We start from the raw sequence: 71,527 nt of genomic DNA, 5'->3' as shown, positions 1-71,527 counted from the left end.
GGAGCAGTATTATAGTAGTTATATTCTTGTACATAGGAGCAGTATTATAGTAGCTATATTCTTGTACATAGGGGGCAGTATTATAGTAGTTATATTCTTGTACATAGGAGCAGTATTATAGTAGTTAGATTCTTGTACATAGGAGCAGTATAATAGTTGTTATATTCTTGTACATATGAGCAGTATAATAGTAGTTATATTCTTGTACACAGGAGACAGTATTATAGTAGATATATTCTTTTACATAGGAGCAGTATTATAGTAGTTATATTCTTGTACATAGGGGCAGTATTATAGTAGTTATATTCTTGTACATAGGGGGCAGTATTATAGTAGTTATATTCTTGTACATATGAGCAGTATAATAGTAGTTATATTCTTGTACACAGGAGACAGTATTATAGTAGATATATTCTTTTACATAGGAGCAGTATTATAGTAGTTATATTCTTGTACATAGGGGCAGTATTATAGTAGTTATATTCTTGTACATAGGGGGCAGTATTATAGTAGTTATATTCTTGTACATAGGAGCAGTATTATAGTAGTTATATTCTTGTACATAGGGGCAGTATTATAGCAGTTATATTCTTGTACACAGGAGACAGTATTATAGTAGATATATTCTTTTACATAGGAGCAGTATTATAGTAGTTATATTCTTGTACATAGGGGCAGTATTATAGTAGTTATATTCCTGTACATAGGGAGCAGTATTATAGTAGTTATATTCTTGTACATAGGGGCAGTATTATAGCAGTTATATTCTTGTACACAGGAGACAGTATTATAGTAGATATATTCTTTTACATAGGAGCAGTATTATAGTAGTTATATTCTTGTACATAGGGGCAGTATTATAGTAGTTATATTCTTGTACATAGGGGCAGTATTATAGTAGTTATATTCTTGTACATAGGAGCAGTATTATAGTAGTTATATTCTTGTACATAGGAGCAGTATTATAGTAGTTATATTCTTGTACATAGGGAGCAGTATTATAGTAGATATATTCTTGTACATAGGAGCAGTATTATAGTAGTTATATTCTTGTACATAGGAGCAGTATTATAGTAGTTATATTCTTGTACATAGGAGCAGTATTATAGTAGTTATCTTCCTGTACATAGGAGCAGTATTATAGTAGTTATATTCTTGTACATAGGAGCAGTATTATAGTAGTTATCTTCCTGTACATAGGAGCAGTATTATAGTAGTTATATTCTTGTACATAGGAGCAGTAATATAGTAGTTATATTCTTGTACATAGAAACAGTTTTATAGTAGTTATATTCTTGTACATAGGAGCAGTATTATAGTAGTTATATTCTTGTACATAGGAGCAGTATTATAGTAGCTATATTCTTGTACATAAGGGGCAGTATTATAGTAGTTATATTCTTGTACATAGGGGCAGTATTATAGTAGTTAGATTCTTGTACATAGGGACAGTATTATAGCAGTTATATTCTTGTACATAGGGGCAGTATTATAGTAGTTATATTCTGGTACATAGGGGCGGTAATATTGGATTATTATTGAGCCTCTGTATTATCATTGCTTCCAGATAACCTTCCGTGTCATTTCGTGGCTGCGTTTGGTGCTGGTTTCTGCACGACAGTTGTGGCGTCTCCAGTGGATGTGGTGAAGACTCGGTACATGAACTCTACGGCTGGGCAGTACAAGAACGCACTGAATTGCGCCTTTACCATGTTGGTTAATGAGGGCAGCCTGGCGTTTTACAAGGGGTAAGCTGACCGTGTTGACACAGTCATGCCACACATGTAGTAAGTCTGCACTGTCATGAAAATGTAATACAATGTCGTTGAGATACGTTCATTGTTGGATGACACATACTTTGTACATGTAAAATCTCTGCTTGCTGTCAGTTGATTGAACCATTCTCATTTTCATCTGGTCCCAGACATCTCATTGTAACAAATCCTCAGCTGTGAGAAGTAATAAGTCAGGATGAATCCAGTGAACACCAGAATGCTCCCGTTCACTGACAGCATGCAGAGATCTTGCTTAATTCTAATGGTTTGGTTCCTTTCCTTAGGTTTGTCCCGGCTTTTCTCAGACTCGGCTCCTGGAATATCGTCATGTTCGTGAGTTACGAGCAGCTGAAGAGGGCGATGATGATGGTTCATGGCTCCTGGGAAGACCCCCACTAACGAGCAATGACATTTTTGGGGTCACAATATTTCCGGCTGACCGGGTTAAGCTGTTTGCCCCTGAGTGAGCGGTGAAAGGTCGTTACTTCTGGGTCCTGCCCCTATGGCGGCCACACATAGGGTGGGCACAGTCCGAGGCACCAGGTCCTGCAGGATTATGTATTGGATGGTGGATTATACAGCTCTGCGGGGGGACGGTCATTTACCGTCAGTATCTGGCTACTTAGAATCTGCTCTGTTAGCGCCTAATATTATCTTTCTAGGTGGCATGTGGCTATAAGACCGGTCAAGGTCTAAGAGGGCATAGAGCAGACGGCGGCGGTAATATTTACTGTATATATGGAGGTTTACGGAAGTTCACACCATGTCCCAATACATTGCTGCCCCTGGCGCCCATTACAGTGACACGGCACAGCCACAAGGGGGCCCTAGAGCACAGGAGCAGCAGCGGGCCCCTATCTGCCTGTATGAATGGCGCGGTGCCCCCTGTACTTCGCCTGTAGGGAGCAGGATGATCGCGTTACATGAGCCATCGATCAGCAGATCCCACCATTAAAAAAACAAATGTCTGGACTCAGACAACTCAGGTTGGGAAATACACTGGCAGCATCCAACACCGCGACCAATGGGCGCCGCTGCCAGAAATGATGACTCACGAGCCGGCGATTGACGCCTGATGTTCAGGATCCATTCCAAGTCCCCGTACAACACGAGTGTCTGTTTACTAATAAAAATGATCAAATGCTGAAAGACTCTGACGTTACTGCTGTACCTAAGCCCGCCATCGCTAACCCTTCACACCCGTGAAGATTTACACATTTCTTCCCGTTACACCCACAAACCTAAATGTATGTTATTGAGAATTTATGTGACACCAACACAAAGTAACAAGTATCTGTGATGTAAAGGAAATGATACAGGGTGTACTATTTATTTCACAAAAGTGCTGGCAGGACTTATAGGGTCGTTGTCCTACTGAAAAGTGAACCTATGCCCCAGTCTCAAGTCTTTTGCAGCCTCTAACAGGTTTTCCTCCAGGATTGCCCTGTATTTAGCTCCATCCATCTTCCCATCAACTCTGACCAGCTTCCCTGCCCCTGCTGAAGAAAAGCCTCCCCACAGCGTGATGCTGCTACCATCATGTGTGACGGTGGGGATGGTGTTTTCAGGGTGATACATACCCATAGCATTTTGCATTTAGCCCAAAAAGGTCTCATCTGTCCTAAGTCGCTTCTTCAACATGTTAGCTGTGTCCCCTACATGGCTTTTTGCAAACTGCAAACAGGATTTCTTATGACTTTCAAAAATGTCTTTCTACTTTCCACTCCTCCATAAATGCCAGATTTGTGGCGTGTACGACTAATAGTTGTCCTGTGGACATATTCTCCCTCCTGAGCTGTTGATCTCTGTAGTTCCTTCAGTGACCTTCGGCCTCTTGGCTGATTCTCTAATCAGTGCTCTCCTTTCTTGGGATGTCGGTTAGGTGGCCGGTCATGTCTTGGTAGGATTGCAGTTTTTGGATAATGGATTAGACAGCGCTCTGTGACATGTTCAGAGGTTGGGCTATTTTTTTTATAACCTAACCCTGCTTTACTCTTCTCCATTGCTTTATCCCTGACCTGTCTGGTGGGCTCCTTGGTTTTCATGATGCTGTTTTATCACTAATATTCTCACACAAACCTCTGAGGTCTTCACGGAACAGCTGTAGTTATACTGAGAAGGAATTGGAGCGCCCCCACGTTAAGGGCAATGGGGTACTCGGTACCGGGTCCTTCGGTTCGGGGGATGTCACGGTGGCCTGACCCGGTCCGTGGCCCTTTTGAGGGGCGTCCAATTAAAGGTGTAGTTTGTCTAGTGTTCGTGACGCCACCTGTGGTATTCGGTCAGGGTGACCGATGCTGCTAGGGGTCCGCTGGGGTGATGTTATGGCCGCTAGATGGTATACCTTCCCACAGGTGAAGTGTATCCCCAGGACTTCCCAGATGTATAGGTGGTGACGGTGGACGATGTAAGGCGCAGTGAATAACGAGGACACAAAGGTTGCAGTCTCTTTACCTTTACTGAAGACTTCAGAGTCCACAGTCCAGAGTACTGATCACAGGGCAGGCAGGGTCCGGCCGGTCCGAAGGCACATCCAGAGTTCTCTTAACCAGGTGGAAATCAGTGCCTTCCTACTAGTACCTGGGTGTTGTAGTACTTCCCTGCTGAGCACCACGGGATAGTCCTCACAACTTTTGTCTTGATGTTATTTCTTCCTCTCTGTCCCCCAGATGGTATGGATAGGACAACCCGTATGACTGATGGCCTGAGGCTTGTTTATAGGGACCCTAGAGAGGTCCCGACCCCCACAATTTGCCACTGTGTCTTCTTAGGTATTTAGGTCGGGCAGCCAACTTGGAGTTGACTGTCCTGCCGGTCTCTGAAGTAAAGCGTAGAGTCAATTACTCCCTCGGTGTTCCGGCCACCGGCTACGCGCCTCAGAAGGAGGCATGTTGTGAATTTGGATTCTGGGCTCCCCCGGTGGCTACTGGTGGAATTGAACTGGTGTTTTCATCTTCTCTGTTCACCTGTTCCCATCAAGATGTGGGAGTCGCTATATAACCCTGCTTCTCTGTTAGTTGCTTGCCGGTCAACAATGTTATCAGAAGCCTCTCTGTGCTTGTTCCTGCTCCTAGACAACTACTAGATAAGTTGGACTCTTGTCCATGTTTGTTTTTGCATTTTTGTTCCAGTTCACAGCTGTAGTTTTGTTACTGTGTCTGGAAAGCTCTTGTGAACAGGAATTGCCACTCTGGTGTTATGAGTTAATGCCAGAGTCTTAAAGTAATTTCTGGATGGTGTTTTGATAGGGTTTTCAGCTGACCATGAAAGTGTCCTTTCTGTCTTCTGCTATTTAGTAAGTGGACCTCAAATTTGCTAAACCTATTTTCATACTACGTTTGTTATTTCATCTTAATTCACCGCCAATACATGTGGGGGGCCTCTGTCTCCTTTCGGGGTATTTCTCTAGAGGTGAGCTAGGACTAATATTTTCCTCTGCTAGCATTATTTAGTCCTCCGGCTGGCGATGGGCATCTAGGGATAAAACGTAGGAATGCTACCCGGCCACTGCTAGTTGTGCGGTAGGTTTAGTTCATGGTCAGCTCAGTTCCCATCTTCCAAGAGCTAGTTCCTATATATGCTGATGCTATGTTCTCTTGCCATTGAGATCATGACAGTTTGACCGGCCCACTAAAGGGTTAAAATCCTTGGCTGAGAAAGGAGAGAAATAAGAAGTCTGCTGAGAGTTTTTTTTTTTTTTTTTCTCTTGAGTGTGCTCTTAATTGGACCTCTTGCCAGTCTGTCTATGCTGCAGCCTTTTTTTTTTTTTCCTTTCTCTCCTTCTAATCTTTGAATGGCTCTGTGTCCACCTGTTTGTAATGGATCTTCAGAGTGTAACTGCAGGTTTGAATAATCTCGCCACAAAGGTACAAAATTTGCAAGATTTTGTTTTTCATGCACCTGTATCTGAGCCGAGAATTCCTTTGCCGGAATTTTTCTCGGGGAATAGATCTGGGTTTCAGAATTTTCGAAATAATTGCAAATTATTTTTGTCCCTGAAATCTCGCTCTGCCGGAGACCCTGCACAGCAGGTCAGGATTGTGATTTCCTTGCTCCGGGGCGACCCTCAAGACTGGGCTTTTGCATTGACACCAGGGGATCCTGCGTTGCTCAATGTGGATGCGTTTTTTCTGGCCTTGGGGTTGCTTTATGACGAACCTCATTTAGAGCTTCAGGCAGAAAAAACTTTGATGTCCCTTTCTCAGGGGCAAGATGAAGCTGAAATTTACTGCCAAAGATTCCGTAAATGGTCTGTGCTTACTCAGTGGAATGAGTGCGCCCTGGCGGCGACTTTCAGAGAGGGTCTCTCTGATGCCATTAAGGATGTTATGGTGGGGTTCCCTGTGCCTGCGGGTCTGAATGAGTCCATGACAATGGCTATTCAGATCGATAGGCGTTTGCGGGAGCACAAACCAGTGCACCATCTGGCGGTGTCCACTGAGAAGACGCCAGAGAGTATGCAGTGTGATAGAATTCTGTCCAGAAGCGAGCGGCAGAATTTTAGACGGAAAAACGGGTTGTGTTTCTATTGTGGTGATTCTACTCATGTTATATCAGCATGCTCTAAGCGCACTAAAAAGCTAGATAAATCTGTTTCCGTTTGCACTTTACAGTCTAAGTTTATTCTATCTGTGACCCTGATTTGCTCTTTGTCATCTATTACCACGGACGCCTATGTCGACTCTGGCGCCGCTTTGAGTCTTATGAATTGGTCCTTTGCCAAACGCTGTGGGTATGATTTAGAGCCTTTGGAGACTCCTATTCCTCTGAAGGGGATTGACTCCACCCCATTGGCTAATAATAAACCACAATACTGGACACAAGTAACTATGCGTATTAATCCAGATCACCAGGAGATTGTTCGCTTTCTGGTGCTGTATAATCTACATGATGATTTGGTGCTAGGATTGCCTTGGCTGCAATCTCACAACCCAGTCCTCGACTGGAGAGCTATGTCTGTGTTGAGCTGGGGATGTAAGGGGGTTCATGGGGATGTACCTGTGGTTTCCATTTCATCATCTATTCCCTCTGAAATTCCTGAGTTCCTGTCTGACTATCGTGACGTCTTTGAAGAACCCAAGCTTGGTTCGCTACCTCCGCACCGAGAGTGCGATTGTGCCATAGATTTAATCCCGGGTAGTAAATACCCAAAGGGTCGTTTATTTAATCTGTCTGTGCCTGAACATGCTGCTATGCGAGAATATATAAAGGAGTCCTTGGAAAAGGGACATATTCGTCCATCGTCATCTCCCTTAGGAGCCGGTTTTTTCTTCGTGTCAAAAAAAGACGGCTCTTTGAGACCATGTATTGATTATCGGCTTTTGAATAAAATCACTGTTAAATATCAATACCCATTGCCGTTGCTGACTGATTTGTTTGCTCGCATAAAGGGGGCCAAGTGGTTCTCTAAGATTGACCTTCGTGGGGCGTATAATTTGGTGCGAATCAGGCAGGGGGATGAGTGGAAAACCGCATTTAATACGCCCGAGGGCCACTTTGAGTATTTGGTGATGCCTTTTGGTCTTTCAAATGCTCCGTCGGTTTTCCAGTCCTTTATGCATGATATTTTTCGCGATTATTTGGATAAATTTATGATTGTGTATCTGGATGATATTCTGATTTTTTCGGATGACTGGGACTCTCATGTCCAGCAAGTTAGGAGGGTTTTTCAGGTTTTGCGGTCTAATTCTTTGTGTGTGAAGGGTTCTAAGTGTGTTTTTGGGGTACAGAGGATTTCCTTTTTGGGATATATTTTTTCTCCCTCTTCCATTGAAATGGATCCTGTCAAGGTTCAAGCTATTTGTGATTGGACGCAGCCCTCTTCTCTTAAGAGTCTTCAGAAATTTTTGGGCTTTGCTAACTTTTATCGTCGATTTATTGCTGGTTTTTCGGATATTGCTAAGCCATTGACCGATTTGACTAAGCAGGGTGCTGATGTTGCTGATTGGTCCCCTGATGCTGTGGAGGCCTTTCAGGAGCTTAAGCGCTGTTTTTCTTCTGCCCCTGTGTTGCGTCAGCCTGATGTTGCTCTACCTTTTCAGGTTGAGGTCGACGCTTCTGAGATCGGAGCTGGGGCAGTGTTGTCGCAGAAAAGTCCCGACTGCTCCGTGATGAGGCCTTGTGCCTTCTTTTCCCGTAAATTTTCGCCCGCTGAGCGGAATTATGATGTTGGGAATCGGGAGCTTTTGGCCATGAAGTGGGCTTTTGAGGAGTGGCGCCATTGGCTTGAGGGGGCCAGACATCAGGTGGTGGTATTGACTGACCACAAAAATTTGATTTATCTTGAGACCGCCAGGCGCCTGAATCCTAGACAGGCGCGCTGGTCATTATTTTTCTCTCGGTTTAATTTTGTGGTGTCATACCTACCGGGTTCTAAGAATGTTAAGGCGGATGCCCTTTCTAGGAGTTTTGAACCTGACTCGCCTGGTAACTCTGAGCCCACAGGTATCCTTAAGGATGGAGTGATATTGTCAGCCGTTTCTCCAGACCTGCGGCGGGCCTTGCAGGAGTTTCAGGCGGATAGACCGGATCGTTGCCCACCTGATAAACTGTTTGTTCCTGATGATTGGACCAGTAGAGTCATCTCTGAGGTTCATTCTTCTGCGTTGGCAGGTCATCCTGGAATTTTTGGTACCAGGGATTTGGTGGCAAGGTCCTTCTGGTGGCCTTCCCTGTCACGAGATGTGCGAGGCTTTGTGCAGTCTTGTGACGTTTGTGCTCGGGCCAAGCCTTGTTGTTCTCGGGCTAGTGGATTATTGTTGCCCTTGCCTATTCCTAAGAGGCCTTGGACACACATCTCGATGGATTTTATTTCAGATCTGCCTGTTTCTCAGAAGATGTCTGTCATCTGGGTGGTGTGTGACCGTTTCTCTAAGATGGTCCATTTGGTTCCCCTGCCCAAGTTGCCTTCTTCTTCCGAGTTGGTTCCTCTGTTTTTTCAAAATGTTGTTCATTTGCATGGTATTCCTGAGAATATCGTTTCTGACAGAGGAACCCAATTTGTGTCTAGATTTTGGCGGGCATTCTGTGCTAGGATGGGCATAGATTTGTCTTTTTCGTCCGCTTTCCATCCTCAGACTAATGGCCAGACCGAGCGGACTAATCAGACCCTGGAGACATATCTGAGGTGTTTTGTGTCTGCTGACCAGGATGATTGGGTTGCTTTTTTGCCATTGGCGGAGTTCGCTCTCAATAATCGGGCCAGCTCTGCCACTTTGGTGTCCCCGTTTTTCTGTAATTCGGGGTTTCATCCTCGATTTTCCTCTGGTCAGGTGGAATCTTCGGATTGTCCTGGAGTGGATGCTGTGGTGGAGAGATTGCATCAGATCTGGGGGCAGGTGGTGGACAATTTGAGGTTGTCCCAGGAGAAGACTCAGCTTTTTGCCAACCGCCACCGTCGTGTTGGTCCTCGGCTTTGTGTTGGGGATTTGGTGTGGTTGTCTTCTCGTTTTGTCCCTATGAGGGTCTCTTCTCCTAAGTTTAAGCCTCGGTTCATCGGCCCGTATAAGATATTGGAGATTCTTAACCCTGTTTCCTTCCGTTTGGACCTCCCTGCATCCTTTTCTATTCATAATGTTTTTCATCGGTCATTATTGCGCAGGTATGAGGTACCGGTTGTGCCTTCCGTTGAGCCTCCTGCTCCGGTGTTGGTTGAGGGTGAGTTGGAGTACGTTGTGGAGAAAATCTTAGACTCCCGTGTTTCCAGACGAAGACTCCAGTATCTGGTCAAGTGGAAGGGATACGGTCAGGAGGATAATTCTTGGGTGAATGCATCTGATGTTCATGCCTCTGATCTGGTTCGTGCCTTTCATAGGGCCCATCCTGATCGCCCTGGTGGTTCTGGTGAGGGTTCGGTGCCCCCTCCTTGAGGGGGGGGTACTGTTGTGAATTTGGATTCTGGGCTCCCCCGGTGGCTACTGGTGGAATTGAACTGGTGTTTTCATCTTCTCTGTTCACCTGTTCCCATCAAGATGTGGGAGTCGCTATATAACCCTGCTTCTCTGTTAGTTGCTTGCCGGTCAACAATGTTATCAGAAGCCTCTCTGTGCTTGTTCCTGCTCCTAGACAACTACTAGATAAGTTGGACTCTTGTCCATGTTTGTTTTTGCATTTTTGTTCCAGTTCACAGCTGTAGTTTTGTTACTGTGTCTGGAAAGCTCTTGTGAACAGGAATTGCCACTCTGGTGTTATGAGTTAATGCCAGAGTCTTAAAGTAATTTCTGGATGGTGTTTTGATAGGGTTTTCAGCTGACCATGAAAGTGTCCTTTCTGTCTTCTGCTATTTAGTAAGTGGACCTCAAATTTGCTAAACCTATTTTCATACTACGTTTGTTATTTCATCTTAATTCACCGCCAATACATGTGGGGGGCCTCTGTCTCCTTTCGGGGTATTTCTCTAGAGGTGAGCTAGGACTAATATTTTCCTCTGCTAGCATTATTTAGTCCTCCGGCTGGCGATGGGCATCTAGGGATAAAATGTAGGAATGCTACCCGGCCACTGCTAGTTGTGCGGTAGGTTTAGTTCATGGTCAGCTCAGTTCCCATCTTCCAAGAGCTAGTTCCTATATATGCTGATGCTATGTTCTCTTGCCATTGAGATCATGACAGAGCCAGCCTTTACAGGGCAGAACTCCTCCCGGTATTATCTCCTTGTGCTGTGAACTCGTTTCTCACTCTCCACAATACAATTCCTTTCTTGTCCTTTCTTAGGATGCTGCCGCAATGGGTGCGGCTCCGTGTCTTTCTGTCTCGTGCTTGGCCTCTGTCAGGATCCCACTCCTGACAGGGGCCCTCTGTCTGCAGCTCAGACGTTCCTCCTTTCCCCCGTCTGCCTGACAGGTGTTGCCTCAGCCGAGCCCAGTCTGCTTCTCCCTAACTTCCTATCCAACCCACCAGTTTTACCCTTCTGTGAGGAGTGCCCTAATAGATAGGAGCAAGGCTCCCCCTGGTGGCCGGAGTGTGAAGTGTAGTGTGTGACTTGTGATACCTGGCAAGGTGAACTCCTTTAGTGCCATCAGATGTACCCCTGGTGGAAGAGCGACATTACTGCAACGACCAGGACTCTGGGGCGCTGCACTATCACCCCCAGGATGACTCAATGTACTGATTATGTGACTTCTGGGGGTGATTGACCACTCAGGATTTTATTTTGGAGTATCAGACTACAGGAGGCTGAATAGATATGCACGTCACAATGTTCAGGGGTCAAGGGGTATGAAGACTTTTTTCGTATCATGTACATATGTGAACTGTGTATCTAATCCTCTCCTGTGTGATACTGACTGCTGAGCCGTGTATCTAATCCTCTCCTGTGTGATACTGACTGCTGAGCAGTGTATCTAATCCCATCCTGTGCGGTACTGTCTGCTGAGCTGTGTATCTAATCCCATCCTGTGTGATACTGACTGCTGAGCTGTGAATCTAATCCTATCCTGTGTGATACTGAGCTATGTATCTAATCCTATCTTGTGTAATACTGTCTGCTGAGCTGTGTATCTAATCCTATCTTGTGTGATACTGTCTGCTGAGCTGTGTATCTAATCCTATCTTGTGTGATACTGTCTGCTGAGCTGTGTATCTAATCCTCTCCTGTGTGATACTGTGTGCTGAGCCGTGTATCTAATCCTATCCTGTGTGATACTGTCTGCTGAGCTGTGTATCTAATCCAATCCTGTGTGATACTGTCTGCTGAGCTGTGTATCTAATCCTCTCCTGTGTGATACTGTGTGCTGAGCCGTGTATCTAATCCTATCCTGTGTGATACTGTCTGCTGAGCAGTGTATCTAATCCAATCCTGTGTGATACTGTCTGCTGAGCCGTGTATCTAATCCCATCCTGTGTGATACTGTCTGCTGAGCTGTGTATCTAATCCTATCCTGTGTGATACTGACTGCTGAGCCTTGTATCTAATCCTATCTTGTGTGATACTGTCTGCTGAGCTGTGTATCTAATCCTATCCTGTGTGATACTGTCTGCTGAGCCGTGTATCTAATCCTATCTTGTGTGATACTGTCTGCTGAGCTGTGTATCTAATCCTATCCTGTGTGATACTGTCTGCTGAGCTGTGTATCTAATCCTCTCCTGTGTGATACTGTGTGCTGAGCCGTGTATCTAATCCTATCCTGTGTGATACTGTCTGCTGAGCTGTGTATCTAATCCAATCCTGTGTGATACTGTCTGCTGAGCTGTGTATCTAATCCTCTCCTGTGTGATACTGTCTGCTGAGCCGTGTATCTAATACTCTCCTGTGTGATACTGTCTGCTGAGCCGTGTATCTAATACTCTCCTGTGTGATACTGACTGCTGAGCTGTGTATCTAATCCTATCCTGTGTGATACTGACTGCTGAGCCGTGTATCTAATCCTCTCCTGTGTGATACTGACTGCTGAGCCGTGTATCTAATCCTCTCCTGTGTGATACTGACTGCTGAGCCGTGTATCTAATACTCTCCTGTGTGATACTGACTGCCGAGCCGTGTATCTAATCCTATCCTGTGTGATACTGTGTGCTGAGCCGTGTATCTAATCCTATCCTGTGTGATACTGTCTGCTGAGCAGTGTATCTAATCCAATCCTGTGTGATACTGTCTGCTGAGCCGTGTATCTAATCCCATCCTGTGTGATACTGTCTGCTGAGCTGTGTATCTAATCCTCTCCTGTGTGATACTGTGTGCTGAGCCGTGTATCTAATCCTATCCTGTGTGATACTGTCTGCTGAGCAGTGTATCTAATCCAATCCTGTGTGATACTGTCTGCTGAGCTGTGTATCTAATCCTCTCCTGTGTGATACTGTGTGCTGAGCCATGTATCTAATCCCATCCTGTGTGGTACTGTCTGCTGAGCTGTGTATCTAATCCCATCCTGTGTGATACTGTCTGCTGAGCTGTGTATCTAATCCTATCCTGTGTGATACTGTCTGCTGAGCCGTGTATCTAATCCTATCCTGTGTGATACTGTGTGCTGAGCCGTGTATCTAATCCTCTCCTGTGTGATACTGACTGCTGAGCTGTGTATCTAATCTTATCCTGTGTGATACTGTGTGCTGAGCCGTGTATCTAATCCTCTCCTGTGTGATACTGACTGCTGAGCTGTGTATCTAATCCTCTCCTGTGTGATACTGACTGCTGAGCTGTGTATCTAATCCTATCCTGTGTGATACTGACTGCTGAGCCGTGTATCTAATCCTCTCCTGTGTGATACTGACTGCTGAGCTGTGTATCTAATCCTCTCCTGTGTGATACTGTCTGCTGAGCTGTATCTAATCCTCTCCTGTGTGATACTGTCTGCTGAGCTGTGTATCTAATCCTCTCCTGTGTGATACTGACTGCTGAGCTGTGCATCTAATCCTCTCCTGTGTGATACTGACTGCTGAGCCGTGTATCTAATCCTCTCCTGTGTGATACTGACTGCTGAGCCGTGTATCTAATCCTATCCTGTGTGATACTGACTGCTGAGCTGTGTATCTAATCCTCTCCTGTGTGATACTGTCTGCTGAGCTGTGTATCTAATCCTCTCCTGTGTGATACTGACTGCTGAGCTGTGTATCTAATCCTATCCTGTGTGATACTGACTGCTGAGCCGTGTATCTAATCCTCTCCTGTGTGATACTGACTGCTGAGCTGTGTATCTAATCCTCTCCTGTGTGATACTGACTGCTGAGCTGTGTATCTAATCCTATCCTGTGTGATACTGACTGCTGAGCCGTGTATCTAATCCTCTCCTGTGTGATACTGACTGCTGAGCCGTGTATCTAATCCTCTCCTGTGTGATACTGTCTGCTGAGCTGTATCTAATCCTCTCCTGTGTGATACTGTCTGCTGAGCTGTGTATCTAATCCTCTCCTGTGTGATACTGACTGCTGAGCTGTGCATCTAATCCTCTCCTGTGTGATACTGACTGCTGAGCCGTGTATCTAATCCTCTCCTGTGTGATACTGACTGCTGAGCCGTGTATCTAATCCTATCCTGTGTGATACTGACTGCTGAGCTGTGTATCTAATCCTCTCCTGTGTGATACTGTCTGCTGAGCTGTGTATCTAATCCTCTCCTGTGTGATACTGACTGCTGAGCTGTGTATCTAATCCTCTCCTGTGTGATACTGTCTGCTGAGCCGTGTATCTAACCCTATCCTGTGTGATACTGACTGCTGAGCCGTGTATCTAATCCTCTCCTGTGTGATACTGACTGCTGAGCCGTGTATCTAATCCTATCCTGTGTGATACTGACTGCTGAGCTGTGTATCTAATCCTCTCCTGTGTGATACTGTCTGCTGAGCTGTGTATCTAATCCTCTCCTGTGTGATACTGACTGCTGAGCTGTGTATCTAATCCTCTCCTGTGTGATACTGACTGCTGAGCTGTGTATCTAATCCTCTCCTGTGTGATACTGACTGCTGAGCCGTGTATCTAATCCTATCCTGTGTGATACTGACTGCTGAGCTGTGTATCTAATCCTCTCCTGTGTGATACTGACTGCTGAGCCGTGTATCTAATCCTATCCTGTGTGATACTGACTGCTGAGCTGTGTATCTAATCCTCTCCTGTGTGATACTGACTGCTGAGCTGTGTATCTAATCCTATCCTGTGTGATACTGTCTGCTGAGCTGTGTATCTAATCCTATCCTGTGTGATACTGTCTGCTGAGCCATGTATCTAACCCTATCCTGTGTGATACTGTCTGCTGAGCTGTGTATCTAATCCTCTCCTGTGTGATACTGACTGCTGAGCCGTGTATCTAATCCTCTCCTGTGTGATACTGACTGCTGAGCTGTGTATCTAATCCTATCCTGTGTGATACTGTCTGCTGAGCCGTGTATCTAATCCTCTCCTGTGTGATACTGTCTGCTGAGCCGTGTATCTAATCCTCTCCTGTGTGATACTGACTGCTGAGCTGTATCTAATCCTATCCTGTGTGATACTGACTGCTGATCCGTGTATCTAATCCTCTCCTGTGTGATACCGACTGCTGAGCCGTGTATCTAATCCCATCCTGTGTGATACTGACTGCTGAGCTGTGTATCTAATCCTCTCCTGTGTGATACTGTGTGCTGAGCCGTGTATCTAACCCCATCCTGTGTGATAGTGTCGGACGCCCACCCATATCACTGGCGTCCTTCTCCCGCCTTTCTCTGTGACTCGCTGGTTTCGCCGGCTCGTTACATCCGGAGTCGCAGTTCCTGGAAATCCTCGAGGTCGGAGCGTCGTGTTCTGTACGATGTTTGCTGTTCGGACTTCATGTTTCACAGCAGAACATAAAATATGAAGACCTGAGAAAAACCCAAGAGTCTGATTCCTCCAGCTCTACCGTACAGGACTACTCCACCTATCATACACCCACAATGGGGGTCAGCCGCTGCTCCGCACCCCCCATCAGGCCCCTTACTGTTTCGGGGTCTCCTGGTTCTGACACTTTGTGCCATAGGACGTACTGTATAATGTAATGCTGCAGTATGGCGTAATACACTATAGCGTTATATAACGGCCCTCTTATAACGATGTCCTCTCCGTGTCCCCGGCCCGCGCCGGGAGGCTTATAATAGTATGATTTCCAGAAAACACGACTGGATGGATCCAGCCCGTGACATCGGACACTGTACACAGCCCTGATGCAAATGTCCGCCACCTGCGCTGTCACATGATTAATTATAGCTACTTGAACTTCAAGCAGGACTCAAAACAAACGCAATCGCAAGCCCTACATGTGCTGAGAACCGCACAACCCCATCCTGAGCCACCTCCGCCACCTGTGCCCCGAACTGATGGGTAATATTACTAATGGCAAATATGGCATCAAGATAATGCAGCCACAGTGTGCCGAAGTTATACCATGTAATAGTGCCATACAGTTCCAAAATAATACCGCCATACTGTGCCCCAAAATATACCATTATGCTGAGCAGCAACGTGCTGAGATAAGAGCTCCATACCGTACTAAAATAATACTACCATAATGCCGCCAAAATATACCATAATGGAGAGCATCAATGTGCTGAAATAATATCACCATACAGTACCAAAATAATACTACCGTACAGTGCCCAAAATATGCTCTGATGCAGAAAATCAATGTACTAAGTATGCAATACCAAAACCAAGATAATTCTGCCATAGAGTGGCCAAAATATACTATGGCGCAGAGCATCAATATGGTAAAATAATAGGATTATATGATACTAAAGTCACATAGCCATATAGTTCCCAAAATATACCTCAATACAGGGCAGTAATATGCTAAGATAATAGTATCTAATAGTATCATAGAGTATTATAATTATACTGCCATACAATGCTCAAAATTATACCATTATGCAGAGTATCAATTTTCTAAAATAACATCATCAAAAAATACAAAAATAATACTGCCATACACTGCACCGAATATACTATGATACAAAGCACTAATGTGCTAAGATAATTATCACAAATAGTACTAAAATAATGAAGCCCCAAATATATCATGGTACAGTGTAGTAATATGGTAAGATGATAGAGCCATCGAATATTTAATTAATACTGCTCTATATTGCTGAAAATTCATCATGATGCATAGCACCAATGTGTTAAGGTAATAGCTGCATACAGTTCTAACGTAATACAGCAATACGGTGTCTAAAATATGCCATTATGAAAAGAATCAATGTGCCAAGATAACAGGGCGATACACAATATTCTAAGAGGCAGAGAATCAGCGTGCTAAGTTAATTGTGCAATCCCACACCCCAACTTAATACTGCCATAGAGCGCCCAAAATATCATATCATGCAGAATAGTAACATGTTAATAGAACCACAGAGTACTAAAATAATACTGCCTGATCCTGCTAACATATACCAGAATAGAGAGCAGTAATATTCTAATATGATTGTGCCATACAGTACCAAAATAATACTGCTATACAGTGCACAAAATGTGCCATGATACAGAGAATCAATGTGCTAGGTTAAACAAAAAAACAAACAAAATGGTACTGCCATAAAGTGCCCTAAATATTCTATGATGCAGAGTAATAATATACTGATATAATAGGGCGATAAAGTATAATACTACCATATAGTGCCCAAAATATACGATGGAGAGCAGCAATGAATGTTTGCAAGGAGTTTGTGTGTTCTCCCTGTGTTTGGGTGGGTTTCCTCCAGGTTCGGCGGATTCCTTGCACACTCCAAAGACTGATAGGAAATTTAGATTGTGAGCTCCAATGGGGACAGCGATGATAGTGTCTGTAAAGCGCTGCAGAATATGATAGCGCTATATAAGCAAAGCATAATAAATAAATGTGCTAAGATAATAGTACCATACAGCACTCAAAATATAACATGATGTTGAGCCGCAAAGTGCTAAAATAATAGCGCCGTACATTACTAAAATAATACTGCTATATAGTGCCCAAAATATGTCATCATTCTGAGCAGTAATATGCTGACATAATAAGGCAATAAAATGCTAATAAAATACTACCGTCATATAGTGCCCACAATATACCATCAATGTGCTAAGATAATAGCGCCATACAGTACTAAAATAATACTGCTATAGAATGCCCAAAATATATCATGATGCTGAGCAGTAATATGCTGATCTAATAACGCCATAAAGTGCTAATATAATACTACCGTCATATTCTCGGAATATGTCGTCTGTTCTTTGAGGGGGAGAATAACATTCAATATTAAGCGTTACTATATGGCGGCGTATAGCTGCACAGGAAGCCAAGAGCAGAGATTCAGTACCGAGCCTAAATCTGCTCCTGTGTGACACTGCAATAACATGGGGCAGACATCGTTTACGACACCGCCATATCGATCAATCTGCGCCAATGGGGTTGGACAGGGTTAAAAAACCATGTTTGCTTTCTCTCACAAACAGCACCACACCTGTCCGAAGGTCGCACCCGGCATTGCAGCCCAACCTGCGGACAGGAGTAGCGGTGGTTCTGGAAGAAAGCGGCCATATTTAAAATGAAGCAGTTGCCCATAACAACCAATGAGAATCCTGCTTTCATTTACCCAAAGCAGATTGCAAATTGAAAGAACTTGTCTGATTGGTTGCTATGGGCCAATGTTAAAAACTGAAAGGGCTGATTTTGTTGCTATGGGCCCCATCCCCCTTTTGTCTGCCTTTGTTTCCATACTGGGGCCGGGCCCTGTGTGTCGTCACCTTTCTCGCATCCTCTCCTGTCATTATAGACTAGAAGGTGTCACTTATGTACAGTAAACTGCGTCCCACCCAGAAACGTTCATTGGGACCCCTGAGTCTGGGGGAAATGAGCTTTATGTCACCATAAAGAAGAGGTGGATATGGGGGATCCCTGAGGAGATGGTGGTGATGATGGTAATGGCAGGAGATGACCACCACCACCATCATCACCATCACCATTATCATCATCATCACCACCATCACCATCATCATCATTACCACCACCTTCATCATCACCATCACCATTATCATCACCACCATCACCATCACCATCATTGTCATCAACATCATCATCATCATCACCACCACCATCACCATCATCATCACCACCATCACCATCGTCATCATCACATGATCATCATCATCACCATCACCATTATCATCATCATCACCACCATCACCATCATCATCATCATCACATGATCATCATCACCACCACCTTCATCATCACCATTATCATCATCATCACCACCATCACCATCATTGTCATCAACATCATCATCATCATCATCACCATCACCATTATCATCATCATCACCACCACCACCATCATCATCATCACCATCATCATCACCACCATCACCATCATCATCATCACCACCATCACCATCATCATCACCATCACCATCATCATCATCACATGATCATCATCATCACCATCATCATCATCACCATCATCATCATCATCACATGATCATCACCACCACCATCATCACCATCACCATCATCATCATCACATGATCATCACCACCACCTTCATCACCATCACCACCATCACCATCATCATCACCATCACCATCATCATCATCACATGATCATCATCACCACCACCTTCATCATCACCATCACCATTATCATCATCATCATCACCACCATCACCATCATTGTCATCAACATCATCATCATCATCATCATCACCATCACCATTATCATCATCATCACCACCATCACCATCACCACCATCACCATCGTCATCATCATCATCACATGATCATCATCATTACCACCACCTTCATCATCACCATCACCATTATCATCATCATCACCACCATCATCATCATCACCATCATCACCATCACCACCACCTTCATCATCACCATCACCATTATCATCATCATCACCACCATCATCATCATCACCATCATCACCATCACATGATCATCATCACCACCACCTTCATCATCACCATTATCATCATCATCATCACCACCATCACCATCATTGTCATCAACATCATCATCATCATCATCACCATCACCATTATCATCATCATCACCACCACCACCATCATCATCACCATCATCATCACCACCATCACCATCATCATCATCATCACCATCATCATCATCACCACCATCACCATCATCATCACCATCACCATCATCATCATCACATGATCATCATCATCACCATCATCGTCATCACCATCATCATCACCACCATCACCATCATCGTCATCACCATCACCATCATCATCATCATCATCATCACATGATCATCACCACCACCTTCATCACCATCACCATTATCATCATCACCATCATCATCATCATCGATCCGATTGTAAACACCCAAGGTGTGAAGAAGAAAAAGGGGGCTTCGTACTCAGGTCTATGGGGCCCCTCTTCAATTCAATTTTTCCTCCTCGCTTTCCTAGAGCTCTTTTTATTTTCCGGTCGATGTCAGGTCTTGTTTTTTGCAGCATTTTTCGTTGCTTCCATTCTGGGGTCCGCACGACTTTCTGACGTCTTTTTATTTAATTTTTTTATGGAGTCAAAGTGATGGAAAATCAGTGATCTGCCGCTGATTTCTTTTGTTTGGCGATCATCATATGCCGTGAATAATCTGATATTTTATTCGCTCGGACAGTGACGCGGCAAAAACAATTATCGTCTTTATTTTTAGATTTTTTTGTAAATGTTTTTAGAAAAGTATCTTTGTTTTTTTTCCATTTTTTATTCCTCCACCTGAGGACGGTGAGCTGCACTTAGCATTGTGCTGTAATACTGTAGTGTTATGTAAATGTACAGATCGCCTATGAAGCTCAGCCACAAACATGGCGACACATGGGACTTCAGGAGGTCTTTGGCTGCCAGGCCAACGCCATCGACACCCCATTTTAACCTTTTAGGTGCAGTTGTCACAAGTGACAGCAGTGTCTAAGGGGTTGACCTGCACCAGTCACAGCATACATGCACTATGCACTCGGAGGGTGGGCCATGGATTCATTGGGCCCCAGGAGGGTGGGCCCTGGATTCATTGGGCCCCAGGAGGGTGGACCCTTGACTCATTGGGCCCCAGGAGGGTGGACCCTTGACTCATTGGGCCCCGGGAGAATGGGTCCTTGACTCATCAGGCCCCAGGAGGACTCCCGGACTCATTGGGCACCAAGAGGATGGGTCCTCGACTTATCAGGCCTGGAGACGGGGTGCCCTGAACTCATTGGGCCAGGGAAGAATGGGCCCTGGACTTATTGGGCCTCAGGAAGATGGGCCCTGGAATCATAGGGCCCCGGGAGGGTGGTACTTATTGGGCCCCAGGGAGGGTGGGCCCTGGAATCATAGGGCCCCTGGAGTGTGTGACTTATTGGACATCAGGGAGGGTGTGACTCGTTGGGCCCCAGGAGGGTGGGGATGGGCCCTGGATTTATTGGGTTCCGGGAGGGTGGACCATGGACTCAATAGGCCACGGGAGAATGGGCCCTGGACTTATTGGGCACTGGGAGTGTGGGCCCTGGACTATTTGGGCCGCAGTAGACTGGGCCCTGGATTCATTGGGCTCCGGGAGGGTGGACTCAGGACTTATTGGGCCGCGGTACTTGCTCAGTATCGATGGTAGCTTGCGTTGGACCCTCTGAATAGACAGGGAGTGAATTTCAGACTACCGTAGACTCCAACAGACAAAGCATTAAGCTCGAGTCGTTGATTATGGCGGTGCTGTACAGACCCAGAGGCGGTTTCAGTAATTACCTATAATCTGGCCCCGCGGTGTTCATGAACACGCCGGATTATTGGAATTTTATATATGACGTTCATAGATATACACATGGATCTTTCTGTGGTCGGTAGAGGGTTAATGCGCAGGCTGCAGTCATGGTGATGCAAGCTGTGTACTGTAAGGTTACACCATCCCTGTCTGCTATTGGCTGCTCAGGTGGGGGCGCTGTCCTGCTCCTCCAATGGGAGACGAGCCTGAGATACAGATACAGAGGACACTATGGATTGGAGTCTACTGTACCTGCCACATGTATATTTTTTTCTCTCTGAACCCTGCTTATACAGGTACTATACAGATAATCAGGTTTTAAATACATCAGATAGGGATTGCATACATTAGTTAGGACTGCTCTATGAGGGTATACCTTGGCGATTTGGTGGAGCAGCTTAGTATACATTTTTTTGCAAAAAAACGTATCAACTAAATACCCTGTTTTCTTTACATCTTTTGACTAGCACTTGCTTATTACTGTGATTTTTTTACAACAGAGTATTTTTGACCTCACTGTGCTTTTTTGTACCTGCCACAATGTAGCATGTAGGTTAACCCCGTCACTGCCAAAAAAGTCCAATAATGTAAAATACATACAAAAACTAGAGAAAATCACACAAACTCCTTGCAGATGTCGTCTTTGGTCAGATTTGAACCCAGGACCCCAGAATTGAAGCTCAACCACTGAGTGAATGACACCGGCTGCCCCAAATTTAAAGGGGAATAATAATAATAATAATAATAATACTCCTTATTTCCAGAATATAGGGACCATGGCTCAATAATGCCCAGATGCCGCAGGGGACCCCATCCAGGATCCCCAGGAGGCGGCGGGTCCTCAGGTCCTTGCCCGTTTGTGGCCACTTTCAGATACTTTGAATGGTCACATATAGAGACCGGACCCCCGAATCCCCCACAGAAGAAAATGGAGACAGATTAGACAAGTAAATCACAGGGAATAAAGAAAGGGACAAGTTACTCCAGGACACCAGGGACTGGGACATACAGACACCAGACACCAGGGACTGGGACATACAGACACCAGACACCAGGGACTGGGACATACAACCACCAGACACCAGGGACTGGGACATACAACCACCAGACACCAGGGACTGGGACATACAATCACCAGACACCAGGGACTGGGACATACAACCACCAGACACCAGGGACTGGGACATACAACCACCAGACACCAGGGACTGGGACATACAACCACCAGACACCAGGGACTGGGACATACAACCACCAGACACCAGGGACTGGGACATACCACCACCAGACACCAGGGACTGGGACATACAACCACCAGACACCAGGGACTGGGACATACCACCACCAGACACCAGGGACTTGGACATACAACCACCAGATACCAGGGACTGGGACATACAACCAGCAGACACCAGGGACTGGGACATACAACCACCAGACACCAGGGACTGGGACATACAACCACCAGACACCAGGGACTGGGACATACAACCACCAGACACCAGGGACTGGGACATACAACCACCAGACACCAGGGACTGGGACATACCACCACCAGACACCAGGGACTTGGACATACAACCACCAGATACCAGGGACTGGGACATACAACCAGCAGACACCAGGGACTGGGACATACAACCACCAGACACCAGGGACTGGGACATACCACCACCAGACACCAGGGACTGGGACATACAACCACCAGACACCAGGGACTGGGACATACCACCACCAGACACCAGGGACTTGGACATACAACCACCAGATACCAGGGACTGGGACATACAACCAGCAGACACCAGGGACTGGGACATACAACCACCAGACACCAGGGACTGGGACATACAACCACCAGACACCAGGGACTGGGACATACAACCACCAGATACTAGGGACTGGGACATACAACCACCAGACACCAGGGACTGGGACATACAACCACCAGACACCAGGGACTGGGACATACAACCACCAGATACTAGGGACTGGGACATACAACCACCAGATACTAGGGACTGGGACATACAACCACCAGACACCAGGGACTGGGACATACAACCACCAGACACCAGGGACTGGGACATACAATCACCAGACACCAGGGACTGGGACATACAACCACCAGGGACTGGGACATACAGCCACCAGACACCAGGGACTGGGGCATACAACCACCAGACACCAGGGACTGGGACATACAGCCACCAGACACCAGGGACTGGGACATACAACCACCAGACACCAGGGACTGGGACATACAACCACCAGACACCAGGGACTGGGACATACAACCATCAGACACCAGGGACTGGGACATACAACCATCAGACACCAGGGACTGGGACATACAACCACCAGACACCAGGGACTGGGACATGCAACCACCAGACACCAGGGACTGGGACATACAACCACCAGACACCAGGGACTGGGACATACAACCACCAGACACCAGGGACTGGGACATACAACCACCAGACACCAGGGACTGGGACATACAACCATCAGACACCAGGGACTGGGACATGCAACCACCAGACACCAGGGACTGGGACATACAACCACCAGACACCAGGGACTGGGACATACAACCACCAGACACCAGGGACTGGGACATACAACCACCAGACACCAGGGACTGGGACATACAACCACCAGACACCAGGGACTGGGACATACAACCACCAGACACCAGGGACTGGGACATACAACCATCAGACACCAGGGACTGGGACATACAACCATCAGACACCAGGGACTGGGACATACAACCACCAGATACCAGAGACTGGGACATACAACCACCAGACACCAGGGACTTGGACATACAACCACCAGACACCAGGGACTGGGACATACAACCACCAGACACCAGGGACTGGGACATACAACCACCAGACACCAGGGACTGGGGCATACAACCACCAGACACCAGGGACTTGGACATACAACCACCAAACACCAGGGACTGGGACATACAACCACCAGACACCAGGGACTTGGACACACAACCACCAGATACCAGGGACTGGGACATACAACCACCAGACACCAGGGACTGGGGCATACAACCATCAGACACCAGGGACTGGGACATACAACCACCAGACACCAGGGACTGGGACATGCAACCACCAGACACCAGGGACTGGGACATACAACCACCAGACACCAGGGACTGGGACATACAACCACCAGACACCAGGGACTGGGACATGCAACCACCAGACACCAGGGACTGGGACATACAACCACCAGACACCAGGGACTGGGACATACAACCACCAGACACCAGGGACTGGGACATACAACCACCAGACACCAGGGACTGGGACATACAACCATCAGACACCAGGGACTGGGTCATACAACCACCAGACACCAGGGACTGGGACATACAACCATCAGACACCAGGGACTGGGACATACAACCATCAGACACCAGGGACTGGGACATACAACCACCAGATACCAGAGACTGGGACATACAACCACCAGACACCAGGGACTTGGACATACAACCACCAGACACCAGGGACTGGGACATACAACCACCAGACACCAGGGACTGGGACATACAACCACCAGACACCAGGGACTGGGGCATACAACCACCAGACACCAGGGACTTGGACATACAACCACCAGACACCAGGGACTGGGACATACTACCACCAGACACCAGGGACTTGGACACACAACCACCAGATACCAGGGACTGGGACATACAACCACCAGACACCAGGGACTGGGACATACAACCATCAGACACCAGGGACTGGGACATACAACCATCAGACACCAGGGACTGGGACATACAACCACCAGATACCAGAGACTGGGACATACAACCACCAGACACCAGGGACTTGGACATACAACCACCAGACACCAGGGACTGGGACATACAACCACCAGACACCAGGGACTGGGACATACAACCACCAGACACCAGGGACTGGGGCATACAACCACCAGACACCAGGGACTTGGACATACAACCACCAGACACCAGGGACTGGGACATACAACCACCAGACACCAGGGACTTGGACACACAACCACCAGATACCAGGGACTGGGACATACAACCACCAGACACCAGGGACTGGGGCATACAACCATCAGACACCAGGGACTGGGACATACAACCACCAGACACCAGGGACTGGGACATGCAACCACCAGACACCAGGGACTGGGACATACAACCACCAGACACCAGGGACTGGGACATGCAACCACCAGACACCAGGGACTGGGACATCCAACCACCAGACACCAGGGACTGGGACATACAACCACCAGACACCAGGGACTGGGACATACAACCACCAGACACCAGGGACTGGGACATACAACCATCAGACACCAGGGACTGGGACATACAACCATCAGACACCAGGGACTTGGACATACAACCACCAGACACCAGAGACTGGGACATACAACCACCAGATACCAGAGACTGGGACATACAACCACCAGACACCAGGGACTTGGACATACAACCACCAGACACCAGGGACTGGGACATACAACCACCAGACACCAGGGACTGGGACATACAACCACCAGACACCAGGGACTGGGACATACAACCACCAGACACCAGGGACTTGGACACACAACCACCAGATACCAGGGACTGGGACATACAACCACCAGACACCAGGGACTGGGGCATACAACCATCAGACACCAGGGACTGGGACATACAACCACCAGACACCAGGGACTGGGACATGCAACCACCAGACACCAGGGACTGGGACATACAACCACCAGATACCAGAGACTGGGACATACAACCACCAGACACCAGGGACTGGGACATACAACCACCAGATACTAGGGACTTGGACATACAACCACCAGACACCAGGGACTGGGACATACAACCACCAGACACCAGGGACTGGGACATACAACCACCAGACACCAGGGACTGGGACATACAACCACCAGACACCAGGGACTGGGACATACAACCACCAGATACCAGAGACTGGGACATACAACCACCAGACACCAGGGACTTGGACATACAACCACCAGACACCAGGAACTTGGACATACAACCACCAGACACCAGGGACTGGGACATACAACCACCAGACACCAGGGACTGGGACATACAACCACCAGACACCAGGGACTGGGACATACAACCACCAGATACCAGAGACTGGGACATACAACCACCAGACACCAGGGACTGGAACATACAACCACCAGATACCAGAGACTGGGACATACAACCACCAGACACCAGGGACTGGGACATACAACCACCAGACACCAGGGACTGGGACATACAACCATCAGACACCAGGGACTGGGACATACAACCACCAGATACCAGAGACGAGGACAGGAAACCACCAGACACCAGGGACTGGAGAATATGCATAATTGGTAACTGTTTGGTGAAGATTATGAAGTTTTAACCAGAAATCTGCCTGAAATGTCTCACAATGTTGCGCCAATCCCAGACAGCTCTGCAGACTTTTTGTAAAGTGTGAGGAGCACAGGTGGGACGAGACTTGGCCGAGCATGCAAAAAAATCATGATAATTTACGCCACAAATGTAACATAAATTTCAGCAGTAATATTCGCCAGCACTCGTCTGATGAACATTTTTAGCAGCGACTCACGACAATTCAAGAATGCACCAAATTCATTGTAGAGACACACGTCTCTAAATACATTTGTTGCCTCTCACTCCAGCGCTTCCTTCATGAAGACTGGAATAAAATAAAGTGATTAGATAATAAATATTACACACACAGATCTACTCCAAGAATGTAAAAACTAACAGGAAACTCTGTGAGCCTGATACTTCAGGAGGCTCATTACTGCCGCCTCGTGGTCTCTCTCGGTACTGCAGCCGCCAGGTCTGACATTTCACCACTTTATTATACTGGATATTACTGTTTTCAGTGATGAGGAACTACAAGTACCAAGAACAGTCTGCACCTGCTACTTGTCAACCTAGGCACCCTAAGCTGAGCTTTGTAGTTCTTCCACCCGATCTGTTGCTGACATTGCAGAATATCAGATATGTAACCACTGGCACCTGCTGCACGGAGAGGGGGGCAGATGATGGGAGTCGTAGGTCTGGTACGGAGAATAGGACAGGATAATAAGAACTGAGAAGTGAGGAGTCAAACTTTTTTTAAAAAAAATTATAATAGGCAGACACAGTACATGAAGGCAGTGATGTGAAGGGTTAACTGGCAGGAGGGGGCTTCATATTACAGGTGAGAGGTTATAGGGGTGTAATGGGGAGGGGGGGGGGTGATAACAGAGAGAGAGAGAACAGGGTGATCTATGGAGCATTGCCACAAGGCTATGATAGGGGTTGGGGTCACAATGGAGGGGAGTGGGTGCTGGGTGCTAGCAGGAGGGAGGAGGGGGCAGGGAGTGTGAGACTGGCCCTCCCCTCCCCCAGCCCATATAATGCAGCAGAGCCCTGGCCTCGGACTCAGCCCTTGCTCATCCAGCTGAGGACAAGCAGCTCCCATCCTGCTCCCTCCATTGTCCCCTCCAGCCTCTGTCCCCTCCACTGCACTGGTTCCCTTTCTTCTCCTACTGGTAAGTGACTGTGAATGGCTGACACATTGTTGCCTTTTATCATATGTGATTTTATTTCCCACAATACTTTGTTTTTCTCTAGTTTATGAATGGTTAATACATTGTTGCTTCTTATCCTATATAGTTATATTTCCCACATTACTTTTTCTCTAGTTTATGAGTAGTTGATACATTGTTGCCTCTTATCATATGTGATTTTTATTTCCCGCATTACTTTTTGTTTAGTTTGAGTAGTTGATACATTGTTGCACCTTTATAAAATGTATAAATATTTATTTTACCTTCCTGGTCACTAGCTCAGTGTCTGACTCCCCCCTCTGCACATGTTGTGCCCCCACAACTCCTGTCCTCATTATTTGTGGGCACTTTCATGCCTTGGTATCTATGTGTAACTTATATTGCCAGGTGCCTTCAGCCATAGGGTTAATAGTGTATGTGTGTGTGTGTGTGTGTGTATGTATGTGTGTGTATGTATGTATGTATGTATATATATATATATGTATATGTTTTCAAATCTCCTCTCCCCACTCTGTAGCCACTTGGTGTCCATTGTTGCCCCCACAGGTGGGGTCTTCCTGCCTAACTTTCCTTGAATCCTCAATTATAAGTCTATGATCTGTGCCCCCCCCCTTCTGTAGCGGGCAGATGGCCCATATGGGGGCTACTGTCCATAAAATTTGGGGGGAAATGCTCTCCCAGCACAGGACACATGGCGCTGCAGTTTGTGGGGGGTTTCCTGTAGGTGGCTTACCTTACCCTGCAGGGAGCCAGTATTGGGGGAGGGGACACTGGGGGTTAGGGCACTATTAGCCTTTTGTTAATTGCACATCTAGTGATTGATAGAGATGGGGATGTTACACTAGTGGTGTGTCAGGGGTTAACTGAAAAGGCTATAGTACTGGAGTTCAGCCATCATGAGGGGCTGGAAATCTCTGCCTCCTATCCAGTCTAATGGCTGATAACAGGGAGCAATAGAGCATTCCTTGCACTGCAAGCTGTGTGGTGATCCGGTAACTTGCATTGTCAAATCTGCAGAATCAAAGGTTTTCTTATAAAGGAGGGAAAGTGCGGTGACGAGAACGTCTTATGTCCTGGCCTCTAGAGAGGGAACTTTCCATCGCTTCCAGATAAGTCGCCTGCATGAGTAATGGAAAAATCTATATCCATAAAGTTACACAAGTAAAAGGCGGCCACGTTGGGTGACTGATATTAACCATCATGATCTGTGGTGCCCCCAATAAAATGTGACATGAGCCCCTGATATTGTAGATGGCTTAACTTTTTTTTTTTTTTTTAAACAAACTTTTATTAAATGTATTTATTTACTCTTACTAACTTTCTATTTATTTATTTATTTTTCTTCCAGCATAAGGATTATGATCATACAGCATCGTTTTTACCAACATTTTTCTATGGAAAGTAAAGGGTACCGTGTCTCCACTCCCAGTGGTAAATCCGACGGGCGCGACGCCTTCAGGGAAGCCTGATCTCCGCACCGTCCTCCCTCCAGCTGGAACACTTGAAGGTAATGTCTTATCCGGCAGGATGGGGTCACACGCTGCGGTGACTCGTGGATGGATGGGGAGCTCTTATTTTTGTATGTCCCATTCAGATGAATAGGACCAAGAAATGTTTGACACCCAGGATCCATGTCATTAGTTCTGCAGCCATTGTGTTCTTGTTCACTAGTTTGTTAGAAGTGAACAGGTGCAGACGGAGACCCTATCCTGCGGTGACCGCCCCTGTCCAGCCGCTCCTGGTTTCTTAGAAAACACAATTGCAGTAATTGTGCCGACACCAGACCTGTCCTGTAACCTGATAACTGCAGGGCACTGATGACAGAGCCAGGACTGGGGAGAGGGGTCCTTGCAAGTAGTCAATCTAGGGGAGACAATTAAAATTTGGAAATAGAAATGTCAATTAAAAATATGTCAGCTGACTTCCATACTGAAGTATCCAAAGTAACTTTTTTTTTTTTTTTTTTTTTTTTTTTTTTTCCTCCCTCTTCATCTTTGCCCCTCTTTTAGCTTCCAGCAGAGTTTATTTGCCTTGTCTTATCACTACATCCGCTCCCAGGACAGTCCAGTCCTCCATCTTTTAAGTTCTTTGCATCATCTAAAACTTCAGAATGGTTGGATTCAAACCCACCGACGTCCCCCCGACTGCCGCAGTGAAGTTCATTGGCGCAGGTACAGCAGCATGTATTGCTGACCTGTTCACCTTCCCTCTGGACACTGCAAAAGTCCGTCTCCAGGTGAGAACTCACGTCTGGTCCTAACAACCCATAAAGTAGTGTTTGTTCCTGCTGAGACTGGGAAAGCCGAGTGACGGGCACCAGAATAGAAGCCCTCTGGTTGGTGGATACCCCTAATATTGCTACTGTACTATGGGCTTCAATTCTAGCTGGGTGACAACCCCCAACTGGAAGAATCATAGAGGACCTCCAGGGTCACGGTGTCCAACTCCCAAGCTATCATTCAGCAACATTGGTTGTCAGCCGGCTTTCCCAGTATCTGCTAATGTTCCATAAGTTGGCTGTGTCATGGAAGTGTGGCTAATGTACCTTCCCCCTATGTAGATCCAAGGAGAGACCAAGGGCCTGGTCAATATGAAGTCTACCCAGTACAAGGGTGTCTTCGGGACCATCTCCACCATGGTCAAGACAGAAGGACCACGGAGCCTCTACAACGGGCTGGTGGCCGGTCTCCAGCGACAGATGAGTTTCGCATCCGTCCGTATCGGACTTTATGACTCTGTCAAGCAATTCTACACCAAAGGATCTGAACGTAAGGAGCCCGCACTTGACATGTGACTGGTCGTCTGGTTCAATGTCTGCTGAATTATTGTGGTTGGACTTGGTGTCTTTATTGACCACTTCTTCATCCCACAGATGTTGGAATCGGGAGCAGACTCCTCGCTGGTTGCACAACCGGAGCCATGGCCGTGGCAATCGCTCAGCCCACCGATGTGGTGAAGGTGCGCTTCCAAGCTCAGGCCAACGTCTCCGGCTCCAGAAGATACAAGGGAACAATGGAAGCCTATAAGACCATCGCCAAAGAGGAAGGCGTGCGCGGCCTGTGGAAAGGTTTGTCTTAAATTCGTTTTATAAAAAAAATAAAACTTATAAAATAAGAAATTCCAGGAGGTTTAACACTTTGATATATTTTAGGCACCGGCCCCAACATCACTCGAAATGCCTTGGTAAACTGCACGGAGCTGGTGACCTATGACATCATCAAGGACACACTCCTGAAATCCAACCTCATGAGCGGTGAGTCTTCGTATATAGTGGTGATTTTATTAAAAAATTGCTCTTAAAGTCATTAACTAGTGATCAGAGGCTCCCGGATGCCATGACTTTATCGTCAGCTGGCTTTCTACCTCTTAAGTGCAGCTGCCACAATTGAGACCACAGCATACAAGGGTGTAAACTGTTGTGATCTACAAGTAAGACTTGGGCGACTGCTGTACAGCACAGACAGCACCCGCACTGGAGTAGCTTTTGCTTCCAATGGGCAACACTGACCCTATAATCTTCTGTAAAGTCTGACCAAATAAAAGATTACTACACTTACATGACTACAGCACCAGGACCTCAATCAGTACAGGAGTACAGTATCACAAATGCCATTAATACAGAAATATATTGACACCACAAGTGTCAGGGACATCTTCCACCATTGAATGTATGACTTGCTACTCTACTTTCATTCTGCAGACACCCTCCCGTGTCACTTTACCTCCGCGTTCGGTGCCGGCTTCTGCACCACGGTGATCGCTTCCCCCGTTGATGTAGTGAAGACAAGATACATGAACTCTGCCAAGGGACAGTACAAAGGTGCCCTGAACTGTGCCCTCACCATGCTGCGAAAGGAGGGGCCCATGGCCTTCTACAAGGGGTAAGTGGTGTGTGCTGTCGGCCATATTGGCAGTCTCCAACCTGTAGTGTCTGCCTTGGTAGATGCTGGGCTTATTCTCACTCTTCCCTCCTCTCAGGTTCATGCCGTCCTTCCTGAGACTCGGCTCCTGGAACATCGTGATGTTTGTGACCTACGAGCAGCTGAAGAGAGCCATGATGTCCGCCCGCGTCTCCTGGGAGGCTCCTTTCTAGGGCCCCTTCCCCTGTCTCTACCTCTCATTACTGTTTACATTAGTTTTTTACTTGGCGTAGAAAAGTCCAAACTCCATCAGAAGCTCTTATCCAAACATAGAAATGTAAAAAACATAAAAAAAAAAAAATCTTTCACTTTGCACAATGGAGTTCTGCACACAGGAGCAGGTGGGATTTGTCCCTTTTAAAGTAGCGGCCATATTGCTGCTCCTGGATTTTCTGTAACTTTATGTTCTTCTTTGACTCTTAACTCCCAGCTTTGTTTTTAATCTGAAGCTTCCGTTATTCGGTAGCTCGCGCTCTTGTTTCCTCCTGTTTTGAGGATTTGTGTACAATGAATACACTTTGGAAATAATTTGATTTATTCTTGTACTGAACCTTTTTAGAAGCAAAACACACCGTGTACTCCAGTCACATCCGAAGCTGCTTTCCTTGTGATTGGAGTACCATGTGTATCTAATGACTATTGTATGTATGGTACTCCAGTTATGACCGCAGCTTTGGCAGGGACAGGAGTGGGTACAAAGCGTCGCTGCGTTCTTCCGTTTTCCTGCTGAGTGACGGTTACATTCCAGAAGCTGCTGACTCAGCCATGACTCCTCCACTGCAGGATGTGATGCTGCGCGTCCCCCACCCCCTCTCCTGGAGACCAAATGGTTCCTGTTCTGTGTTTTTATTCTGTTGTCTTTTATTTTGATGACTCTGCATGATGCAAAAATAAAAATCGCACTAAACTGTAGTAGTCTCGCAGCTCATTTACATGGAGGTCAGGGTACGGGCCATAATGCTGCCCAAAGACCTTTCAATGGTCATACCCCTACTCGGAAGTCAGAAGTGCCCATTCCCTTTTAGATAGTAGTAGTTCGGGGGGGGGGCATACACATTAACATCTAAATTTTCAGTCTTTGCTTCCAATGGGCAACACTGACCCTATAATCTACTGTAAAGTCCGACCAAATAAGATAACTACACTTACATGGCTACAGCACCAGGACCTCAATCAGTACAGGACTTCAGCATCACAACCACCATTAATGCAGACCTATAATACAAGAACAACCATCAGTACCAGAATCTCCAATAGCTTAGAAATGCAGCATCCACGTCGAAAGATCAGCAGAGCAACACAGGTGCAAACATATACAATCGGAGTATGCAGTGCTAGCCAAAAAGGATATAAACTGTGCAGACATACGATCTTCAAGAATAAAGAGAATGAATGGCTTTCACCACTGGTGCATAATTTAATTCCCAGGTCACCTGGAAATATAGATTGAATACTCAGTCTTGTTTGTGGCTTTTAATAATGTTTCAATAAAAGGTAATTTTTAAGGATTCAGTTTAATTTGAGCTTTCTTGTTACTAATCCTGGTAATTTTGAGTAAAGTCAAAATTGTTCCTCTTCCAATATTGATCCTTAGTCTCCAGGTTTTCAATGGGCCACTGTTTATTCACAAAAATAACAACATCTGAAGTAGCGGCCTTCATAAAGGTTATCAAAGGTTTTCATTCCATACTAGGATCACCTAAGTGTTTTGTTCCAACAGAGTAAAGACTTAGAAGAATCTCGAGCCTTGGCAACTTGATGGATGAACGCTCTGTAGCAAAATCAATCTTGTGCAGCCTAGATAGGTCTACCAGGGTCCTCCACCGGTATCTTGATAGCATCAAGCCATCAGATTGCTGGTCTTCCTCTTCGTCTTGTTACTTCCATTTCTCCGACCATGATGTCCTTCTCCAGTGTTTGTGGTCTTCATATGATGTGTCCAAAGTAGGGAAGTCATAGCTTGATCATTGTTTCGAGTGACATGTCTGGCATCATTTGTTCAAAAATGTAGTTCTTCTTGCCACCCATGGTATTGATAACATCCTCCTCCAGCACCACATTTCGAAGACGTCAATTCTTCAGTCTTGTTTCTTTATCGTCCAGGTTTCACAACTGTAAGTTATCATAGAAAAGAATAAACTCTGTATGAGTGAAATGTTAATCGATTTGAAGACCTTGCCCGGTGTCTTCATTGTTGATTTGCCCAGAACTATTCTCCTATTTTCCACTGGTGTCGTCGTTGCTTCTTGAGGGATCATTGATCCGATTAGGTTGAAGTCCCTTACAACTTCCAGTTTGTCGCCGGCCATCTCATGTGAACTGATTGTACCTGGTAGTAGTCAATAACTTTCTTCACTTGAATGGACCATAAGTTATTTTACATTTTTACACATACCCTGGACTTCACAAACATGGTGTTTCCTGCCCAGGGAAAAGTTCACAAAGTACATTACTGGAGGACTTAATCTAATGACCAAGGATGATAACAAGAAAGGTCTTGTCACTCCTGATGTTTGCAGTTCAAGGTTACAATAGACATAGGGCCACTTCAGATGCCTTCAGGCCTAGATCCTAAGTGAGGGAAAGAACGTCCAGCTAGACATTCTGATGACAATCTCCGAGGATACAAGTCAAGGCTGGAGGGGTGAAATTCCCTTGAAAGTATTGAACCAAATAAGTATAATAACCAATGCCAACCCTTTGGTCGGGGGCCCCTACAGGGTCTCACAGCGTACAGGAGAGAAGAAACAGTCTTTACAATACATCTTCCAATCTAAAGAAACATGCAGACATTCTAAAAGATTTACAGGCGTTCCTTCCTCACTCAAAGGGTTGACATGTCAAAACAATGTCCGACAACACCACAGTGATAAACTAGCTAAGTCATCCAGGAGGTTCCGGGTTCAAGGAGGATGACCAGTCAGATCATGGATCTTTTTAGCCCTTTTCCTTATCAACAATTTATTTGAGGGGAGTAGATGACACAGGAACAGTTTTTTCGGTCGTTGATCCAGTCAGAACGGTGCCGGAATAGGACAGCGTAGAACAGGACGTGCAGAAGTGAGGAAGTTAAGACAGATTTATTTGCAATAAAAGCAAACATGGAGACAAAACGTTTTTTTCTCTCCAAACTGGCAGGAACAAACTCTAACAATAGATGCCCTAGGCTCCGACTCCAACGTTTGAACCCTGGGGAGCTGAAATAGTCACCAACTATGCAACTACTTTAATCATGCAAACTATATACCGGCCTACAGAGCAAGTTGTTTAAATGCAAATATGAGTGTTGTGAATATCTACATCAGCATGTAGAACCGTATTTACACTCTCAATCAACAAGCTTGGAGATCTAATCAAGGCGCCTGAGTATAAAGGAATAACAATGGAAGCGTCCATTTACATGTACATGTCTACATAAGGTGCCAATAACACCTTATGGAGTTTCAAGGTGGGAAGATGGGAAGCTAAAATATGTGACTGCTACTTAATGTAAAGAAGACAAAGATATTGACTTCACTGCATTCAAACAGGCAACACTCGCTTTTAAATCTGCTCTCACCTCTGCTAAACAGGCGCCTACTTCACAACCCTCGTATCTTCCCTATCCTACAACCCCAAACAGTTATTCAAAACCTTTAACTCCCTCTTCTGCCCCCCATTGCACCCTCCAACCTCCCTCATCTCTGCTGAGGACTTTGCCACACACTTAAATAAGATCGACCAGACAAGGCAAGTCTTCATTGTTCAACCACCACAACCCCTTTGTATACCAGACCAATGCCCAAACCCCATAACCTCCCCATCCAACATTACCGAAGGGGACTTAACTGTCTCCTCTCCAAATCGCACCTCACTACCTGTGCGCTCAACCCCATCCCACCCCACCTCCTCCCCAACCTCACCACCACACTGATCCCATCCCTAACCCACCTCTTCAACCTATCACTAACTTCTGGCACCTTCCCTTCTGCTTTCAAACATGTCACAATCACGCCTGTCCTTAAAAAGCCAACCCTCGATCCAACAGCTATGTCCAGCTATCGCCCAATATCACTGCTCCCATTCGCTTCCATACTCCTGGAGCAGCACGTCCATGCTGAACTTTCCTCCCACCTCTCATCTAACTTGCTCTTTGACAATCTACAATCTGGTTTCTGCCCCCATCACTCAACTGAGACTGCCCTGACCAAAATCACTAACGACCTACTTACCGCCAAAGCTAACAGACAATTCTCTGTACTCCTCCTTCTAGACCTGTCCTCTGCTTTATACACAGTTGATCACCGCCTCCTACTACAGATCCTCTCTTCTTTTGGTATCAAAGACCTCGCCCTATCCTGGATCTCCTCGTACCTTTCCAACCGCACATTCAGTGTCTCCCACTCCCACACTACCTCCTCATCCCACCCTCTCTCTGTTGGAGTCCCCCAAGGCTCTGTTCTAGGACCCCTACTCTTCTCAATCTATACACTCGGCCTGGGACAACTCATAAAGTCTCATGCATTCCAGTACCATCTTTATGCTGATGACACTCAGATCTACCTCTCTGGCCCAGATGTCACCGCTCTGCTGTCCAGAATCCCGAAGTGTCTATTACTATGCACTTGGGTAGAAGTAATAAGATGTATAACTATGTGCTTAATTCTAAAACTCTGGGCAAAACCGTCAATGAAAAAGACCTGGGTGTATGGGTGGATGACAAACTCATATTCAGTGGCCAGTGTCAGGCAGCTGCTACAAAGGCAAATAAAATAATGGGATGCATTAAAAGAGGCATAGATGCTCATGAGGAGAACATAATTTTACCTCTATACAAGTCACTAGTTCGACCACACTTAGAATACTGTGCACAGTTCTGGTCTCCGGTGTATAAGAAAGACATAGCTGAACTGGAGCGGGTGCAGAGAAGAGCGACCAAGGTTATTAGAGGACTGAGGGGTCTGCAATACCAAGATAGGTTATTACACTTGGGGATATTTAGTTTGGAAAAACGAAGACTAAGGGGTGATCTTATGTTAATGTATAAATATATGAGGGGACAGTACAAAGACCTTTCTGGTGATCTTTTTAATCATAGACCTGAGACAGGGACAAGGGGGCATCCTCTACGTCTGGAGGAAAGAAGGTTTAAGCATAATAACAGACGCGGGTTCTTTACTGTAAGAGCAGTGAGACTATGGAACTCTCTGCCGTATGATGTTGTAATGAGTGATTCATTAATTAAATTTAAGAGGGGACTGGATGCCTTTCTGGAAAAGTATAATGTTACAGGGTATATACACTAGATTCCTTGATAGGGCGTTGATCCAGGGAACTAGTCTCATTGCCGTATGTGGGGTCGGGAAGGAATTTTTTTCCCCATGATGGAGCTTACTCTTACCACATGGGTTTTTTTTGCCTTCCTCTGGATCAACATGTTAGGGCATGTTAGGCTATGGGTTGAACTAGATGGACTTAAAGTCTTCCTTCAACCTTAATAACTATGTAACTATGTAACTATCAGCCATATCCTCCTTCTCCTCTCGCTTCCTCAAACTCAATGTGGACAAATCTAAACTCATCATCTTTCCTCCATCCCATAGATCTTCCTTACCTGACCTATGTATCGCAATTAACAACATCACGCTTTCCCCCGTACCGGAAGTCCGCTGCCTCGGAGTAACCTTCGACTCTGCCCTGTCCTTCAAACCACACATCCAACCTCTCTCCACCTCCTGTCGCCTCCAGCTCAAAAATATCTCCAGAATCCGTCCTTTCCTCAACCGTCAATCTACTAAAATGCTTGTGCATGCCCTCATCATCTCCCGCCTTGACTACTGCAACAATTTTCTTCTATTCTCAGAATTACAGCAACACTGGATCCACAATCAGTATATGAATACATCACCAGAACCACCGTTATTAAATAAATGCATCACCCGAACCTCCAACAGTACATGAATACATCACCAGAGTCACCATCACTGCATGTATACATCCCCAGATTCACCCTCAGTACATGAATACATCACCAGAACCACAGATATTACAGAAATAAATCACAAGAACCACCAACAGTACAGAAACATAGCATCTCCAGGACAACCATCAGTACAGGAATACAGCATCACCGGAACCACTGTCAGTGCAGGGATACAGCATCACCAGAACCACCAACAGTACATGAATACCTCACCAAGCTTAGAAAATCAATGCCAGGGCAGCCCTATATACAATTGTGTCACATGAACCCACAACTCCCAGTATGACCTTAAACATTTAAAGAGTAACTTCAAATCTCTCTCAAAATTTATTTTTGGCTCTTTAGTTATGAGCAATTTGATGGGGCCAGGGTCCGGGGAACCCACACCAATTGCTCAAAAGATGCAGCTTGGGAGACAGTACTATGGGCCTGATTCATCAAAGGTTTTCCCCCAAAAAAGTGGCATAAACATTGTGAAAGGTCACAAAAACTTCACGCTGATTTTGTCTAGCTCTGCCAAAATGGGCATAGCTGGGCGTGATACCACAACCTATCTAATTCCTGACGAGCTGTGCTGTTCCCTACACCAGAAATCTTATTCCAGTCAGAGACCGGAGTAAGATTTCTGGCATGGCGCACGTCACTCGTCAGACGTTCCTGATTTATTAAGAGGAGTGCACTTCTTTATGAATCATGAGCTTTTGACTCCTCATCAAGACTGGTGAGAAAATCACCGATCTTAATGAATCACGCCTTATGACCTTTTATTGCATTTGTACTCTGCTGTGTCCTCCTGACTATTGAGCTGCGCTCTCCTAACAGGTTGTTTAAACAATTGATGGGGGTCTCAGGACCTGGACCCCACCGAACTGTTTAGGAATAAAGTACCTAAAACAGTAAAAAATAATCTCCCAAAAGTTTATTTATTCTTTAAGGTGCATTCACACTGTCCAATAATCAAGAACCAAATATCAGCCTGTCTGAACAGTCTGTCAATCATCCGATGCACGTTTGTTAGTCGGGTGAAACAATTTTTAAGGTTGCTAAAATATTATTCTCGGCAGCACATCATCCCCTTAAAATTAACAGAGTCATTATAATGCCCTTTTAATAAAAATAACTACCCATACTGTGCCCTAAATAAACCCTACACTGTGCTCCTGAATAAATGATTCCCCTCGCTGGGCTCCTTGCACAAACTGTGACCTGTACACTGCCCTCTCCTATTGAGTATTACCTGCACACTGTCCTCCCTTATGAACTATGGTCAACATTTCCCACTCTTCTTATCTCCGTACTGCCCCCCCAATGCTCTTCTTCATACTATAATCCAGTGTTGCAGTATACAGTGAAATTAAGGATCTCTGCACAAAAATGGTGTTGGGCCAAAACTGCAATTATCATCTAATCACGGAAACTCCATCTGCAGACATGTGTTTCGGGGTGTTGCCCCTCATCAGTGCAAAGCAAGAGATCTGATTTTGCTGTATGAGAAACCTTTGACTGGAGTTTGCACTGATGAAGGGCAAACACCCCGAAACACGTGTCTGTAAATGGAGTTTCTGTTTTGGCTTCTATCCTAAGTCCTGTGACTCGTTAACGGGTCAATATTTAGGATTGCTACATCCCATGGGAGGCGCCAGAGATCTAGTCCTCTTCATTCTGAAGAGGCAATTTACATATTAAATTCCCAGAGAAGCATTGCATGGCCTATTAGTCTCCTTACACAGGTTGGGCACTGCAGGGAGAAGAATCCCGCTTAGAAGATACTCAGACTGGAGATTCTGGTGTCTGACGTTTCTTTATTACCATAGCCCACAGGTCGTACTGGTAATTATCGGACACGTGACGTCTCAGGACAGGAGGGCTTTCCGGAGCAGCTGCTTCTTCTCTGGCGTCAGGTGTTCTGGAAACTGGATATCAAACTGGATAATGAGGTCGCCCTTCACAGTGCGGTCGGAGGTCCGCATCCCCTCCCCGGGGACCACTTTACTGTATTTGGGGCTGTTGGAGAAGAACATAATTGTGTCATTAACCTAATAACCACATGGGGGATCCGTAGAAGAACTCGACAAGATGCCCCCTACAGGCAGAAATCACAGGGGGTGCGCCCCTTCCTCCAGGTGCCACAAGGGGTTAATAACTTACTGTACGATGTCATTGATGGGAATGTTTAATATCCGGTCATCCAACGTTTCCACTTCCACCGTGCAGCCTGTCAGCGCCTGCAAAATACAAGATGTGAAGGGTCAAGTGTCGCCCCCTGCTGGGCAGGATGAGGTACTGCTCAGAAGATAAAAATAAGGAGACAAATAATATATCTGATCTTGATGAATGGAAGATTCAGGCTTCGGGTAGACGGAGACGCTGCAATAAATCGGACTCGGTTGGTTGTAGAGTGACGGCGTTCACTTGTGCTGGGCTGTGATGTAGCTGCCATACTTAGCAATCAGTCGTGACGCCACTAAGCCCCGGCCCCAGGCGGACAACATTTCCTGATACAAATACCGGTAACTGTAATTTGTCACAGCGGTGAATGAAAATCCAAAATCATCAAAAAAACGAGGGACGAACTCCGAGTCACCCCGGGCCAAAGAATAAGGTCTGACAATGGCTCTGAGGAATCATCCCGGCACCCAACAGCAGCCAGGACACCGCTGGCATCATGTGGAGGTTTGTGTGACCCTCCTAGAGTCTTGGGGGTCTGAGGGAGGGAGCAGGTGCCTGATCCTGGGGGTCTGAGGGAAGGAGCAGGTGCCTGGTCCTGGGGGTTTGGAGGAAGAGCAGGTGCCCGGTCCTGGGGGTTTGGAGGAAGAGCAGGTGCCCGGTCCTGGGGGTTTGGAGGAAGAGCAGGTGATCGGTCCTGGGGGTCTGAGAGAGGAGCAGGTGCCTGATCCTGGGGGTCTGAGGGAAGGAGCAGGTGCCTGGTCCTGGGGGTTTGGAGGAAGAGCAGGTGCCCGGTCCTGGGGGTTTGGAGGAAGAGCAGGTGATCAGTCCTGGGGGTCTGAGGGAGGGAGCAGGTGCCCGATCCTGGGGGTCTGAGAGAGGGAGCAGGTGCCCTGTTTGGCCGAGCTCACTTTGTTCCTCCAGTCTATGTCCCTGTCCATCTCTCCTGGAGTAAGGACTTATGTCCTGATTTCTGCTCCCCTGAGACGGTGCTGGGGGGCACAGCACCCCTTCCCGTGGTGGCAGGTAGGGATGTGGCAGCCTGGAGGAGCTCGTGCTGGGACTAGTGACACTGGCACAAGTGCAGAGCTATAGGATGATCCTTCAGGAGAGAGGTCTCATCCGTGGATCATCCCCTTTAGGGTCTCCCCCTCTAGAGCTCCTGTCGTCACTGTCACCATTGATTCCGGTGTATACATGATACATAGAGCAGAGGACACAGCCAGGGCTCCATAGGCGTCAGCAGGTGTCCGGTCCACTAGTGACAGCGTCCACAGTGCGGTCTGGTCACAGTCTGACACCCGTCTCTGGTACGCGCCATCAATGTTTTCTCCTCTCATGCTGCGGTTTATATGATCGTGCTCGCTCTGGGGTCGCCATGGTGACATCAACAGAATCCTGTCTGAGGACTTCTGGTCACATGACAGGAAGTTCATGTGAATACTTTGTTGTCACTACTATGGCGACCCCAGAGCGAGCGCGATGTCTGCAGCTGCTCCTCGGGGCTGGTGGTGCAGCGCGGGTTACAGATCGCACCGGTGCTCACACATTTCTCTTTTTTCTTACTTTGCCAAGTTCGATGTTCGCTGTGTGGATCAAATCGTCGTCCTGTCGTATAAAGCGGGGGTGGGGCTTCTCCTTCACGATAAACACGATGTCCGCGGGGACGATGTTCGGGCCCTAAACACAGAATAAAATATTATATTATTTCTTAAAGAGACAATCAGCATAAATTAGCGGAGAAGCGGCTGCTTGTGACCTGGTCGCCCTCTTTGGGGAACGTGACCCTGGTGCCCGCTTTCCATCCAGGATGAACATCTATGGAGAGGATCTTATCTCGTATGTTGGATGTGTGGCCATCTTCATTCATTACCTGCGGTCACAAAGATACGTGTTATATATGTGTCCATACAGTTATATCCCGCTCCTGGGGGTCTGAGGGAGGGAGCAGGTGCCAGATCCTGGGGATCGGAGGGAACAAGTGCTTGGTCCAGGGGGTCTGAGGGAGGGAGCAGGTGCCTGATCCTGGGGGTCTGAGAGAGGGAGCAGATGCCTGATCCTGGGGGTCTGAGGGAAGAAGTGCTTGGTCTAGGGGGTCTGAGGGAGGGAGCAGGTGCCCGGTCCTGGGAGTCTGAGGAAGGGAGCAGGTGCCTGATACTGGGGGCATGAGGGAAGGAGCAGGTGCCCGGTCCTGGGGGTCTGAGGGAGAGAACAGGTGCCTGATCCTGGGGATCTGAGGAAGGAGCAGGTGCCCACTCCTGGGGGTCTGAGGAAACAAGTGCTTGGTCCAGGGGGTCTGAGGGAACAAGTGCTTGGTCCAGGGGGTCTGAGGGAGGGAGCAGATGCCTGATCCTGGGGGTCTGGGGGAGGGAGCAGATGCCTGATCCTGGGGATCTGAGGGAAGAAGTGCTTGGTCTAGGGGGTCTGAGGGAGGGAGCAGGTGCCCGGTCCTGGGAGTCTGAGGAAGGGAGCAGGGGCCCAGTCCTGGGGGTCTGAGGAAGGGAGCAGGTGCCTGATACTGGGGGCATGAGGGAAGGAGCAGGTGCCCGGTCCTGGGGGTCTGAGGGAGAGAACAGGTGCCTGATCCTGGGGATCTGAGGAAGGAGCAGGTGCCCACTCCTGGGGGTCTGAGGAAACAAGTGCTTGGTCCAGGGGGTCTGAGGGAACAAGTGCTTGGTCCAGGGGGTCTGAGGGAGGGAGCAGGTGCCCGGTCCTGGGAGTCTGAGGAAGGGAGCAGGTGCCTGATACTAGGGGCATGAGGGAAGGAGCAGGTGCCCGGTCCTGGGGGTCTGAGGGAGAGAGCAGTTGCTTGGTCTGGGGGGCCTGAGGGAAGGAGCATGTGCCCTGTTCTGGGGGTCTGAGGAAGGGAGCAGGTGCCTGATCCTGGGGGTCTGAGGGAGGGAGCAGGTGCCTGATCCTGAGGGTTTGAGGAAGGGAGCAGGTGCCTGATCCTGAGGGTTTGAGGAAGGGAGCAGGTACCTGATCCTGGGGGTCTGAGGGAGGGAGCAGGTACCTGATCCTGGGGGTCTGAGGGAGGGAGCAGGTGCCTGATCCTGGGGGTCTGAGGTAGGGAGCAGGTGCCTGATCCTGAGGGTCTGAGGAAGGGAGCAGGTGCCTGATCCTGAGGGTCTGAGGAAGGGAGCAGGTGCCTGATCCTGGGGGCATGAGGGAAGGAGCAGGTGCCCGGTCCTGGGGGTCTGAGGGAGAGAGCAGTTGCTTGGTCTGGGGGGCCTGAGGTAGGGAGCACGTGCCCTGTTCTGGGGGCCTGAGGGAGGGAGCAGGTGCCCGATCCTGGGGGTCTGAGGAAGGGAGCAGGTGCCTAATCCTGGGGACCTGAGGGAAGGAACAGGTGCCCAGTCCTGGGGGTCTGAGGGAGGGAGCAGGTGCATGGTCCTGTGGATCTGAGGGAGGGAGCAGGTACCCAGTCCTGGGGGTCTGAGGGAGCAGCTGCATGCTCCGGGGGGCCTGAGGGAGGAAGCTGATGCTCGGTTCTAGGGGTCTGAGGGAGGGAGCAGGTGCCTGGTCCTGGGGGTCTGAGGGAAGGAGCAGGTGCCCGGTCCTGGGGATCTGAGGGAGGGAGCACATGCCCAGTCCTGGGGGTCTGAAGGAGAGAGCAGTTGCTTGGTCTGGGGGGGCCTGAGGGAGGGAGGATGTGCCCTGTCCTGGGGGTCTAAGGGAGAAAGCTGATGCTCGGTCCTAGAGGTCTGAGGGAGGGAGCAGGTAACCGGTCCTGGGAGTCTGAGGGAGGGAACAGGTGCCTGATCCTGGGGGACAGAGGGAGGGAGCAGGTGCCTGATCCTGGGGGCCTGAGGGAAGGAGCAGGTGCCTGATCCTGGGGGTCTGAGGGAGGGAGCAGGTGCCCAGTCTTGGGGGTCTGAGGGAGGGAGCAGGTGCTCGCTCCGGGGGTCCTGAGAGAAGGAAGCTGATGCTCGGTTCTAGGGGTCTGAGGAAGGGAGCATGTAACCTGTTATGAACCGGTGACCTTGGAGCCGCATGAGACTTTCTCAGGAGAAGGTGGAACCTGTACTGACCGCAAACCCTAAACTGACACCGCAACTAGAAGTAGCCGTGGGGTGTACCTAACACATCCTAGACACCTCGACACAGCCGGAGGACTAAATACCCCTATAGATGGAATTGGGAATTCTATCTTGCCTCAGAGCAGAACCCCAAAAGATAGGCAGCCCCCCACAAATATTGACTGTGAGTATTAGAGGAAAGACACACGCAGGCAGAAAACAGGATTTAGCAAAAGAGGCCACTCTAGCTAAATAGAAAAGGATAGGACAGAATACTAAGCGGTCAGTATTAAAACCCTAAAAATATCCACAGCAGATAATACAAAAATTCCACCATCTAACTAAAGACATGGAATGTATATCTGCATCTCCTGAGAATCCAACTTGACTGAAAAAATTCAAACACAGTCCAAGCTGGACAAGAAAAAACAATGAATAGCACTGAATTGTAAAGCACACAGCATGTGTGCACAGAGACAAAAACCAGACACTTATCTTAGCTGATTTAGCAACAGGGCAGGAGGAACCAGACAGAGATGCAAAACCTCCAAGAACAATGGACAACTGGCAATGACTAATGAATCCTGCACACCTAAATACCCCAGTCAGAGCTGCAATCAGCAGGGACACCTGCCCAGGATTGCAACCCAGGGACAACTGCATTACTACCAACAACCACCGGAGGGAACCCAAGAGCAGAATTCACAACAGTAACCGGTCCTGGGAGTCTAAGGGAGGGAACAGGTGCCTGATCCTGGGGGACAGAGGGAGGGAGCAGGTGCCTGATCCTGGGGGCCTGAGGGAAGGAGCAGGTGCCTGATCCTGGGGGTCTGAGGGAGGGAGCAGGTGCCCAGTCTTGGGGGTCTGAGGGAGGGAGCAGGTGCTCGCTCCGGGGGTCCTGAGAGAAGGAAGCTGATGCTCGGTTCTAGGGGTCTGAGGGAGGGAGCAGGTGCACGCTCCGGCGGCCTGAGGGAGGAAGCTGATGCTCGGTCCTAGAGGTCTGAGGGAGGGAGCATGTGCCCGGTCCTGGGGGCCTGAGGGAAGGAGCAGGTGCCTGATCCTGGGGGTCTGAAGGAGGGAGCATGTGCCCGGTCCTGGGGGTCTGAGGGAGGGAGCAGGTGCACGCTCCGGGGGCCTGAGGGAGGAAGCTGATGCTCGGTCCTAGAGGTCTGAGGGAGAGAGCAGGTGCCTGATCCTGAGGGACAGAGTGAGGAAGTAGGTGCCTGGTCCTGGAGGTCTGAGGGAGGGAGCAGGTGCCCAGTTCTAGAGGTCTTAGTGAGCTAGCAGGTGCCGGGACTTGAGGGTCTGAGGGAAGGAGCGGGTAATAATGAATCAGTATAACGTGAAGATTTTTTTTACACAAGTCCGGGGACGCCTCTTACCCTTCGTGAAATTTTGATTTTCTTTGTGCATCCAAAATACAAGTCCTCCAGGGAGAGGTAGAGATCTCGCTCGATCGGGGGGTCCTGTTTCTTCACTCCTCTTCCTCGCAGACCCCCAAATCCTGTATTCACTTCAGACCCGTCTGGTGAGAAAAAGTCTGGAGCAGAAACACAATGAAACGCATGAGCCGATGGCAGGAATTCACAGAAACCAGAGACGGACTGTATTCTGGGTGCAACGGGCGCCCCAAATGATAAGGGGCCAGTCCAGGACCCCATCACGTGTCTGGTCTGGGGGGTCCCGATCCACAATCCCCCTCCCTCCGCCAGATCAACCCGTCACCGGATCTTACCTGCAAATGGATTATCTCCCCCAAAAAACTCCTTGAAGGTCTTGTCCGGATTCCCGTGATACACGTACCCAGATGTCCAGGCGTCCGGACCCCCGAATTCTGCCGGGATCCCGCCCTTCAGACCCTCCTCTCCGAACTTATCGTAAGTCGCCTTCTTCCTGGCTGCTCGGAGACGAGGGGGGATGAGTACAGGAGGGGACGGGGGACATGTCGCCTCTTCACCACCACAACATTCAGCAGAATCCACATGTGAACACGCGCAGATATTGCTCGCAGCTGAAGGTTTGTTACAGTTGCATCCTAAACGCATCATGTGACAATGTATCGGTGCAGGTAACACGTCTCCTGCTGTATCCCACTGTAACAAACCCTCAGCTGTGAGAAGGCTCAGGTGGGTTTACTCACGGTCACTGAGAACATCGTAGGCCTCGGCGATCTGGCGGAATCGGTGCGGGGCGGACGGCTCCTTATTTTTCAGCGGATGATACTTCAGTGCCCACTTCCGGTACCTGGACCCCCCAAACAAATGTACACGGGGGGATTAAAAGGGGCTCTGTAGTCAGTGACCGAAAATCCGGCAGTTTTAGAATCTACGTTTATTATTTTTGGGGTTTTTACTCTAATCTGAGCAGGATAATGAAATCCCTGCCAACCTGGAAACCGTCAGCAAGCTGCTGCTGACGGATCTCACAGCAGGACGCATAAGGCGCAGTGCGCGTGACATGACGATCACTATAATTGGCAAAATCTAAGGACATTTCAATTCAAAATTTATAGAAAATGTGAAGAAAAAAAAAATCTAAACATCCAAATTGTCATTTGTCGCTTTCACAAAAAAGTTATACCAAAAAAACTACAACTCCCATAATGCCTAGATAGCCACAAGCAGTGGGGGCATGCTGGGAGTTGTAGTTTGGCCACGGCTCGCCCACACTAGCTGATAACTCTTACGCTTTTTTAATGTCGGCATCCCCGGCGCTGCGGGTTATCTCCAGCACCGAGTAATAATCCTGCCCCATGACGATCCCGGCAGCTCTGCCTGCTGTTACTAAGGACGCCCGGCCGCGGTGCACCTCGGGAGACAAACACCACGGTTGCCACGGTGATTCTCACTACGTACCTCCTCGCTTGTAGTTCCACGTACGGCCTAAAGGTGGCAGCAGCATATAAACGTTCCACTTCGATCTTCTGACGGGGCGTAACATGGAGGTTCTGGGAACTGTAGTCCTTTTCGTTTGACTTTCCTTTAGTTTGTACTGGGAGCTGACTACAACTTCCGTCAGCCCTTGCGCGCCGAATGCAGGTACAAGAGCTCCTAATGTGATCCGGTGCCGCTGCTACTCCCTGCTGCCCCGGGATCACGGTATGGATGCCCATGGGCGGGGTAATGATGGCTGATGGCCGGAGATAGTGATATTATGGCTGCAGGGGGCGGGAGTTATCCAAAACCTGCGCATGTGGTCCGTATTACTGAGAATGAGCAGCTTGTGGAGACAGGGAATGATTGACGTTCAAAGTAGCCAATGGCCGTGAGGGCTTCCTGGCATTCTGCGCTGTGATTGGCTGTGCATGTTACAATGGGCGGGGCCACTTCAGGTCATTCTCAGTCTAATTAAATGGCCTTTGATAAGCCATATATGGGCAATAAAGAGAAATATAGTGACTAGTAATAATGTCTCGCGCTATGTTATCTGACAAAGCTGACGTGTATTGGTTTTGGAGATGCCCTCGAAATGAACAAACGTCTATGTCCGTCTTGAGCGCTGTGGTCGGGACAGGTCAGAAATGCGAGCGACGGTAATGTGACCGTGCTAATATTCATAACAGAAGACGAGACAGAGATCATGCCCACATATATAGGAACACCTCCACATATAAGAATAGCAACATTGTATTTTATTAACAAACCTACAAAAAAAAGGACCTGTGAGAAACAAAACAATTAAAAACACTTACAAATTGCAAATGTGCAAAAAATACCTATCCAACATGTCGTGCCCTAATATGGGGGCGATGACAACCCCCAAAACGTGTGTAGCCCCCTATGAAGATGATGTTAGTACAGAATACAAGTAATGCAAATGCTGAAAGCCCCATCCTGCAATGTAGTGTCACTATCACAGTACCACACAGACCCAACCAGAAGGTGCAAGATTCTACCGCAATGATATTTAGCTGCTCAAGACGTCAGGCACATGACCAAAAGTAAAAAAGAACTGTGGCGAGGGAACGAAAAAACAAGAGAACCCAATCCTCAACCCGAAGCCCCCTGATACCGACAGTCCAGAAGATGCTGCATCAAGTCATGTGACGTGGGGAGACAGGATGGGGGATAGGTTCCCGCGGGTATCGCCGCCCTAATCGCGTAGCATGTTATGTCACAGTTCTATATACATCTCTCATAATGATAGGAAGCGTTAACCTGCGTAAAGAAACAACTGCGCACATGAAGCACAATGCGGCCGCCACCATCTTGTGAATGCCCAAGCCCGGACTGAACAATAAAGTTGTGTTAGATGGCTACTACGCATGCCCGAGGACGAAAGAGCAACTTATGGCTGGCCAAGGTCATCACTACTGCGCATGCGCAAGGTCGAAAGAGCAACTTATGGCTGGCCAAGGTCATCACTACTGCGCATGCGCGAGGTCGAAAGAGCAACTTATGGCTGGCCAAGGTCATCACTACTGCGCATGCGCGAGGTCGAAAGAGCAACTTATGGCTGGCCAAGGTCATCACTACTGCACATGCGCGAGGTCGAAAGAACAACTTATGGCTGGCCAAGGTAATCACTACTGCGCATGCGCGAGGTCGAAAAAGCAACTTAAGGCTGGCCAAGGTCATCACTACTGCGCATGCGCGAGGTCGAAAGAGCAACTTATGGCTGGCCAAGGTAATCACTACTGCGCATGCGCGAGGTCGAAAGAGCAACTTATAGCTGGCCAAGGTAATCACTACTGCGCATGCGCAAGGTCGAAAGAGCAACTTATGGCTGGCCAAGGTCATCACTACTGCGCATGCGCGAGGTCGAAAGAGCAACTTATAGCTGGCCAAGGTAATCACTACTGCGCATGCGCGAGGTCGAAAGAGCAACTTATGGCTGGCCAAGGTAATCACTACTGCGCATGCGCGAGGTCGAAAGAGCAACTTATAGCTGGCCAAGGTAATCACTACTGCGCATGCGCGAGGTCGAACGAGCAACTTATGGCTGGCCAAGGTAAGCACTACTGCGCATGCGCGAGGTCGAAACAACAACTTATGGCTGGCCAAGGTAATCACTACTGCGAATGCGCGAGGTCGAAAGAACAACTTATGGCTGGCCAAGGTCATCACTACTGCGCATGCGCGAGGTCGAAAGAGCAACTTATGGCTGGCCAAGGTAATCACTACTGCACATGCGCGAGGTCGAAAGAACAACTTATAGCTGGCCAAGGTAATCACTACTGCGCATGCGTAGAAGAAATCACCGGCGCATGCGCAACACACAGCACCGCACTGAATGGAGCATAGTGATTCTAATAAAGGTGGACCACTAATGCTACAGCATCATCTAATGTTTAATATGTCCAACACTGACCAAGTGAGGAAATACCTACAGTTATGTACCAATAAATAAAGTCATGATCTTTTGAACATGCAGGGATGAATTTGTACAAGAATATATACAGAAAAATAAATAATAAATGTTCAACAAAGCAGCTCCTGCTCACCAAAGATCATGACTTTACCCCGAACAAGGAACCTTTTGACATTTAGACATAATATACATATGGGGTAACATATATCACATCTCCATAGAATGATATGTCGGATGTAGCCCACGTAACAGCTTCCAACAGATAGATAGTAATTATGTTCATAGAAGGATAAGATAGAAATGACATCCCCAAATTTTGGGTGTCAGTTATTGGCAAATATGGAGCCTTTCAGACCTTAGTTTGGGTTTGATACTATAGTCCAAAAGATGGGACATAAGTATCAATATATCAGCGCGGATAAAGACCACAGAAGCACAACAAGGTTATAAAGTATAAATATCCATATAGCGACACGTACGCACGAAAGATGGTTATTATTATCGCTTTTCTATATTGATGACGTATGGTACTGTGATATTGTATACTAACGCCCCAGCACACGGCATAGAAAAATTGTTATTAATATTAATTTCAAAATATTCGTGACATATGGTACTGTGATATTATGGTAACAGACCACGGATTCTGCCCAACACTTGGTCCACAGTCACCACCACGGATTCTGCCCAACACTTGGTCCACAGTCACCACCACGGATACTGTCCAACACTTGGTCCACAGTCACCACCACGGATACTGCCCAACACTTGGTCCACAGTCACCACCACGGATACTGTCCAACACTTAGTCCACAGTCACCACCACACATACTGCCCAACACTTGGTCCACAGTCACCACCACGGATTCTGCCCAACACTTGGTCCACAGTCACCACCACGCATACTGCCCAACACTTGGTCCACAGTCACCACCACGGATTCTGCCCAACACTTGGTCCACAGTCACCACCACGGATACTGTCCAACACTTGGTCCACAGTCACCACCACGCATACTGCCCAACACTTGGTCCACAGTCACCACCACGGATTCTGCCCAACACTTGGTCCACAGTCACCACCACGCATACTGCCCAACACTTGGTCCACAGTCACCACCACGGATTCTGCCAACACTTGGTCCACAGTCACCACCACGGATACTGTCCAACACTTGGTCCACAGTCACCACCACGCATACTGCCCAACACTTGGTCCACAGTCACCACCACGGATTCTGCCCAACACTTGGTCCACAGTCACCACCACGCATACTGCTCAACACTTGGTCCACAGTCACCACCACGGATTCTGCCAACACTTGGTCCACAGTCACCACCACGGATTCTGCCAACACTTGGTCCACAGTCACCACCACGGATACTGTCCAACATTTGGTCCACAGTCACCACCACGCATACTGCCCAACACTTGGTCCACAGTCACCACCACGGATTCTGCCCAACACTTGGTCCACAGTCACCACCACGCATACTGCCCAACACTTGGTCCACAGTCACCACCACGGATTCTGCCAACACTTGGTCCACAGTCACCACCACGGATTCTGCCCAACACTTGGTCCACAGTCATGACTCGCATGTTGTGATGTCTGCTCTCATGGTTTTCCATAAAATGAGATGCGACTGATGAAATCGGTCTGTCCTTTTCCTTATCCCCTCTAGCCTTGCCTGTGTTTGATCTATGTTGCTGAATCCTTCGTCTGACTTCCTGACTTGTTTGTCCAACATATATCTTCGGGCGTGAACAAATTAGTAGGTAGATCACATTCCTGGATCGGCAGTTGGAATATATTCTCGTTACTTTCAACTCTTTCTGGAAAAACCAAGAGCGTTAGTAGATCAGTGGCAATCATATAGGGACACACATTACAGCTGCCGCAGGGGACAGATCCCTTAAGGCGGCTTCCTGTCCCCAGTCTCGTAATTCATTACTTTTGTTTTTTTTCTCCGTCCCGCAGCCGACATCGACCCTTGAAGATGGAGATCCCCTTTATGGATCACGTCCGACACTCGCTGATGATTGACAGGAACAAGGATGTGATCATAGACAAGCTCCTGAACCTGACCCTGGAGATCATCTGTCTGCTGACCGGAGAGGTGGGAGATACCATGCCAGTTTCACATTCTGCATCCTCCAATCAGGAGCCAGAGGAATAAGCCCCTCCTCCCTGACTCTTTAGAAACATTACACGTGTCATGTGATGTCTATCGGTTCTGCTGATTGGCTGAGGGGTTTGTCCTAGGGATAAAGATGGGAAGATATTTCCCAGCCCCTGACTGGCACTTTGTGATGCCCTTTAACCCCTTGCTGACATCTGCCATACGTTTACAGCTTGTCTTGAGCAGAGCACCCTCCGTACACCACAGCAGCCGGTACAATCGGAGCTAGACCAGCCATGACAACGGATCCCCAAGGTTCCAACATGGCGGCGATGGTCTAGTCTGTGTCTGTCGGCCCCCTGCTCAGCGCAGTCATGTCAGTACAGTGAGGCTCGGGCTTCATAGGAGATCGGTCCTCTCACACTACACTAAAGAGCTGCAGTATAAAGTATGGGGGATCGATGGATCGCAGGGTCAAGTCTCATAAAGGGACTAAAAAACCTTTTTCGGGGGACATTTCAACACTGAATTTATTGTTTTCTAATTTGATATTCCCTGTAACCGGGCCGAGCATCTCCTCCCCGGTTACAGGGGAAATTCAGCCTCCTGTCTGGATATTCTAGGACCCCACAGTTTCTGCTTCCTCCCTATACATAGCGATCACATGATCATTGAGTCCAGTGGAGGAAAAGCTGTTAAAGAACCTTTTTTTTTTTAATTAATCCTTTTCTTTCCATTGAAGGATGTTATGAATATCATTGTGATCACGGGACATTAATACTGTACCTTTTACTTTTAGGATTATGTTGTTATGAGAAAATCAGGGGACCCCTGCATCACGGAGAAGAAGGGACGCCGTTCGTCAGACACACGTACCAAGGGTCCGAGTCTAATGACGGTGGAGTCTCCTCCAGCACCTGTAACTGCAGAGAATCCCGCCCGGAGGATCCCAGCACCTGCCGAGAATACTTATACCGAAAATGTGCGTCCCTTTATTATAGGGGGAGGACCCTCGTATAATGAGAAGTTCTACAACTTTCTCATGTTTCAGTTTTGTCGTTACGTTCAGGATCTCCGCTTGCTCTCAGTGAATGGAACTTTTTTTTAATTTAAATCCGGAGACTGAAACATTGTCCTGACCTAACAGCTGAGGGTTTGCTGCAGTTGTATCCAGTCCAGACTGACCAGCACCGATGCATTGGTATAAAGTAGACTGACCAGCACCGATGAATTGGTATAAAGTAGACTGACCAGCACCGATGAATTGGTATAAAGTAGACTGACCAGCACCGATGAATTGGTATAAAGTAGACTGACCAGCACAGATGAATTGGTATAAAGTAGACTGACCAGCACCGATGAATTGGTATAAAGGTCTAGGTGCAGGACATAGAGACATGATGCAATAGCAACAAACCCCCAGCAGTGGGATGTTTTACGTCTGTTCAGGTGAGACGTATTTTGGGCAGAGTTGTTGTTTTCTGTATGCATCGAGGTCCGCTACTGAACGCGTGCATCCTGTCCTCTGCAGGTTCCCATAAAGTGTGAGGACGCCGTGATCTTCACGTGGGACTGTTTGGCGGATGAGGAGGCGGTTAGTGGACTGGAGCTGCGCTGCTCAGCCAGTAAGTTTTCAACGTATCTCTTTGCATAATTGGGGGTCACCCAGACAGGACGTGTCGGGGGGGTATCGGGTTCACACCTTGCAAAGTACACTAAACTGAGCTGCGGCGGAGGGGGACACCAGCTGTATGTAACCGCTGTAGTGTCGAAGGGTGGAGTACCCCTTTAATTCCTTCCTGTCCTGCACCAAAAATGTGCAACGCTGAGAGGTGGAGCTGAACGCGCAGCTCCATCAGTACGAGCACGGCGCGGACCCTGGAGCGTCACCAGCAGCGGGTGTCAGATGTGTCATCCCGGCTGTTGTTCTATGCTGTGACAACTGGGAACCGCAGCGCCTAAGCAGTTAGACCAAGGTGGTCCATCTGTCAAATACGGCAACAACACAATTCAGCTCACCCTTGATTAAAAACAAGTAAGTTTCTAGTGCGGAGAAGTCGGAGTCTCGTCTCTGCTGGATGTTGATATTGCCTGTGAAAGAGTCCAGCTTCTATCCATAAAATCAAATCCTTTATGTCATGATTAATATAGATATGGCAGCACTATAAAATATGCCCAGGCATCATGGAGGACAAGGGGTGCAAGGAGATGAAACCGGATGCGTTTTGAATGACTGCTGCGTTCTTAAACTCAGTCTGATGAAGTGAGAGCCAAAGTGAAGCTTTAAGCTATGTTCACACATTAAGTTTTTGCTGTTTTTTTTTTTTTTGTCAAGTTAAAGCTGCTTACAAAAAGCAGGTTTTACTTTGTCTTTGCGCCCTTTTCTGCTTTGTCTTTGCTGCCTTTTTCCGCTTTGTCTTTGTTGCCTTTTCTCTATCGCCTCTCATTGGGGGACACAGGAACCATGGGTGTATGCTGCTGCCACTAGGAGGCTGACACTATGCAAATAAAAAAGTTAGCTCCTCCTCTGCAGTGTACACCCTACCGACAGGAAGTAGGATATTCAGTTTAGCTTAGTGTGAGTAGGAGGTGGACACGGGTCTTTCATTAGACCCCTATCTACCTCAACGTGCGTTGTTTTCTTTCAGGTTTTCCGGAAGGGATACAGGGTGAACAGTCACACCTGTAGTCCCACAAAGCGGACTATGAGTACGGCGTGTACTGCCACCCCGTATCCTCATAGATCCCTCTCCAGGACCAAGAGCCTAGCACACAAGCGTGCTTAGAAGTCCGGTCCTGGCTCCGTCCCCCGCCCACTCGCCCACCAGAGCCTGTCGGTTGGAGGAGACGAGGACGTCCATCACAGAGCCGTGGACGTCTCATCCCCCTCAGGTTAGTAGCGGACGACGTGGGATGTTTAGGTGAGTATTCCCTATATCCCCCAGATCTTTCCCTGCCCACCCTCACAGTGTGGGGGAGTAGAAGTTCCTATAGGCGCGCTGCACGACCCTTTATGGCGGCGCTGATCTTATTTTAATAGGGATCTAAGGGTCCCCTAGATGAGCTTATCTCGCGCGGTAAAGGCCGCCGCGCTTCCCCCTTCCTATCCCTTTCATCCCTGCGGCCTCTCTGTTCGGCGGCCGCAATGTCACCTCTTACAGGGGCACCACTTCCCCCTGCGGCTCCTACGAGCTTCGGCGCTGCGAGGCGGCGTCTCCTATATCCGGTGGCGCCGACCTCTAATTTAGGCCCCGGCTTCGGCCGGGGCCTACTTCGGCGCCGCGACCCTGGCAATTTCGTTCCCTCTGGCGGCCCTCGCAGGCGGCCGCGCTGCTCTGCGGCGCACTGCTCCGGAGCCGCGGTCTCTCTCCGGCGGCGCCGGCCTCTAATTTAGGTACCGGCTTCTGCCGGGACCTACTTCCGGTACCGCGCTCCTCCACTTCCGTTTTTTTCGGGCGGGCTTTCTCCCGCCCGACAATCTCTTTACTCCCCGCCCACCGGCGCCATCTTGGTGCTCCCGGGCCAATGACTTCTACGCCGCTGCTTGCCGCTACTTCGCAGCAGGGCGCACGTTCCAGTGCCCTTTCAACGGCCACCACATTGGCCAGCTCACGCTTTCTCCAGCGGGGTCCCCTGCATCCTCCTTAGGTTGCCGTCTCATCGCTTGTGCCCTGGACCTGTGCCATGATGCCGGTCGCAGCTACAGCCGGGAGCAGTCTACAGGACTCTACTATTACTGTGAGTAACTCTGCTATGCAGTCTATTACTCCTCTCTCCTGTTCCCCTAACCTTTGGGCATCATTTAGTGGGTCTGCTCCCAGGCCTAATCCTATAAGGAGCGCGTTCCCGTCCTCCTGCTTCCTCTTGTCAGCTGCAGCAACTCCCTGTCCAGGAGTCCCTACCAAGGGTGAGACCAAGACCCATGATTATCCCGGGAGGGCTTTCCTTCTGTCTCAGTCTGGGGCGGACCTCACCAGGATGTCACGCCTTTGGTGTCCGTGACTGACCGCAATGGCTAGTGGGTCATAGGTTTTTCCGACGAGCCTTGTTCAACTCAGGCCACAAGAAGGGATACAGGGTGAACAGTCACACCTGTAATCCCACATTATGGACTATGAGTACGGCATGTACCGCCACCCCGTATCCTCACTGATCCGACAACAGGACCATGATCCTAGCACACAAGCGTGCTTAGAGGTTCGGTCCCAGCTCCATTCCCCACCCACTCGCCCTCCAGAGCCTGTCGGTTGGTGGAGACCAGGACGTCCACCATCAGCCTCATGGACGTCTGATAACTTTCTTTCCCGCTCCATCTTGCCCTCTGGTCTGGACCAGTGAGATCCCTCTTCCTCTCCTCCTCTCTCTCTCTCGAGAGAGAAACTGACTTCCTTGGGCATGTTTGCAGAGGAAGTTTCAGATGCGATCAACCAGACCCTAAGCATCATGGATACCTCTACGGAACCCGCAGAATAGGCGGTTTTCGTTTAGACGGTCAAACCACCTTCCAAGGTCTTTGCCCCACACACTGAACTTGTAGTGGTACTTACCAGGGGAAATGCGAGCCATACCAGATGCTTTCAGACAGGGAAGCGTCTCGGCATCCTATATTCCTTCTCTCCTGAGCTCATCGCTAGCTGGACTGATTCCTCGGCAATTCTGGACTCGTCAGTTCCCAGACTGTCTGCCAACTTGGCATGGGTTCAAAGGATACAACTATAGATCCGCTGGATAAATTAGCCTTTGAAACGGCTGCTTCTACTTTGTGCCTCGGTCATTGCCTCTACCTGGGTCTCAGGGACCATAGATAGATGGACCAAACAGCCTTGTAAGAGCACCCCGGCTGGAGCTCCTCCGGGGGAGCTAGCTGACCTGACGGACCAAATTTCCTATGCAGGGAAATATTTAGTATCTGCCTCCCTAGATGCGCAGCTTGTGCAGCTCACGCGTCCAGCAATATGGTGACCATCTGACGCAGCAGGCGGACTTGCCTTCAAGAAGTCGCTTACCGGCCTCCCCTTCCAGGGCGCCTGTCTCTTTGGCTACATGCTGGAACAAATTATTAATGACGCCACGGGAGGCACGAGTTCCCTTTGTCCTTTGTTTTGTGGCGTCAGAATATTCCTCTAGCTAACACAGACTGCGATCTCGTCTGGCTAGAGAAAAGGCTCCCTTTACGCCTATCCCTTCCCGGCGTTCCCGCAACTCCCATGGTTGGTCCACCAGGCCTAGACCTGGCAGATCTTTCTCGGCATAACTCGTGCCAATGGCCCAGCGTTTCTTCCAGTTTGGGCGGGCATCTCCTGTCTTTTTCAGGGATGCTTGGCTAGCTTCGGTGGAGGACGCTTAGATCAGGGAGGTGGTATCCTCCGGATACAAGATACGGTTCGCGGCCCGGAATTGCTTCTTCGAATCCCGACCTCTAAAAGTCCTCCTCTGATCTCGGGTTTCTTTGCGTCCATTTCCTTCTCTTTGTTCGGAGGTTATTGTTTCCGTTCCACAGCAGGTACGCTTCACAGGTTTCTATTCAAACCTGCTTGTAGTGCCGAAGAAGAGCGGTGCTGTTCGACCCATTCTGTCTCTGAAGTTAGTGAACAGAAGGCTCCGCCTGCGGCATTTCAGGATGAAGTTCCTCTCTTCAGTCCTGGCTTCCATGGATCCACAGGCATCCTGTGCTCCATGGATATCCTAGATGCCTTGCTCCATGTCCTGATTTTCCTTGAGGATCAGGGGCCTAGTGCTCTTTCCATACCTTGAAGTCATCCTCATCAAGTCTCGGGCCCAGAAGGGTCTGACCATTGTCCTCGACTCCCGGTCCCGTTTCTGGTGGCTGGCCAACAGAACAAAGTCTTGTCTTGTTCCGAGTCAGCGTCGCGTCCTCTTACGCATGTTGTTCGACACCGCCGGGGGTTTTTCTTCTTGAGAAGCGGGCAATTCTCCATACGGAGTTCGCTCTCTGCAGGGTCCTCGGCTGCCTTCCTACCGTTCAGCTACGACGTTACTGTGATGCATGGTGACAGCTCCGTAACAGTTCTCTTTTGCGCTGTTCCACTTGAAACCAATTCAGCAGCCCATTCCTCAGTGGGACACGTCTGTACTGTCTCTGGATTCTCCAATCCGACCGATTCTAATAGTCTCTCAACTGGTGGCTGTCATCCCCTCTCATTCCCCAGGTCCGGTCCTCCCAAGGCAGGTGGTGACGACGGTCACCAGCCTCCCCGGCTGGGGTGCGTTTTCTCACCATCCATCATTGAAGGGGGCTTTGGTCGGAGCAAGAGTCCTCTCCGCCGATCGATACCCTTGAGATAGGGGCCTTTCTTCTATCCCTGAGTCTCTGGGAAGGCTTCTCAGAGGTCTGCCAGTCAGAATCCAGACGTCCAATGCTTCAGCTCTGGCTTCTGTCAATCGCCAGGGAGGGAATCAGTCTCTTGGCAATGGCGGAGGTATCCAATATCCTCCTCTGGGCAGAGGCAACGGTTTCTGCACTATCTGCTGTGCATATCCCCGTGGTGGATTACTAGGCCGCAGTGTTTTCTCTGCCGCGACGGCCTTGCGGCAGGACAGGGGTTCCTGCTTCAGGAGGTCTTCCTTCAATTTTGCCTTTGATGAGGAACTCCGGACACGGATCTACTGGCGGCCCGTCTGCTTAGGAAAGTTCCACCGTTTGTTTCCAAGTCCGCGATCCTCTTGTTGTGGATACCGATACTTTGACCATTCCTGGGTCGCAATTTGTATTTCCCTTTCTGTTCCTCTCTTCCCTTTCTTCCCAGGCTGTTGAAGATCAATGCGGAGGGGGTGCCGGTCATTCTGACCACACCACATTGGCCCAGAAGGTTCTGGTTCGCTGAGATCGTCCATCTTCTCGCGGACTCCCACTGGAGGCCCCCAGTCTGGTCAGATCTTCTGTACCAGGGACCCATCTGCCGCAGAGTTCTTGGTGGCTCAAGTTAACAGCTTTGCTGTTGAAACCTTCCATTTTGGCTGTTTTCTCTAGGCAAAACTTGATGCTGGTCTTGCCCTTAGTTCTCTGAAGGGTCAGATAGCGACCTTTTCCATCCTTTTTCTGAAGTCCCTTTCAGAGGTCCTTAGCTACTGGCTATCACGGTACAAAGATTTATATACATCCAGTTCTCAGATCAGAACTTTTCTTCAAGGAGTGGCGCATTCGGCTCTCCCGTACCAGACTCCCGCGGATCCCTGGGACCTCAATCTTGTTCTGGAGGCTCAGTGGGGTTCCCCCCCTTGAACCCCCCATGAGGCCTCACTGTCCTGTCCCGCAAGGTGGCGTTTCTGGTGACCATCACCTCCATTAGGCGCGCCTCGGAGTTGGTGGCTCTCTCCTGTCTCCCCATTTCTTGGTTTTTCACCAGGATAAGGTAGTTTTACGGCCTTCGTCGCCTTTTCTTCCCAGGGTGGTGTCCTCCTTTTACTTGAATAAGATCGTCCTTCCCACCTTTGTCCTGCTCTGGGGCGTTCGCTGAACAGGCTAGCCTGGTCATGGCGGTGAGGATCTATTTGTCTAGGACCGCCTTCTTTAGGAAGACTGACTATCTTTTTGTCATTCCAGACGATACGTCAAGAGGCCTGCCGGCCTCCAGGTTACGATTGTTCTCTGGATCAGACCTGCCATTCTGGAGGCTCACCGGGTCAAGAACAGAGTGATTCCTCCTGGTATTAAGACTCACTCTGCCCCGGGCAATGGGTGCCTCCTGGGCGGTACACCATGGGGCATCCGCCCTACAACTTTGCTAGGCGCCAACCTGGTGTTCCGTTCACTCTTTTCCCAAGGGTTATAAACTCCATACCTGCGCTTCGACAGTTACCAGCCTAGGCGGAAGGATCTTGCAGGCGGCAGTGGTGATTCCTCCGACCTGAATGGAGTTTTTCTGCTGTTCCCACCCCAGGGACTGCTTTGGGACGTCCCATGGTTCCTGTGTCCCCCAATGAGAGGCGATAGAGAAAACAGGATTTTTGGTTGCTTACCGTAAAATCTGTTTCTCGGAGCCTTCATTGGGGGACACAGCACCCTCCCAAGTTGAACAGCTCTGTTTATTGTGTTATACTGTTAAAGTTTGTGTTCTTTGAACGCTCTTTGAGTGTTTGAATCTGTTAGACTGTAAAGCGCTGCTTAAGTTTGTTGGCGCTGTATAATTGAAGATTATTATTATTATTATTATTATAATATTATTATTCTTTCTCGTTTACACGTTGTTTCTCCTACTGCTTTCTCACTAACTGAATATCCTACTTCCTGTCGGTAGGGTGTACACTGCAGAGGAGGAGCTAACTTTTTTATTTGCATAGTGTCAGCCTCCTAGTGGCAGCAGCATACACCCATGGTTCCTGTGTCCCCCAATGAAGGCTCCGAGAAACAGATTTTACGGTAAGCAACCAAAAATCCTGTTTTTTCGCTTTGTCTCTGTTGCCTTTTTTCGCTTTGCCTCTGTTGCCTTTTTTCGCTTTGTCTTTGTTGCCTTTTTCACTTTGTCTTTGTTTGCCTTTTTTTCGTTTTTTTCGCTGCCTTTTTCCGCTTTGTTTTTGTTGTCTTTTTCCGCTTTGTCGCCTTTTTTCGCTTTGTCTTTGTTGCCTTTTTTCGCTTTGTCTTTGTTGCCTTTTTTTCGCTTTGTCTTTGTTTGCCTTTTTCCGCTTTGTCTTTGTTGCCTTTATTCGCTTTGCCTTTGTTTGCCTTTTTCCGCTTTGTCTTTGCTGCCTTTTTCCGCTTTGTCTTTGCTGCCTTTTTTTCGCTTTGTCTTTGCTGCCTTTTTTTCGCTTTGTCTTTGTTTGCCTTTTTACGCTTTGTCTTTGCTGCCTTTTTCCGCTTTGTCTTTGCTGCCTTTTTTCGCTTTGTCTTTGCTGCCTTTTTCCGCTTTGTCTTTGCTGCCTTTTTTTCGCTTTGTCTTTGCTGCCTTTTTCCGCTTTGTCTTTGCTGCCTTTTTCCGCTTTGTCTTTGCTGTCTTTTTTTCGCTTTGTCTTTGCTGCCTTTTTCCAGCTTTGTCTTTGTTGCCTTTTTTCACTTTTTTGCTGCCTTTTCCCGCTTTGTCTTTGTTTGCCTTTTTTCGCTTTGCCTTTGCTGCCTTTTTCCGCTTTGTCTTTGCTGCGTTTTTTCTCTGTCTTTGCTGCCTTTTTCCTGCTTTGTCTTTGTTGCCTTTTTTCGCTTTTTTGCTGCCTTTTTCCGCTTTGTCTTTGTTGCCTTTTTTTCGCTTTTTGCTGCCTTTTTCCGCTTTGTCTTTGTTTGCTTTTTTTCCGCTTTGTCTTTGTTGCCTTTTTTTGGCTTTGTCTTTGTTGCCTTTTTTTCGCTTTGTCTTTGTTTGCCTTTTTCCGCTTTGTCTTTGTTGCCTTTATTCTCTTTGTCTTTGTTTGCCTTTTTCCGCTTTGTCTTTGCTGCCTTTTTCCGCTTTGTCTTTGCTGCCTTTTTTTCGCTTTGTCTTTGTTTGCCTTTTTACGCTTTGTCTTTGCTGCCTTTTTACGCTTTGTCTTTATTTGCCTTTTTTCGCTTTGTCTTTGCTGCCTTTTTCCGCTTTGTCTTTGTTGCCTTTTTCCGCTTTGTCTTTGTTGCCTTTTTCCGGTTTGTTGCCTTTTTTCACTTTGTCTATGCTGCCTTTTTTTCGCTTTGTCTTTGCTGCCTTTTTCCAGCTTTGTCTTTGTTGCCTTTTTTCGCTTTTTTGCTGCTTTTTCCCGCTTTGTCTTTGTTTGCCTTTTTTCGCTTTGTCTTTGCTGCCTTTTTCCGCTTTGTCTTTGTTGCCTTTTTTTGTTTTGTCTTTGTTGCCTTTTTTCGCTTTGTCTTTGCTGCCCTTTTTTTCCTGCTTTTTTGTCTCTTGTGCATGCTGATAAAGTTTAGTGCATTAAAAGGAAAAAAAAAAACAAATTCAACTTCATAAGGTTTTTGGCACCAAAAATGCAGCAAAACCTAATACTTGTGTTTTTTTTGCTTAGTTTTTGCAATATTTTTGCACTATCCATTGCTTTCAATGGGTGAAAGTGACCTGCTGCATTTTGCAAATTCCAAGCTCTTATGACAAAGCAGTCAGGAAAAAAGAAACCAAGGTGTGTGCAGGAGATTTCTGAAATCTCATTGACTTTGCAGGTACTATAAAACACAGCTAAAAATTTGCATAAAAAAGGTGCAAAAACGCAGCGTGTGAACACGGCCTCAAAGCTGCAGAATGGTTGGAACGATTAATTGATTGGTTAATTACTTGGAATGTGTGATGGTCGGGCTCTGAATCCGTCAGAAGGCAGGCAGGAAGAAAAAGAAAAATTTGAGATTATGGAGCTATGATGGAAAAAATTGCCGTCTCTTTTTAAACGGTTAAATAAGTAACAATTACGATGTGGTAAATTTGTAAAAAAAAAAAAAAAATTTTTCATTTTGCCCCAAGAAGATTCTGCCCGAAATCATCAGAGAATTTTGGAGCCGAACGGCTGCGTTCAGCAGGACTGTGCAGAGCCTAAAGGAAATCAGGTGTCAGGTGAGTGATCAACTCTGCTGTGTGGGATCAGCGGTGGCTACTATTAAAGAATAACCGTCATATATATATATTTATTTTTTTACATAACTCTCAATAGTATGTGCAAATATAAGAAACTTTGTAATATACAGTGGGGCAAAAAAGTATTTAGTCAGTCAGCAATAGTGCAAGTTCCACCACTTAAAAAGATGAGAGGCGTCTGTAATTTACATCATAGGTAGACCTCAACTATGGGAGACAAACTGAGGATAAAAAAAACAGACAATGTGATTTTCTGGATTTTTTTTTATTTTATTTGCATTTTATGGTGGAAAATAAGTATTTGGTCAGAAACAAAATTTCATCTCAATACTTTGTAATATATCCTTTGTTGGCAATGACAGAGGTCAAACGTTTTCTGTAAGTCTTCACAAGGTTGCCACACACTGTTGTTGGTATGTTGGCCCATTCCTCCATGCAGATCTCCTCTAGAGCAGTGATGTTTTTGGCTTTTCGCTTGGCAACACGGACTTTCAACTCCCTCCAAAGGTTTTCTATAGGGTTGAGATCTGGAGACTGGGTAGGCCACTCCAGGACCTTGAAATGCTTCTTACGCAGCCACTCCTTCGTTGCCCTGGCGGTGTGCTTTGGATCATTGTCATGTTGAAAGACCCAGCCACGTTTCATCTTCAATGCCCTTGCTGATGGAAGGAGGTTTGCACTCAAAATCTCACGATACATGGCCCCATTCATTCTTTCATGTACCCGGATCAGTCGTCCTGGCCCCTTTGCAGAGAAACAGCCCCAAAGCATGATGTTTCCACCACCATGCTTTACAGTAGGTATGGTGTTTGATGGATGCAACTCAGTATTCTTTTTCCTCCAAACACGACAAGTTGTGTTTCTACCAAACAGTTCCAGTTTGGTTTCATCAGACCATAGGACATTCTCCCAAAACTCCTCTGGATCATCCAAATGCTCTCTAGCAAACTTCAGACGGGCCCGGACATGTACTGGCTTAAGCAGTGGGACACGTCTGGCACTGCAGGATCTGAGTCCATGGTGGCGTAGTGTGTTACTTATGGTAGGCCTTGTTACATTGGTCCCAGCTCTGCAGTTCATTCACTAGGTCCCCCCGCGTGGTTCTGGGATTTTTGCTCACCGTTCTTGTGATCATTCTGACCCCACGGGGTGGGATTTTGCGTGGAGCCCCAGATCGAGGGAGATTACCAGTGGTCTTGAATGTCTTCCATTTTCTAATTATTGCTCCCACTGTTGATTTCTTCACTCCAAGCTGGTTGGCTATTGCAGATTCAGTCTTCCCAGCCTGGTGCAGGGCTACAATTTTGTTTCTGGTGTCCTTTGACAGCTCTTTGGTCTTCACCATAGTGGAGTTTGGAGTCAGACTGTTTGAGGGTGTGCACAGGTGTCTTTTTATACTGATAACAAGTTTAAACAGGCGCCATTACTACAGGTAATGAGTGGAGGAAAGAGGAGACTCTTAAAGAAGAAGTTACAGGTCTGTGAGAGCCAGAAATCTGGATTGTTTGTTTCTGACCAAATACTTATTTTCCACCATAAAATGCAAATAAAATGATAAAAAACACAGACAATGTGATTTTCTGGATTTTTTTTCTCAGTTTGTCTCCCATAGTTGAGGTCTACCTATGATGTAAATTACAGACCTCTCATCTTTTTAAGTGGTGGAACTTGCACTATTGCTGAATGACTAAATACTTTTTTGCCCCACTGTATCTCATCAGAGAAATTTTGATTCTTTCTCCTGCTGGACAGACTTTTCAATCTTAAAATTCTCAGTTCACAGGTAAAATGTGTCTTCACTGTAACAGATTTCGCATTATGGAGTTAGGAGATGACAGTTGGTGCTCATAAAGATCTATGGAACTGGCAACAGATGGTCGCTGCTTCTCGCTCCTCCCCTCTCCATAGACTCTTGTGAGCACCAACTGTCATCTCCGTAATGGGAGAATCTACTGAATGCAGATTGTACCCGTGAATTCAGAGGAAATGATCAGTGCAGGAGGAGAAAGAAGCGGATTTCTCTGATAATATTGTATTTTTCCCTGTGCTATTGATTAAATAAAAATGTAAACTTTGGTTAATCCTTGAATATTGATCCTCTGGTTTCTCATTACTGTTTTATCTCTGCAGCTGCACTTAGTACAGGAAGCCCCCTGAGAAAATGTGGGACCCCCCTGTGTGGCAACCAGCAGGAGAGCCAGGTACATGGGCCGCACCGGCGACAGTCTGGGGAACATTAATCCGGATTATCCGATAATCCGGCACCTGTCAGATCTTATTTACACGGAATTAGTCCCTTTATGGACAACCCCTTTAAGGTGTCATAATATGACTGTTTGTATATGGCAGGCCGAGTCGCCGGGGGATGGGATGTTTCCTCAACACTGTAAGGAGGAGGACGAGGCGGCCATTCCTGAGGACGTCGGGTCAGGTAAGGCAATAACCGCTATGACCTGATTACCGGTCAGGATGGATCTAGGAGTTCTCCATCATAGTATCAGTGGTCTAGGGACTGTGAGGGGAGACACCAGCGACTGCCACCTTTAACCCCCTGACATTCGGGTGCGGGTCTAGAAGCTGTGTTATACAGCCGGCATCCACTGCAGATAAATTGGCAGCCCATTAACAACCCCTTTAACTGCCATCTTGCTACTCCCGTGAAGCCAAGACATGTGCTGGGCGACATAGGAGAGTACAATTATCACTACACACTGCTATACTGTACTATTACACTATACAGGACAAGTGATCAAACAATCGCAGGGTTAAGTCCCCAAAAATCTAAAAAAATAAAAAAATTGTAAAACATAAAAGACTGACTCCCCTTTGGCTTTTTCCTAGTTAAAAAAAATAAATAAAAAAATAAATAAAAAAATAAATAAAAAATGTGCTATCATCGCGTCCGTAAAATTGAGATCTACAATAACATAAAATTATTCAAGCCGTAAAGAAAATGGAAATGCCAGAATTGCTTTTAAAGGTTTTTTCTTTTTTTTTCCCCCACCACTAAATTCTAGAAAAAAAATTAAAAACTTATATAATTGTGGTATCGCTGTAATCTCACTGACGTGGATAATCATGAGGTCAGATCATTTTTACCCACAATAAACGCCAATTAAAATTAAACCCAAAATACAACGGCTGAGTTGCGACTTTTTTTTTTCCACAATTTTACAGATTTTTTTTTTACTGTATTTATTACATTAAAGTGAATAGTGACACGCGAAATTACTCATCGTCCCGCTAAAAAACAAGCCCTCATATGGCGATGTCACCGGAATAATATAAAAACGTGATGGGTCTCTGGAGATCGGCAGGGAGAAAACGAACGTGTGAGAATGATCAAGCAGCTGGTTACTGACAACAGCTTTTAAACCGATGGGTTGCCATGATAAAGACCCCAGTGGCCGCCATCTTGGTCCTCCTGTGAAGCTCAGACATTATATATTATTTATATATTGGGGCAGATATATGAAGAGAAAATCTGTCTTAGTTGCCCATAGCAACCAATCACAGCTCAGCTTTCATTTTACCAGAGCCTTTTAAGAAATGAAAGCTGCTCTCTGATTGGTTGCTATGGGCAGCTAAAATAAATGAGGCCTACACAGCCTGTGCCGATTTCTTTTTTTTTAAAGCAGGCCCCTTTTGTCATCCAATTCTGACAGCACCAACCCCGTAATGTAATAAGTACATCCCAGGGTGGGACGGGGCTAAAGTGAAAGGAAATGAAACCGAAAATGTTCATTCATTGTGACTGGCTGACGAGGAGACACCAACATGGCTGACACTGGCTGCTGCCGGACGGCGACGTCCTGCACCGGAGACTGCAGCCTGAGGGTGAGGGGCGGAGGGTTCAGACTTTCAGTTTTGGCTGGAGGTCCCCTTTAATCTTGCGCAGGTGGAGAGGATTCCGCGGACCGCCTCCTTCACTGCCCGATGGCGGCCTGTACCGACGACTTCATAGAGGAGGATAATGAGGCGATGACGCCGGAGGATCAGGTAGTCTGTCACATCATGTACTCCGTACCCCCGTATACCGCCGTCACTTCTAACCCGCGGTCCTGTATTACAGTCCGATGTCAGCGACTGGATCCGTCAGCAGCCGTGTAAGGAGGAGGCCGCGCCTGACTATATAATCTCCGGTAAGGAAGTCACCTCAGACGAGCGGCAGCCATTGTGTTTTGGGATCTATAAGTACCGAGCGACCGATGTATATCCATATAGTAATGATTGCAGAGGGAACACCGTATTCTGCAGTGTATGGCGGCAGAGCACAGGATCGTATACTGTAGGATTATTACTGCATAGTGTACATTATATTGCAGTATAGCACATTATTCCATATATTATTACAGCAAACACCGTATGGAGGACAGTGGTGGGCCGCACATCTACCAAATTAATTTCTCTTTTTTGCTACAGCCAAATTGCCCCCCAATATATAACATCCGGCCTCTGGTGTATAACTCAGCCCAGTTGCCCCCCAGTGTACAACATGTGGCCCCTCGGCCCTGCTGTATAACCTCATGCCCCATTAACCCCGGTGTGCAACATCTGGTCCCTTGCTCCTATGTATAACATCCAACACCATTTGCCCCCCGATGTATAACCTCCGGCCCCCCACCGTGCCATCAGCCTTTACTAACATGTGACAGAGCGGCCGGTGGTGCAGAGCTCCTGATACCAGTGTGGTCCTGTAATAGGAGCAACCGGGGAACAAGTCCGTCCATTACATTTCTTCCTCCTGAATCTTCCCCCATCTCTTGTTAGTGCTGTTAATGAGAAGTTGAAGGAACTGTAGCAAGTGGAGACCTCGTAACGTTGTCACCACCGCTCTGCTGACCCCATAACGGCAGAGTCCAGACCTCCTGTAGTATCAACACAAACACTGCGCCCCCCGCCAGGAGCTTTATGGCCGAGCAGCTGCATGCAGTCATACACAATTGCTCAGTTTGGCTGGACGGCCAGGTCTAGGAAGACTTCTGGTGGTCCCAAACTTCATCCATTTAAGGATTATGGAGGCCGCTGTGCTCTTAGGAACCTTGAGTACTGCAGAAATTCTGCTGTAACCTTGGCCAGATCTGTGCCTTGCCACAATTCTGTCTCTGAGCTCCTTGGCCAGTTCCTTTGGCCTCATGATTCTCCTTTGGTCTGACATGCACTGTGAGCTGTGAGGTCTTATGTAGACAGGTGTGCGCCTTTCCTAATCAAGTCCTATCAGTGTAATTACACACAGCTGGACACCAATGAAGGAGTAGAACCATCTCAAGGAGGATCACAAGGAAATGGGCAGCATGGGACTTACATATAAGTGTCTGAGCAAAGGGTCTGAATACTTATGACCATAGGATATTTCAGTTTTTCTTTTTTTGCTAAATTTGCATACATTTCTGTTTTTTCACTCAAGATTGGGTGCAGAGTGAACATTAATGAGAAAAAATTAACTGTTTTTTTTTAATTTACCAAATGGCTGCAATGAAACAAAGAGTGAAAAATGTAAAGGGGTCTGAATACTTTCTGTACCCACTGTATATGGTAATATATCATTATATAATAGTGCAGCACAGTGTAGTATGTGTATATTGGATACTGTAGATCAGTGTTCCCCAGCTCCAGTCCTCAAGAGCCACCAACAGGTCATGTTTTCAGGATTTCCTTCGTATGGCCCAGGTGTTGGAATTCTTGCCTGGGCAGGTACTACAAGTCTCACCTGGGCAATTCTAAGGAAATCCTGAAAACATGACCTGTTGGTGGCTCTTGAGGACTGGAGCTGGGGAACACTGCTGTAGATTATATAGTGTTACTTTATTCTGCTTTTCTTCCTTCATTCTATATGTTCTCACTGATGGGACCGTGTACCATTGATCTCGCTCACTGCAGGTCCGACCGTCTCTTCACTGGACGCGGTGACGATTCGCCATTGTTTGCAGACCCCAGGACATGTCCGCAATCCCTCGGACCCCGCTCCCGGCGAGCAGTCCCCCTGTACAGATAGCCTGTTCTTCTGCTCCATCTGCGGAGTTCACTTCGGTTCTGAGACGGCTTTCGCCGCTCACCAGCGATTCCACACCGAGGAGAAAACCCATTCCTGCGCTTACTGCGGCAAATCCTTCAGCCAGCGCTCTCGCCTTCTGTCACATAAGAGGAAGCACACGGGGGAGAAGCCGTTCTCGTGCCCGGTGTGCGGACGCTGCTTTGCAGAGAGATCTGCGCTCGTTACTCATCAGCGGATCCATTCTGGAGAGAAGCCCTTTAACTGCACCGAATGCGCCCGCAGCTTTGTCCAGAGATCCAGCCTCGTCAAGCACCAGCGCATCCACACCGGCGAGCGGCCGTTCGTGTGCTCTCAGTGCGGACGTAGCTTCTCTCAGAGCTCCAATCTCGTGCGACACCAAAGAATACTGCACCAGTTTTTATAGAAGCCCCCCCATTGACTGTTCTGTAGGCGGCTCCTTGGGTTTGTCTCCACTCATTGCGGAAGGAACCATTTTTATTAGGGGTGGATGAATATTAGAATGCAACATCTCAATGTATGGAAGTGAAGGATGTCTCAGAACAGGCATTGCTGTGTGGATGCCTCGGATATGAAGAAAGACAGAAATGTGACAGCCGGCCCTGAGCACCCAGTACCAGATCTGATGGGGGACATGGAGACGAGGCCGTGATCCCTGTGAGCCTTTATAGCTAGTGAGCGTGGCATTTAGGAACCGGGGCGCTGCCCCCTCTAAGGCGGGCGATAAACACTTGCATTCAATAACTATTAATGTACAGTCCTTATAATTAGCTATAAAGTTGCCAGATACAGTGGGGAAATAAGTATTTGATCCCTTGCTGATTTTGTAAGTTTGCCCACTGACAAAGGCATGAACAGTCTATAATTTTAAGGGTAGGTTAATTTTAACATTGAGAGATAGAATATAAAAAATAAAATCCAGAAAATCACATTGTATAAATTATATACATTTATTTGCATTTTGCAGTCAGAAATAAGTATTTGATCCCCTACCAACCATTAAGAGTTCTGGCTCCTACAGACAAGTTAGATGCTCCTAATCAGCTCGTTACCTGCATTATAGACAGCTGTCTTACATAGTCACCTTTATAAAAGACTCCTGTCCACAGACTCCATTCATCAGTTAGACTCTAACCTCTACAACATGGGCAAGACCAAAGAGCTTTATAAGGACGTCAGGGACAAGATCATAGACCTGCATAAAGCTGGAATGGGCTACAAAACCATAAGTAAGACGCTGGGTGAGAAGGAGACAACTGTTGGTGCAATAGTAAGAAAATGGAAGAAATACAAAATGACTGTCAGTCGACATCGATCTGGGGCACCATGCAAAATCTCACCTCGTGGGGTATCCGTGATTATGAGGAAGGTGAGAGATCAGCCTAAAACTACACGGGGGGAACTTGTTAATGATCTCAAGGCAGCTGGGACCACACTCACCAACAAAACCATTGGTAACACATTACGCCGTAAAGGTATAAAATCCTGCAGTGCCTGCAAGGTCCCCCTGCTCAACAAGGCACATATGCAGGCCCATCTGAAGTTTGCCAATGAACACCAGGATGATTCTGTGAGTGATTGGGAGAAGGTGCTGTGGTCAGATGAGACAAAAATTGAGGTTTTGGCATTAACTCAACTCGCTTTGTTTGGAGGAAGACAAATGCTGCCTATAACCCAAAGAACAACATCCCCACTGTCAAGCATGGAGGTGGAAACATTATGTTTTGGGGGTGTTTCTCTGCTAAGGGCACAGGACTACTTCACCGCATCAATGGGAGAATGGATGGAGACATGTACCGTAAAAACTCTTATTTCTCACTGCAAAATGCAAATAAATTTATATAATTTATACAATGTGATTTTCTGGAGATAATTTTTGATATTTTATCTCTCAATGTTAAAATTAACCAACCCTTAAAATTATAGACTGTTCATGTCTTTGTCAGTGGGCAAACTTACAAAATCAGCAAGGGGTCCAATACTTACTTCCCCAATTGTATATACGGCCACATGCCCTGGATCTGGTGGTCTAGTGCAGTGAGGATCCAGGGTCCCTGGAGAGCTAGGGCAGTGGGGATCAGACGCCCATGGTGGTCTTAGACGGTGGGAATCCGGCGTCCTTGTTGGTCTAGGGCAGTGGGGATCCTACGTCTCTGGTGGTCTAGGGCAGTGGGGATCTAGTCTTTTTATGGTCATCCAATGCAGTGAACATCCAGTATCCCTGATGGTCTAATAAAGTGAAGAGGTCCATGTAATGGTCCCTGATAGTCTAAGGCAGTCAAACGGTTAATTTTAAGATCGTAATCCTTTAAGATCATTCAGATGAGAGCATGGAGGGTAGAGAGCGAGGAGCTGCTGTTACTGTACAGCCCCATCGTTCTCGGCATGATTGGGCGGAGTAACGGACTGCTCTGCCCCATCGTTGATGGAGAGCTCATTCTGTGCAGACGCAATTCTGCACCGTGTACAGATCAGGCAATTTGTATTTTCGATAACTAATATTATTATCTATCTGTCAATCCAAAAGGTTAATAAACCTGAATATTTAAGAAAGTCACAGTGCGGTTTTGTCTCATATCCCTGTGTGCAGAATTATTGGGCAACCAAATGAAAAACGTGAATTTTCCATCTCTATTGTTTATTCTCATCTGTTACAGTGAGAATAGGAACCGAACATCAATGTACAAAACCCATTTCTGACATTTCCACAGATGTCCGGACGAGTAATATACAGTGGTGTGAAAAAGTCTTTGCCCCCTTCAGGATTTCCTATTCTTTTCCATGTTTGTCACACTTAAATGTTTCCGATCACCAAACAAATGTAAATATTAGACAAAGATAACACAAGTAATCACAGAATGCAGTTTATAAATGAAGGTTTTTATTATTAAGGGAAAAAGAAATCCAAACCTACAGGGTCCTGTGTGAAAGTGATTGTCCCCTAAACCTAATAACCGGTTGGGCCACCCAACAACTGCAACAAGCGTTTGTGATAACTGGCAATGAGTCTTTTATAACGCTCTGGAAGATTTCTGGCCGCTCATCTTTGCAGAATTGTTGTAATTCAGCCACATTGGGGGGTTTCTGAGCATGAACTGCCTTTTTAAGGTCATTACAGCATCTCAATCGGATTAAGATCAGGACTGTGACTAGGCCACTGCAAAGTCATAGTTTTGTTTTTTTTAGGCATTCCGAGGTGGACTTGCTGGTGTGTTTTGGATCATTGTACTGCTGCATAACCCAAGTGCTCTTCAGCTTGAGGTCACAAACAAATGGCCGGACAATCTCTTGCAGGATTTTTTGGTAGACAGGTAGACAGTAGAATTCTTGGTTCCATTTACTACAGCAAGTCTTCCAGGTCCTGAAGCAGCAAAAAAGCCCCAGACCATTATACTTCCACCACCATATTTTACTGTTGGTATGATGTTCATTTTCTGAAATGCTGTTACGTCTACGCCAGATGTAATGAGACATACACCTTTCAAAGAGTTCAACGTTTGTCTAGTGAGTCCACAGGGTATTCTACCAAAAGTGTGGTTGGGATCATCAAATGTTTCTTGCCAGTCTCTTATGGTGGAGTCACGAACACTGACCTTAACTGAGGCAAGTCAGGACTGCAGTTCTTTGGTTGTAGTTGTTGGGTCTTTTGTGACCTTTTTGATGAATCTTCGCTGCACTCTTGGGGTAGTTTTGGTTGGCTGGCCACCCCTGGGAAGTTCACCACTATTCCATGTTTTCGCCATTTGTGGATAATGGCTCTCACTGTGGCTCCCTGGAGTCCCAAGGCTTTAGAAATGGCTTTATAACCTTTTCCAGACTGATGGATCTCAATTAATTTCTTTCTCATTTGCTCCAGAATTTCTTTGGATCATGGCATGATGTCTAGCCTTTGAGGATCTCTTGGTTTACTTTGTCAGGCAGGTACTATTTAAGTGATTTCTTGATTACTGCCGCACCT

At 47.5% G+C, this 71,527-nt stretch overlaps 4 protein-coding genes across 6 annotated transcripts in view; 3 read left to right on the top strand and 1 right to left on the bottom strand.

The window, feature by feature from the left end:
* Positions 1–2,920, top strand: part of LOC143818614 (dicarboxylate carrier UCP2-like) — a 12,261-nt gene extending 9,341 nt beyond the window's left edge. The window contains exons 6-7 of the mRNA XM_077299868.1: positions 1,568–1,748; positions 2,060–2,920. Coding sequence (XP_077155983.1) covers positions 1,568–1,748; positions 2,060–2,174 — 296 coding nt within the window. The 3' untranslated portion in view covers positions 2,175–2,920. The remainder of the gene's footprint in view (positions 1–1,567; positions 1,749–2,059) is intronic.
* A 24,325-nt stretch (positions 2,921–27,245) lies between these two features.
* UCP2 (uncoupling protein 2) lies at positions 27,246–32,401 on the top strand. The gene is made up of 8 exons (XM_077298788.1): positions 27,246–27,551; positions 28,918–29,076; positions 29,579–29,805; positions 30,130–30,337; positions 30,442–30,636; positions 30,721–30,822; positions 31,270–31,450; positions 31,548–32,401. Exons 3-8 carry the CDS (start codon positions 29,680–29,682, stop codon positions 31,660–31,662), a joined length of 927 nt encoding a protein of 308 aa, XP_077154903.1. The 5' UTR covers positions 27,246–27,551; positions 28,918–29,076; positions 29,579–29,679; the 3' UTR covers positions 31,663–32,401.
* Positions 32,402–38,353: 5,952 nt separating this feature from the next.
* On the bottom strand, positions 38,354–46,850 carry DNAJB13 (DnaJ heat shock protein family (Hsp40) member B13). Of its 2 annotated transcripts, none has more exons than XM_077298786.1 (8): positions 46,492–46,850; positions 45,777–45,880; positions 45,372–45,533; positions 45,019–45,176; positions 41,377–41,490; positions 41,184–41,297; positions 39,600–39,676; positions 38,354–39,455 (listed from the first exon to the last, which is right to left on the bottom strand). In XM_077298786.1, exons 1-8 carry the CDS (start codon positions 46,746–46,748, stop codon positions 39,305–39,307), a joined length of 1,137 nt encoding a protein of 378 aa, XP_077154901.1. In that variant the 5' UTR covers positions 46,749–46,850; the 3' UTR covers positions 38,354–39,304. The 2 variants fall into 2 exon arrangements, with proteins under 2 accessions (XP_077154901.1, XP_077154902.1); XM_077298787.1 differs by lacking the exon at positions 46,492–46,850 and adding an exon at positions 46,323–46,477.
* LOC143817394 (uncharacterized) lies at positions 46,617–70,125 on the top strand. 2 transcript variants are annotated; one of them, XM_077298784.1, is made up of 10 exons: positions 46,617–46,734; positions 50,928–51,066; positions 51,869–52,051; positions 52,601–52,694; positions 61,446–61,535; positions 63,687–63,757; positions 63,906–63,987; positions 65,455–65,555; positions 65,629–65,698; positions 67,437–70,125. In XM_077298784.1, exons 2-10 carry the CDS (start codon positions 50,947–50,949, stop codon positions 67,973–67,975), a joined length of 1,350 nt encoding a protein of 449 aa, XP_077154899.1. In that variant the 5' UTR covers positions 46,617–46,734; positions 50,928–50,946; the 3' UTR covers positions 67,976–70,125. The 2 variants fall into 2 exon arrangements, with proteins under 2 accessions (XP_077154899.1, XP_077154900.1); XM_077298785.1 differs by having other exon boundaries at positions 61,449–61,535; positions 67,437–70,119.
* Positions 70,126–71,527: the final 1,402 nt, after the last annotated feature.

Source organism: Ranitomeya variabilis, chromosome 3 (assembly GCF_051348905.1).
Source record: "Ranitomeya variabilis isolate aRanVar5 chromosome 3, aRanVar5.hap1, whole genome shotgun sequence".
In the NCBI taxonomy this organism is placed as follows: domain Eukaryota; kingdom Metazoa; phylum Chordata; class Amphibia; order Anura; family Dendrobatidae; genus Ranitomeya; species Ranitomeya variabilis.
The sequence above is the reverse complement of the archived record's forward strand: the minus strand, read 5'-3'. Positions and strand labels throughout refer to the sequence as shown.

What these genes read in the sequence shown, in the direction of transcription:
- UCP2 (XM_077298788.1), top strand. Translation starts at nt 29,680, where the DNA reads ATGGTTGGATTCAAACCCACCGACGTCCCCCCGACTGCCGCAGTGAAG. An exon ending in CGTGCGCGGCCTGTGGAAAG is followed by an intron (nt 30,637 to 30,720) that starts GTTTGTCTTAAA and finishes GATATATTTTAG; the next exon opens with GCACCGGCCCCAACATCACT. An exon ending in GAAATCCAACCTCATGAGCG is followed by an intron (nt 30,823 to 31,269) that starts GTGAGTCTTCGT and finishes TTCATTCTGCAG; the next exon opens with ACACCCTCCCGTGTCACTTT.
- DNAJB13 (XM_077298786.1), bottom strand. Translation starts at nt 46,748, where the DNA reads ATGGGCATCCATACCGTGATCCCGGGGCAGCAGGGAGTAGCAGCGGCA. An exon ending in GTGGAACTACAAGCGAGGAG is followed by an intron (nt 45,881 to 46,491) that starts GTACGTAGTGAG and finishes TGGGGGGTCCAG; the next exon opens with GTACCGGAAGTGGGCACTGA. An exon ending in CCCATCAATGACATCGTACA is followed by an intron (nt 39,456 to 39,599) that starts GTAAGTTATTAA and finishes CTTCTCCAACAG; the next exon opens with CCCCAAATACAGTAAAGTGG.
- LOC143817394 (XM_077298784.1), top strand. Translation starts at nt 50,947, where the DNA reads ATGGAGATCCCCTTTATGGATCACGTCCGACACTCGCTGATGATTGAC. An exon ending in TCTGTCTGCTGACCGGAGAG is followed by an intron (nt 51,067 to 51,868) that starts GTGGGAGATACC and finishes TTTTACTTTTAG; the next exon opens with GATTATGTTGTTATGAGAAA. An exon ending in TCCTGAGGACGTCGGGTCAG is followed by an intron (nt 63,988 to 65,454) that starts GTAAGGCAATAA and finishes AATCTTGCGCAG; the next exon opens with GTGGAGAGGATTCCGCGGAC.